The sequence below is a fragment of the Mixophyes fleayi genome, chromosome 2 (genome assembly GCF_038048845.1).
Source record: "Mixophyes fleayi isolate aMixFle1 chromosome 2, aMixFle1.hap1, whole genome shotgun sequence".
NCBI classification, from domain to species: Eukaryota; Metazoa; Chordata; class Amphibia; order Anura; family Limnodynastidae; genus Mixophyes; species Mixophyes fleayi.
This window is the reverse complement of record NC_134403.1, coordinates 265,936,827-266,008,915: the sequence shown is the minus strand read 5'-3', so window position 1 is coordinate 266,008,915 and position 72,089 is coordinate 265,936,827. Positions and strand designations below refer to the sequence as shown.

Genomic DNA, 72,089 nt, shown 5'->3' with positions numbered 1-72,089 from the left:
AGACATCAGGGGTCCTCCCGATGATGCACCCTCCCTGGAGAAGGAGGAAGGCAGGAGGCAAAGTCCACAGTAGCGGGCGCCGTCCCCGGCCAGCAAGATCCAGGCCCTCCACAGGTGCTCGTCGGCTTTTCAAAGTGTGGGCCCTGAAGGTAGTGGGATCCGTGGGGTCAGTATTGAAATTCTGTTGCAAGCAGTGGAAAGGAGCCCACGATACGGCAGCCGCCGGCTTGTGTAGTAAATTCTCTGGCAGCGAGATTGCGCTGCCGCTAAGCTCCGCCCCCCACCGGAAGTTGAAGAACTCCTGGCACTTCAGTCCGAGGATGTCGCCGGAAGTAGGCCCCAACCTCGTCGGCCAGAGCGGGTCTCGACTGGGACCAGAACCGAAGTCCAATACCTCCGCAGCCGACTCCACACCAGACCCTCCACGCGGTGGTGACGACCAGCTACGAGCCAGACACAAGCCGCGGGGCCCAGATGCCGGAAGGTAAGCAGCGGAGGGGAAGTTCACGGGGCTAAGAGGTGTCTCGGGAGGTATGCTGAGCGGGGACTGCCAGCCAGGTGAAGGGGGAGGCGGCAGGTGTAGTCAGCGCTGGCCCGACCTCACTCGGAAGTACCCGCAGGTCCGCACAAATTTCTCTCCTGGCACACCGATCTCTCCTCTAGTTAATATGTTATATTTTACAGAGGGGCACACAAGTGAGGGTCTTTTTCTAGCAATTTAGGGGCTAAATAGACAGAGCTCCAGGAAAACGTGTCCAACCAGTATGGCCTCCAAGCCACGCCCCCCTGTAGTGAGTATTTATATATTTCTAATCTCACGTCCTAAATCCTAAAATTATAAAATAACTGAAAATGCAGCCAAATGTATACCAGTGGAAATGTAAATAGAAAATATTATGTTTTGTCTTATACTGCTCCTTGCTACACTCTAATTTTGGGGATGAATTCATGGAAAGTACGGTATGTTTGTCAGCTAATGGGATATTTGTCAATAATATACATTTATATATACCCGTCAATGATGTAACTTGGCCCTGTTTGTAAATATTTAACATGTCGATATATGTGATGTTTCCTTTTGATGTGCTAGAGAGTAGTTATACTTAAAGGTGTACTAACTAGGCATTAGTTGTCTGTAGGTACAAACCACTTTTGTAACTTAAGGCTATATATGTTGTTCCAGGTGAGTGGACATAAAGGAGCCATGAAGATTGTGGAAAAGTTAGAGTCTCATGGAGTTAAGTTGCTATTTGTAGCGGATGAGGGATTGGCAGTCCTTGATGGCGTTATTCAAGGAGTCAAAAGACCTTTTGCCCTGTAAGTAATTAGGTAATGCTTGTATCAAACGTCAAAACTAAAATCTATGGTTATCTGATTTAGAGAGAAAAACATTCCCTTATTGTCACAAGGATTTGTTTTCTCTGAAATGGTGCGTACAGAATAGGCATACCTCTTGGTACAGTACTTGCTTATAATTGTTAAATAATGTAGCCAGGTTATACATGTATAAGAACAACTATCTATGTGTCATAATTGTTTATAATATCATTTCAGTTATTTTTTCTTTAAATATATGTGAACTCCCTGAAGTGGTCAGTAATTTAACACCTTTCATACACAAGCAAAACATGATTACATCATAATCTGACACAATGGTAAACCCTGTGGAAGGGGTCTTTGTTTCCCAAAATCTTACATCTTCCATGGAATTAGTTAGCCATAAAACAGTTTCATCTGTATACAACATCTGCTGTTTTCCACAACTGCATTGATCCCGTATCTATCATAATCTAAACTATTATTGTTGATTCAATGTCAACATTTAATTAAGTTTTCCCTGTATTGTAGGATGTAACCTGGCTCCACAAAAGTCTGTTAGGGCGAACTATTAATGTCCACTTGAGTTTTTATAAAGCATGACAGCATGTTTTGCACATGAAGGTCCCAACACAACTTTTTCCATGTTTAACTTAATGTATTTTGTCTTTCTAATTCAACTAGGCCATTAAAAACTCATAAGCTTATATTACTTTGTGTTGCCGCTTTTGCTCTTTCTAAAGTCACCTTGTCATAAACCCCATCTCATTCCAAAAATCCATACACTCCATCAGCATTTTTCTTTCTGAGAATCAGTCTAACCTCTTTCCACAAGTCTTTCATACAATTAACGTTTACTATTTAGCAATCTGCATAAATCCCAAACTCACTTTGTTTTGCATGATTTAACACATTGTTTCCCAATGAATATTGGAACTTTTTATTTCAAATGCAGTACATTATAATGTTATCTTATGACACAGGGCCAACATTACTTTTCTAGTGACAGTAACGTCATGAGAGTGTGACATACACTAAAAATTAATATATTTGAATGTACTTTTGATTCAAGAAACATATGAGGGTGCAGTTATAAAGGGCATGGTGTAAAGAAGAAGCACTATCTTTGTTCACCAACATACTTCTGTTGAGGCTTCCAAAACTTATATATTGGAAATAAATGAAAGCATCTAGCTGTTATATACCCAAAATACATAAATATATAAAATGCAAAAAACATATTGAATACCTGATAAAGGAGATTTGTTAGGACAAACTAGCGATTAGTACATAATGAGAAATTAAGTAAAAGCTAAGGTTCCTTCTGAGACTTCCATACCATTACCCCTTAATGCAGCTCAATCTCCAATGCTTAGACGCTTTGTTTTATTAGGAGACTGAAGGGATCCTGTTTATAGTGGTGAGAAGAGATAAGTAAACCTCCTGAAAAGTTTTTACTTGTTTAAAATATTTAGACATTTCATTATCAAATACTAATGTCAATGCTATCAATATAATGCAGTGACCAACATTAAGTTATCAAATACCACAAAAAATGCACTTTGGTTTATATAAGTTTTTGTTGAATAAATAATTCCCTGGGGTAGAAAAGGTTAGTGCGTTCCTAGCTTTGTCTTCTCTATAATTGATTACAAATAGCACCAGGTCCACCAAAAGAGATACAAATGATTAATAAATCATTACAGCTTGAAGGGCCCAACTTTACATAATGATGAAAATTTTAGTTTGGTCTTAACTATATGGTGATTGCCTTAACTATATGGTGAAGGACTGAAATCCCAACGTGCCAAGATTACTAGAGCCTTTATTGACATATAAGCCAAGTTATAGCATATAAACACATTGTACTCTAGGATAGCTTTCTCCTGCAGATTATCATGTCATAAGAGATACCTGTGTGTTCAGGAACTAATTAGACATCTAGATGGACACCAAGGGGGTCATGTAGAGTTGAACGCAACTTATGTTAAATGTAAAATTCCGGCCGTACTTTACATTGTATTCCTAGCCACACATGTATTAAGATACGTGGGACTTGGAATAGTAAACAAAATGCAATCGTCACCACTGGTGATCTTACATCTGAGAGAAATCAGCCACATCAGATACACCACCTCTAGCTATATCTGTTATACTTCCCCACAGCATGGTGAGCAAGGCACATTAGACGCTCTTACTGCACTATGCCTACGACTGCCTGTCCACTACCTTCCCTGTTCCACCACTCTACGTAAAGAGAGGCGCACAGGGGAGACAGGTCTCAGTCTGACAGCAGTCTTGTAAAAAGTTCCTTTTCTGCGCTTAAGTCCATGACCTTCCCTATGCTTTCACGAATGTTGCCCGTGGCTCACTAAAGTTCTGCAGCCTTTGGCCACGGTTAAGAACAACGATGAGGGACGTTAATCCTTTGATAGAATCACTCAAGGGGTTAACGGTAAATGGCTCTAGTATTTTGATCAAAATTTATATTGCTAGTACTAGTTTTGCAGGGAAGTAATGAGGCTCTCCTATTTGGCAAGAAGAGAGCTTGACTTCGAACAGGCCTACCAAATACAAAAATAGGATGATAGCTTCTCTGTATCTGCTTTCTGTCTTGGGACATTGCACTCTTAAAAGTTGCACTTTTAAAGTTTAACTTTATTATCATTTTATTTACAGATTTTTCATTATGAGTAGATTTACTTTTTTCATTATCAAAATTCTCTATGAAGGTAAGTCTTGTGTTTTACAAATTTTTAAACATAGTTTCCTTTTTCTGTAGGATTGGTACCACTGAGAAAGGATCCATTACTATGAAACTGACTGTAAACCAACCACCTGGTCATTCATCCATGCCTCCTGCTGAATCTAGCATAGGGATCCTCGCAGCAGCTGTCTCCAGGTGAGGAGCCTCATACACATATTAAGTGAATCCTCTTTGTCTATGGCTGGAGCATGCAACACCTGTTATAAACATTCAGTTTAGTTCTAATGCAGGGCATGCAGCTTTGGCAGATGCATGTTTTGATCCGTGGCCCTTATTTATCATTTGATCTAGTTAATCTCACGGTGCTTGATTTATAACTTTCTTGTTAATATTTGTTGCACACCTGTCAGATAGTTTGTATGTGCTTTTGAAATGTATGTTTCTCTGTTGTCAGACAGAGCAAACCAGTGTATATGTAACACTGGAAAGCTGAATTATAGACACATGTACTACATGCAAAGACTTTAGTTATTAGGGATAATTAACAAATTAGCAAATCTAGCCAAAATGAGTCTTTAAATGAGCTTTGTTACTAAAGATATAATTTACTAACTATAACAGATGCCTGTTTGTCTGCATAGCACATATACCGGTTCTCACATTCTGATGTTGTGCTCTGTAAAATCACTTTGTGACTACATCTCCATTATCATGGGCCTAGGTAAAAATGTGTGCGGTAGAAACTAAAATAATCACTTATGTCCAATGTTCCTCAAACGCTTTACAGTATATTTCATAATACATTGAACATGTATTGGAGGTAATGCAGCGAGAAGGGGTTATTATTGCCCATTTGGTGGAAGTTGTGCCAAGATCCAGACCTATGGATGGGGGTCAGAATCTTTAGTTTTATGACTGTCATGATCTCACTAAGTCCAAAATAAATTTTATTCCCAAGCAGCAAAATAAATTCATAAGACTTATTTTGCGCTCAGCTTACTTGTCAGATTGCAACCTCTTGGAGAGGTCCGCGGCCTCAGCCCTTTCAATGGTCAAACGTGTTTGGCTAATCTAGCAAAAGAAATTTGGGTGTTTAATTTCTGTGCGTATAGGCTTTATTTCACAATCAGCCTCTCCTAAACATATGAACTTTTTCATGATCCTGGAGCAGACACTCAAGCATACCACTTGCTCTACTAGCATCCATTTTCGACCTCACCCAAGTGGACTTCCTCTCCTCACTATCTCCACACACCCTCTTCTCCCCTTCTCTTAATCCTTGTTACCACTCCTTTCCCCCTTTGCCTCCTTTTCCACACGTTTCTTTCTCATCCTTTTTCATATATTTAAAATGTGGGCATCAGCTAGTCATTTATTATAACAATAAGTGTCAGATACACTCTGCTCTGTACATAAATTGCTATGCTACAGGCGCAGTAATTTATTTGTAACAGCTCCTAACACGGGTTCCCTAAGGGGCGTTTATAAATAGTGTATACAACGATTTCTTCTCAAAGTCTTCACCATAGCTTGTAGGATATGGAAAGGGATCCTTCCATCAAGGATCGACTTGGGAGACCCATTGTGCCCAGCACAAAGCTTCACTTGATAACACTATACACAGATAGTGGATTTACTTTTGTAAACCACTATGGTCTATTTATTGTTAGGGGTAGGAAAGTTCTTCTCCAGGTCCTAGTGCTGGGACTACATATTTATCATGTCTTGTATTTGCAGTATGTTTGCTATCAAAGTGGACTCTATGGGCCTGAGTCATTAAGGAAAGTAAGGCAAAAAAGGAGTAAATGTTCTTCAGGACAAACCATGTTACAATACAAAGGGTTCAAATTAGTTTATTACTTTGCACATAAGTGGCTGTTTTTTCATCTAGTACACAAATACTTGATAGCTTTATTTGTACACTGAAATTTAAAGTTGATCTAGGACATGTCCTTAAATTTACCTCCCCCTCCAATGCAACAAGGTTTTGCCTAGGTGGAAAGTTACTTCTTTTTTATGCATTGCTCTCATTAATGACTCAGGCCCTATATGTGTAACTTACATTTAATGCATTTAATAAATTGTGCAAAAGACCTTCAATTGAATGTTTAGGGCTCAAGTTTATTGACACATGTAAAAAGCAAGTATTTTTCAGGGAAAAAAGCCTGTACAACCAGCACCCTAAATGTGCCCTCTCTAATCCTTGAGTCACATTTGTTATTTATCTACAAAATAGAATATAAGGCACAGGAGAATGCTCACCCCTCATTTAGCGAGGAATGCCCTCATTCATCCAGCTCTTCCCAACAAAAGTAGCAAAATCATGCTCCTCAGCAGAACCACTAATATATGGAGTTCAAATATATAATTTGTGGCTTTAAATACAAAGTAAAAAAAAAAGAAAAACAAAAGTATTTTAAATTTCATGTAAAGCTGCATTACCAACCAGGAAACCTTTTTGGCCACGGGTGCTGCTCCATGCAGCTGTTTTTTCTCGCCCTCCTCCATTTATCTCAGCTGAAAAACTGGGGTGTGGCGGAAAAACCAGTCACATGTGCAATCACAAGACTGTGGCTTGTGATTGGTCCTCCCACTGCCATTTAAAGATGATTAACAAATACAATTTGCCGGCAAAGCCCTGACAAAAATGGCTGCATGTAGCAGCTAAGGGGAGGGGGTAGATTTGGAAAAATGCATCTAACCATACAAATAAAGTAACAGCAGGGTATTTTTTGTATCTTGGTTTGCATTAATTCTACACTTAGGGATCCAAAGATGAACATCTTAAAATTCAAAGTAATGCAATGTTATATTGCTAGCTGAAATTATTACAGTGAAATCGAATTGCTCTTATTGTCAGTGTGACATGTCATCATATGAAGGAGGTTCAAAAGTCTGTTGTGACGTATATTGCTGCAAACAGGGATTTATAATTACTGATCAAAGTAGGTGACAGACTTTAAGAGGGATATGATAACACAGATTTCTGAGTGATTTTTGTGTAAACAGAGCTCTTCAGTGAAGGGCAATATGGCACAAATCACAAAATATCAAAATATTTCTTGGGGGATTTGCTACCACTTTGGGAGATCTAAACTCTATTCAGTATAGTTTTATGTATGCTTTTCTCTATTAAATATAGATTTTTAAAACACCACAGTTATTTTTTTGTTTTCAAATCTGCAAAGGTTGGAGAACAATCCAATGCCCAACTTGTTTGGTGAAGGTCCCGAGGCTGCCATGTTTGAGCAACTTGCAGGAGAGGTAAGAGTTAAACTTCTTTACCATTTAGAAACCATAAATTCTTACCAAAGTTTATACACCTATGGTCCATTTGTGTATTAGATTAAAAATACCAATATGCTTTAGCAATAAACATGTTTTTTTTTTCATAACCATTATTAAAAAAACTGTGACAAACAAATTGTTAAACTCACCCCAAATAAACGGCAATAGAAGATGTGTGTTTACCTATTGAGCAGCTACACAATGTGACTGTCATTTTGTGTTCCAGTTTATGTTCCCACTCAATGCCATGATGGCAAACCTGTGGCTCTTCTCTCCAATCATCGGAAGGTGAGCAGTTTTGAGTGTACGTCAGTCACAAACATAATGCTATTAAAAGCCGCTTTTTAAAATGTAATCTTTCTAATCGTTATTTTGTTATCAACTCTAATAAAAGTTAATTTGTTTTCATTTTCAGAGTACTGGAACGGACCCCATCAAGCAATGCTTTAGTGCGGACAACCACGGCACTAACCATCTTCAATTCTGGAATAAAGGTATTAAAATAAATTCTCACTTTTTGGTTCTTTACGGTTATATACCGCATTACACATTTTCCTTTTCTCTTTCCTAATTCTATGTCATCGACTAACACATGGAGAAGTCTGTTTATTGGAAACTACAGCCAATTCAAACAGTTCTGTTAGTTGTATTTCCATTGCTAGGAATATTTCTTTTACAGATAAAGTCTTGCACTTTAGCAATCCTCAATTTTTTTTTATTTTTTTTCTCAGTCAAATGTGATCCCAGCCGTGGCAAGAGCTACTGTCAATTTCCGACTTCACCCAGCACAGACAGTTGATGAGGTAAGAAAGTACATAAAATGTGTGTCCTAGGCTGTGAGCTGGCGCATTCAGCAACTCACATTTCATATTTCTACAATTTGTTAAACTTAGATAGTATGCTTACTGAGATTGTGCACAATTTTAGCATATTTCTGGGTGTTTGTGGAGAGTATGACTTAGGAGTCGTGTGTTGCTTATATGTAGTCAGAATCTTGTTGGGAAAGCCCTTAAAAATCTTAGTAACTTTTGGGATAGAAGTATCTAGAATGGGAGGTAGTGGGGGGAGATTAATCGTTGACACAAGACTTTCTACCATAACAACCTTACAACTGGATTAAAATCTGCATGTCTTGTTTAGCTCCATTGCTCCTCAAGTGGCTCACCCCAATGAGCAGTACTTGTTCATTCTTTCTGTGCTGGATTTGTACTAATGATCTTCGTAATCTGTGATTAGTATGTGTATAGGTTTGCAAAAGTAAAGTGTCCCATGCCATGATGATCATTGGTGTCTACTCCATGTGCTGCTATGTATCGGTTACGATACATCAAATTTTCAAACGTTTTCTCGGTGCACAATACTATACCTGAGCAACAGTTTCTCTAATTTTATTGCATCCTAGTCTGAATTGTTTCTTTTGATCTTCCGCTTCTGACCTGGCTAATCATCCAGCCATCTCTATCTACTTGTGACCCTGACCTTCAGTTCATTTCCTGACATTAAACTTGTATTGCTATGTTTGTGTCTTGTCCGTTGATTTTTAGTCACAGCCTGTAGGTGTCCACTGCACAGTTCACCAAGTCCTTGTGGGGTCCCTTGTGAAGACAAGACACTTATTTAGACTTTGGTAAGCCAGCATGAATCACTTCCAGCATACTCCAAGAGCCTGTGTTCTCTTACAGTGCATGACACTCATTAGCTTGACCTGTCCCCACATTCACATTCAGTTATTAAATCACTTATGGCTTTGAGGTTGACTTTCTCGCTTTGTCACACTAATGTAGTTTCAAATTCTCAAAGGTGTATATAGGATTTTTTGTGTACTGGCCACAGAGTTTTGTAATTATATACACACATTTGGAAAGCAAGGGTAGGGGTTGCAATGCAGAATCACCTTCTTTTGATGATGCCATGCCCACCAAGGCATCAGCAGTTTTAGCAAGAATACTAATTGGCAGCTTAATTGGCTGCTATTAAAATTGACCCTATTCTGTCTCTGTCTGTGTGTGTATGTTAGGGAATTTAGACTGTAAGCTCCAATGGGGCAGGGACTGATGTGAATAAGTTCTCTGTACAGCGCTGCGGAATCAGCGGCGCTATATAAATAAATGGTGATGATGATGAATACTAGAAATTTGACTTAATAGATTTGCCCTTTTGTAGTTATCCATAAATACAAAATGAAAACCGATATTAAGAATTACATTCCTCTGTACAAAATCACATTGCCATCCCAAATTGCCCAGACCCCCTTACACAGATGTTGTTACACAGATTCCTTTACTACTCCCTTTCCATTTACACTGAACAGACCCACTTTCTAGCCACGTTGCCCAGACACTATTACTCAAAGACTCCACTGCCACTATTAAATATATTTTTTATCTGTTAATTTTTATTAAATGCATCACTGCAATTTGTGAAGGGACAGGTTAATGCATACAAAATAATTGTTCTGATACATGCAATCCATTCCAGAGTGTGATGTCATAAGTTATGTCACCCATTGGGATTTCATCATTGATAATCCACATTGCAATTTGACTCACTTGATGTATGACATTGCCTATTGTCATGAATGACATGATATTGACAATATTCATTGTCATCATTTATCTTTATGTCCTCATATCCATGTCATTATTTATGTCAGTGCTGGGTAGCGTTTTCTGCTTAGTGCGCGCTAAACGTACAACCTCATTTAAAAGTATTGTATTAATGTATTATTGATTTTACCTACCATTTTTAGAGCCATACTTGCCAGACCCAATAAACAACCACACTACACATATCATATAACCATCCACACTGTACATACCTCATCACTCAGCATGTTGCACATACTCCACTCACTATCATTTTTTTATTAAACAATTATACTTATTAGTATACTACACTGCCAACTGTAGTTGCAGTCTGCAGTGTTGTATGAAAAGAAATAATGGAACACTAATACCCCTGAAACCTAGCTGCCTGGCTGAAACGCTACCTGCACATGCTATGCAAAAACAACAGCACATCAGTTCAGTAAAGTAATAGCTGGCTACCAGCGGGGTTGTAGGGAGATGAGAGCACAACAGACACTTCTGTTATAGTCTTAAAATGTAAAATCGTGCCCGCTCCCAAACATTAAAGGACTAGGAGGACAGTTTTCTGCACTTGGGAATCCTGAACTTGCTGCTCCCCTTCCCCCCGTTAATCTTTGGGAATTCTAAAATACACTTTTGCGCCTGGGTTGAGGAAATGTCACACCACTCAAAGCAAATAGTGCTACCTCAGTGATGGTGTTAAAACCTGGCTCTTTTTGCAGTAAATCAGGTTTCATCCATCTTTGCATCTTTTAGTCACCTTTAAGATGTTACAAAAGTAATTAAATCTTGTATTTGCTCATTTCTATCCATGATCCAATGGAAAATATTCTCCTTTGCAAAATATTCATCTTGCGTTTTTGGCGTGTAATACACTTTGTTACTTCTGCGCAAGTGCACCCAGCGCTAGTTCCGAAACTAGTGGTTTTTACACATGCTCAAATCGTATTATGTGGCAAAAAGGCCATTTGCGTTCAACGCGACATGAGCCCCTTAGTGTGCAAATAATATGTCTTTAGTGGTGTAGAACCATACCTTCCCACTGTCCCGATTTCAGAGGGACAGTCCCAAATTTAGGGCTCTGTTCCACTGTCCTGTCCGGGTACATTTTTTTCTGTGGGTGGGAATGTTAGAGGGGAAGAGAGATATCTAATAAGCAGCCTAGCGCTTCAGGGATATTGTTTTGGTCTGAAGTACATGTTAAAATATTTTTTATCTCTCCAGAGTGCATAGGTTTAGAAAATGCCAACATGCAAACTTCAGTTCAAGTTAGATATGAATGAAGAGCTGAACTGTGCTAAAAATGTATATATTTGCTTTTAGTTCTATAAAAGTAGAGTGATCTCAAATTTTCTTAAATGTCTGTTAGAAGAGGAGCGCCACACTCCGTCTCCATAGCAGTAATTCCCCAGTGGTCTAGCGGAGAGGAAGTGGGACAGGAGCCTCATATCTGCGCTATTATGCCTGCGCGAGACGTGAAACCAGAAGATCTCGCCTCCGATATTGAGAGTGAAAGAGACGGACGCAGCAAGAATAGCTGCGTGTTTGTATATCAATATAAGTTCCATAAAGCACCTAATAAGTGACCCTGAGGCTTCTCACAGATAATAGGAGAGTGCATAACAATAACTATCGTACACGGATGTGCAGATAGTGTTCAACTGCATGCATAGGGCTGCATATACACGTGTATGAACCAGCCTGCTGCTGTACAACTATCATCTGTGAGTCCCTGCACCAGCTCTTTTGTTACAAGTTCAATAAACCTGCAATTGGTTAAGTTTAAAGCGAGTAGGGCTTCACATCCATACTCAACACCGCTAACACCTATCACAGTATATCTACCCAAGAGTTCTGTTAATAGGCATAACCCAATAGTCTGATGATGTAACTCATACTTGCCCACTTTTAAACCTCAAAGTCATGTGACAAGTGTATTGGGGGGCGGGCGGCGCCATAGCGTCGCCAGGGCCCCGCCCCATACTATGAAATGTCTAAATGCATTGCATAGCAGGGGGCGGGGCTTGATGACACAAAGTTGCGTGACAGAATAAAATTAGATTCAAGTCATGTATATGTGCCACTAGTTAGCACAGAACATCTGTGTGAAACTAGGACGGACTATAAAAACATATTATATCCTCAGTACATTGAAACCATGTTTATTTTTCTTTATATTATGTATTTAATGCCAAAAATGAAGAAAAAAAAACAACATTTTATAAATACTGTTAACAGTTGTTCTTTTATTTTATGTTACACATTTTTTATATGTGCTTTGTTTTGACCTTTTATTGTACATATGCATGTGCGTATAATGCAGTCGCGTGTGTGTGTGTGTCTACGGCCAGTACTCTTTAGCTAGAGCGTACTTACACCCAGATTCAATACGAAACTTATCTTGAGATACGTTTCAAGTTGAATACAGTCGGAACTACGTGCAAGTTCCGTGATCTTTATTAAAATGTAACTTACATGCAAGTTGTGTTCGGACATTAATCAGGCCTGTAGTTTGCAAAGAAAAATGTAAAGGCAAATTGATATGTAAATTGATGAATTGTAAAACTTTGCAAATTGCCCAGGCCCTGCTGGTGAGTCATAATAATAAATACAGGGACTCATTCTAAGGTTATCTGATCCATTATCTTCTCTGAGGAAAGTCATTCCAATAGCAGCAATAATGGCATCATCACACCAAGCAGCAATGCATTGGGGCAGTATATGCCAGAGGAATCTGGGAGGATGGCAGCCTTGGGAATAATGTTTGGGCAAAAATGTGCATACTAAATGATCCATTATTATCGTCACAATCCCCACTTTCAATCTCCTGTATTTTTATCCGGATCTGAATGTAATTAAGCACTTCTTCCACTTCTTGTTCTGCCTTCCCATCAACATTATTATTATCTTTAGAACAAGGATGTTGCATTATCTCTTCAGAAATTAGTCACTTTTCAGCTGCCAAAGCTGTTCCCTACATTAGCGATACCAGTTATTGAATATCTTGCTTTGTGACCAAAATGTTGCTTCTTTTGGTGTTTCTGAGTTTGTGTCAAGATGGCCACCATATAAGGACATTATCAGAGGGAAGGGGGGCAAGACTAGACTGAGCAGCCTATTAAGAACATTTAAAGATGAAAAAAATGCAGGCGGTCCAGTGACCCAGCTCAAGGTTGCCCACTATGGGAACGGTCCCGGGGGCAGATGCCCCTCTGCCCCTGGACATTATATCCTTTTAGTATTCAGGTGCTGGTTCTACTTCTGCTAAGGGAGATTGGAGGAAAGGGGGTGCCCTTCAATGTTCACACTAGTGATATGTGAGTCAGCTTGTTCCTATATAGCTCATTTCAACATGACTATTTTCCTCATCGTGACTATATGTATTTTTGCTACTACTGCTCAAAGTACAAGTACAGTAGCTGCCTTGCTTTGAATTTCGCCAAGTTTAATATAAAATAAATAAAAGGAAATATCGGAAAATGTTGCTGAAAAAGTGGACAGTGACAGTCTAATATTGCAAAAAAATAGTAGAAATTATGAAATATTGCAGAACAAAGCAATTTTCACAGTGATCAAGAGGTGCTTGTTAGACACTACTAGTCAGTGGGCAAAAGAAAAATGTTCCAATATTGTGGTACACCGAATTAAGATCAAATTGTTGACTTCTGACTGCTGTAGAGTTGTGCTGCTTTGCTGTTGCGAACTGGCAATACTAAATTGCAGTATGTATACTGCGCACACATTATTGTTTTGGTAGTGAAGAGTATGACCAGCAACTTTTAAGTTGCTTTAACAGACAACACAACCCTTTATAAGTTTGTGAAAGACAGTTACTAAATGCAGCAGGACAGACCCATTATCACAGTAATTAATAGGTGTGTTAGCCACTACTAGACAATGGGCAATTAACAACTGAATATTATACTAGTAAAACAGGACTTACATAAAATAGGGACATACAAGGAAGGCAAAATAAATGCAGATGTGAAAACAAAGGGTAGGGAAAGCCTCTCAATCTAGTGGGAAAGGGCACAGCTGAGACAAGAGGAGAGGGCAACATTTGTGAGGGTTAGTAGTATAGATAGGAGTATGATGAGCAGTAATAAAGAGGTGGGTTTTCAGAGAGTATTTAAAGATTCAAAAGCTGCGGGAGAGTCATCACGAGTGGTAGGGACTTCAGTAGGTGGGTAGTAGTACACAAGAAGTCTTGTAAGCACAAGTGAAAGGTGGCTATCAGAGGAGAGGTGCAGGTCTCGGGTAGATATAAGGGTATTTAAGAAGAGTTTCAAGTGGAGGTTTGAGATGTATGAAGGGATGGTGTTGACAGCTTTATAGGTGATAGTAAAGAATTTTAATTGGATTCTAGAGGCTATGAGGAGATGTAGGGATTTGCATAGTGGTGCAACTGATGTGGAACGGTAAGAATGAAGATCGCTCTTCAGCATTCAGAACGGATTGAAGTTGATATACCTGGGTATTCATGGGTGAGGGCAATGCCGGATAGGAGGAGGTTACAGTAGTTAATGGGGGAGATGAGTGAATGGATAAGCATTTTGCTTAAATCTTGTGTAAGAAAACTGCATATTCTGTCAATATTGCGAAGGTGGAGGTGACAGGACTGTGAGAGAAACTTGATATGAGGAATGTATCGGAGTAAATAGTGTTGACGGCGAGGAAGATTTGAATGAAGGTGACTCTGTGTAGTAATAGTAATTCTTCTGGTACACCAATTCAAGAAGGATTAATTGTATACATATCATCTGCTGTATTTAATACTCTTGCAATGCTCTGCTGTGTTAGTCCTAAAAGTGTGAGAATGCATGAAATATTTGTTTCTTTCCAGGCTCTGGATATTATAAGGAACACCATCATGGATGAAAGAGTGGAGCTTACTGTTCTCAACTCATTTGATCCTTTACCTATTAGCCCTTATGATGAGTCAAACTTCGGGTACCAAATTCTGCAACGCACCATTCATTCTGTCTTTTCAGGAGCTCCAGTTGCTCCAGGTATGATTGTGTTTCCAATACATCAGTAACAGTTCATGGTAAATCCTTGACAAGTGGATTTAAAAATAGACAAACTGGCATTGCTTGATTACTTGTTCACGTTCACCTTTCTAGCATCCTAGTATGGTCATTCTGAAAATCAACCAAAATTTACCATAAACAAAATCTGTCCAAATTGATAATTGGAGAATGCTAATGGATCTCAATGGAGTATATCCAGGTAAAAACAGTTATTATAGTAATTTACAGGAGATGATCTCATCTTCAGTAAATGGTAAAAGCATCTGTTTCCTGTAGTCTCCTAACATTGACTGCAGATCTGATGAGTGTTATCTTTGAAACAAGAGCAGCACTGACCTGATGCAATGTACCTCATAAGTGGATGACTGTGTAATTTTATAACTAATGTAATGAGATGAGTTTATGTAGGAAAACGGCAATAATGTGACTAACAACTGGTAGAGAAAAAGCAATATACACAGAGACTAACAGTAATGCAATTGTTCATTGACCGATTAGAGAGCTCATCACGGCAATGTCCGGTTGCGCTTATATCCGGGTCTTACGGTACCAAGCATCGCTGCAGAATGCTTCCACGGCTATTGAGAGGCACATTGCAGAGAATTGAATTCCCCCTCGTATAGTTAACTTTCAACCATCCAAGCTTACTAAACGTATTTTACTTAGCAATCATCTCTTCTAGAATGAGTTGGAGGCACTTTAACTTATAAACACTGTTTATTATATTGACGTAGTCCTTGTTTTCATAACCGTGATAAGTCACTTACATACAATATTATTTTTCTGAGCTGGTGAGGAGGTGGTGCTCTATGTATTGGAATGCACACCAGAGAAGAACTAACATCCACCTTGTGTTTCTCTTTCAGGTGTGTGCATTGGAAATACTGACAGCCGCCATTTTGTCAAACTGACTGACAGCATCTATCGTTTCAGTCCTTTAAAGCTGAAATCTGAAGATTTGAGCAGGTGATAAAATACAGGCAGAAATTTTTTTGTCTTCGACAGTGTGATCACTGTCGTTTCCATGTACAGGTGTACACACGTAGTGAGTGGTAAATTGACACTTGTCATTACTGTAACGTGCTCTGGTGTTTTAAGGAAAACACATAATATCATTCTGCTAAGGTTTTACAAAGCTTTATGTTTGTGTTTTGCATTGTTTAACATGCAATGCCTTTATTCTACCTACAAATGTCAATTTGAAGCAATAGATCAGTGTGACCAGCACCAGCCTGTTTAGTGAGGATTATATCTTCATTTGGTTGGGTAGGTGCAGCTACAAAAAAAAGAAAAAAGTGCTGGTGCTCCTCCCGACACCCATCCGTTGTATAACAGGGTAATCAGTAAAAATCATGACCCTGGGGTTACAACTCTGGCATCCCAGTGATGCACCAGCCCCATATCTGCCATTCCACTTGTACCCCTCCCTTAATTTACTAACATTTAATAATAAGCAACATAAAAAAAGAATGTAGCATTTACACACATACGCATTCAACATATTCCTTAAAACAATATGAACAATATTCTTCTCCACATAAGTTTTAAATAGGTTAGATATTGGTGTATTAGTCAACAAATCTGATGAGGAGACGAGTAGCTGTACATCACAAAAGACCATCTCATCAGTTATTCACTGGAAATTCTGTTCATTCAGCTTGGTCAAGTTTACTGAAAGTCAGAAATCTATTCACACACAATGGGTCTAATTCATTAAGGAGAGTAAAGGGAAAAAAATGAGTAACTTTCTACTTTGGCAAAACCATGTTGTAATGCAAGGGGTGCAAATTAGTTTATTATTTTGCACATAAGGAAAATACTGGCTGTTGTTGCATGTAGCACACAAATACTTGATCGCTTTATTTTTACACTGACATTAGAAGTTGATCTAGGACATGCCCTACCCCAATTGTAAATCTGTCCTCACATTTAAAATTTTCCTTCTCTTCTAATGCAACATGGTTTTGCCAAGGATCAAAGTCACTCATTTTTTTTTTTTTTTGCTTTAGTTTCCTTAATGAATCAAGCCCAATATCTTCACTGAAAAGGCATTTGTTACAACTTACTTTTGTTAGTTATTTATGGGGTGCCACAAATTCCATAGTGCTGGACAATCATTCAAATATAGATAAGACATAACAGCAGCATCACAAATAAGTGTAAACACCTAAGTAGCATAAATGAGTGTGAGTAAAAAAAAAAAAAAAAAAAATACTGTAGAGGCTCACAGAGACGGTAGCAAAAGACTTGACAAGGACATATTCGGAAGACGGGCATGTGACAATAGGTAGAGAGCACCATGCACATGAGCGCTTACATTCTAGAGGAATTAACTTATCCACAGAATAAATTTAATATTAAAATTAAGACATAATACATCTCTTAATATGCTACCATATTAAGCATTTATATTTACAAATAAAATCCACAATCCACCAATGACCCCATGCTGGCACTTCTAGTTCTACAAATGCTTGAAGTAGACTGTATTTTTGTTTAATTAACAAATAGAAAAGATTAACTTATCCAAAGGTAACAAGGAAATAATTAACTCTGAGCTTATGTTCTTCTCCCTCATCATGCATTGATTACCGCTCTGTATGATGACTGCATGTACTTTAAGCATGTTTTAAATTTCCCAGCATCCCTCTTAGAGCAATGAATAAATTAGAGACTCCACGGAGCAGCAAGAAATTGAACCTTATCAATGAGTTCCATGATGTGTGATCAAAGTAAAGCGTTCAAAGGGTGACGCGCTGTGTGTCTAGGTAACACTTGTTACATCTGTCGCAGTAAACCCAACACCGTCCACAAAAGTGAACATGTGGATTTTGACATTACAAATTGGGAAAACATTAGCAAGCGCGTGAATTGGAAAATAACAGTGCTATATCTAGTAATTGTAGATAACTAGTATAATATAACCATGTACTGTTTGTCATTTTTCAGGATTCATGGATTGAATGAGCGGATTTCCCTGGAGGGCTTAGAAAATATTGTACAGTTTTACTACCAGCTGATCCAAAATTCAGATTCTGATAAAGTTCCTGTATCTCATCGTGCCACTCATGAGCTATAGTGGTAAAGAAGGAAGAAGTCTTGAGTCCTCAGTCCCTAAGTCTGGAACGTTTTTTGGAACAGGTGTAGCTCCCCCAATTAGATTGCTTGGTTAAACTTAAATATATAGTACTCAACTAAAAGTGGGGAGATGTTTACTATAGAGAGGAAATGGCTGCTAACAAGAAACATACTTTTACTGTCACTGTGACTCATATTACCCACAAACAAAAAGTGCAAAATGAGGTATAAATGGACAATGAAGTTTCTGCCTGAAAAGAACTGAGAATAATATAAGTACTATTTGTTGACTTTACTTTGCAAAGCATTTACAAAAAACACACTTGTAAACTTATGAATACATAACTTTTTTTAAATCAGTAAAGTATTTTCACCTATCATGCCTCAGTTGTAATTGAATTTTGCTTCTTCAATGCTTGGGTGTCTGTAAAGGTCATTTTCTAAAGTGTGGGCTGGCAGTGCAAATATTGTTTTGTGCATTTGTTTTGCACGAATGCACCAATTTTTTATTTGGAAACGTCAATTATTTGATCAAAATGTTGCATTTTCTGAAAAGAGATGGGAAATTGGTATGTTCCTTGCTGAGTATGACATAGGTGATGGCACCTAGTTATGCAAAACAAACTTTAATATTGTGGGGCATGATTATTTAAAGCAGAACACCATTACCTTTCTTGCAGATTTGTTTATTTGTGTTGCCCTGAAATATAACAACAGATCTGCTGTGATAGAGCCACTACCATAACGAGGGCGAAGCAACTGAGGCCGCCACTCTGGGCGCAGTTCCATAGATGCACCAGAGCTGCCCACTATTTGCCCTGGTGTCCTGTATTTCAACAAAACCCTGCACTTAATTGCCTGGGCGGCATCTGCTTTCAGCTCCCTGAAGAGATGCCAGGCTTTATGACATCACACATTCTAATCATGTGGGCTGTTGACTTGGAATTTTCACTTCTCTACTGCGAATTGGACTAAGCCAGACCTGAAAATAGATCACACTACAAAGGATTCGTCATCTGCATTCACAGATATCAATATCAAGGAGAACTTGGTGTCTCAGCTCACAGATATCAACATCAAGGAGGAATTGGTGTCTTAGTTCACATTTGCAGGTGCAGCTGATCGAGACCTCACACATTTATTCTCATCGTCCATTAGAGAGCCCCAGACCGTCGGGCAAATGCAGGGAAGTGGCAGCAGTGAGACAGCTGCTTCTGCTGGGCCATGTCTGATATATCGACATCAAGGAGGACTTGGTGTCTCAGTTCACAGTTATAAATATCAAGGAGGACTTGGCACCTCAGTTTCCAGTCGATAACACGACAAAGGATCCATCAACTACTCTGCAGTGCCAGATATGGACATTGTTCAATCATTACATTATTATCTATAATAAAGTGGCCAGACAAGAATACCAAGAAATGCCAGATTTGGACAAGTCTCATGGCGATATCATCAGCAAAGAAGCCAGAACAGAAAACCGAAAATGCAAAAAATCTAAAATAAATTATTTTCAAGAATATTTTGTGCAAGCATCTGCACTGATAAAGTGCAGGAGCTGGAGTACAAGTGCAGGACATTCTAGAGATTTTTACACGTTTGCATACATTTGTATGACATTTACAAAAAAATAAATATTAAAAAAAAATGATATTGTTAAAAATCGTATTGTATTCGTTTAAATACATTACATAAATTCTTCAGAAACAGCTGGCAAAATCTGAATGTATTTTTAATATATTATGTGAGCTAACACAATGCTTTAATACAGGGTTGTCCAACCCGCGGCCCGCGGGCCGCATGCGGCCCAGCATGCCTGTAATTGTGGCCCAGCAGGAGTTTTGGTTGTGGCAAGGGGGCAGCGCTGTTATCACGTCATCACGTCCGATATCCATTGCGGAGCGCAGCACATAGGAGTCACCCGCGCGAACTATTAGCAGCAGTGAAACGGAAAAAACAAGAGAAGAGGATCAGAGAACAAGCCGATTAAAAGGTAAGTTAAGGGGTTTTTTTTTTTGTTTTTTTTTATTATTTCAAGGGACGCTGACCAGTGCATAAACTCACCTGGTCCTGGAGCATCACGGACCTTATCTTCCTGTCTTAATGACTGCTGCATTGAAGCCCTTGATAAAATGTAACAATATCACTTGATGTTTGACAGCAGCCATTAGCATGTCATTGAAGCACAGAGCAACAACAAGGAGCATTAGCAATGTTTTCTATGTTTTTTTTGGATGATCAGTTATCATTAGGGTTAGTGTATTTTATGTGCGGCCCAAAACAACTTGTCGCCTTCCAATGTGGCCCAGGGAAGCTAAAAGGTTGGACACCCCTGATTTAATACATTCTCAAGCATACTATATAGGAAAAAAAATTATCCTATGCATAACAAAAGCACTGATGCACAGTATTCATTTAACAACTTTGCTGCTAAGACCTTTTTTTTTTTTTAAAAAAAACGTTGCTCAGCCTATTTTGTGCCTTTTGGGGTGGCAACATTCCACCATCAATGTCAAACATTTTCTATGCAGTATCCATAAAAATCCAAATCTTGTTTTATTTACAGAAGAGTATGTACTAATAATGTAATTGGTCTCCATGTAAGATTGGAATGCACGTTCGTATCGAGAAGGTGTCAAAATAGTGGACAAAATTTTGTTTTTGAAAAATCTACTGAATAAAAGTTTGGATAAACTGCATATCGTTGATTCTATTAACTTTATTTCAATGCTATGAAATTATTCTTATAGCATTTTATTCTTGGTGAATTAAATATTTTGTTGTTTTTAAGATGTGTTCAACTGTCGTCAGAGCACCTTATTGTTACTTTTTTATTTGCTGTACTTGTGTGCCCAGTTTTGAAGTGGAAGGGGGTAGAGCAAACTGTAAGTACTCAGAATATTCACACCACAGTTTATTTAATGAGATGAGTATTTTGATCTTGGACCTAGAAAACCCTATCGTACCTCAGTGAAACGGCCTCTTATTTCCTTCTGATTGGCCTGTTTTGATTTGACTCTTGACTCCACTGCACATGAAATGTTTTTAGCACATGTTCTAAAGCAATATTGCTAATCCTGGAGAGTAAGTGGTCTCCCAGTACTATCATTTCAAGTGTCTCTCTCTCTCTCCCTCCCATCACCTTAGCTGTGCCAGTAACATGGGTGCCATCATTGGAGGATGGGCACAAGATTCGTCTGATTTTCAAATATACTTGGCCAGTTTCTCCACATCCTTGTCACTATGAAAATGATTAATTTGCCTCACATCCATATCTGGGGAACTCTTTCCAACTCCCATCTAGATAGCCTTACTGCCTGCTAGTGGGTGGCGTAGACGTGTGAGAAAGGGAGGGACTACATTCTAATGAATAGTACTTCAATACCTCAGCTGAGTATAGGCAACAAGTGTTTGTAAAGTGAGATGGGTGCACATTTTACCCACCTTTTATAAATAAAAGAAAAATGCAGTCTTTCACATAGCTACATATTTCTTTTACGTCAGCTAAGTTTTTCGTTGGACAGGTGGTGCAAGTCATCTCTTAACCACTTTGTGCAGTTGACAAAACTGTCTCTACCATTTTCTGATTGGATGTTGCAGCTGGCTGTCAGCAGCAGGGGTAGAACTAAACTTTTTTCAGCATCATCTGTGTGCTACTTGCAACATCATTGGGAAAAGTTAGTATGAATATTGCACTGTTAAACAACGCTGAAGCTTCTTTTTTGTGGTTCACGCTGGGTGTTCCGTGCTCACATGTGATAAGCTAACCATGTGTATGATGGGTGATAACCTGTGTGTACACATGACAATCATCGCTTGTTACCACAGCTGAGGTGCAGGAAAAGTTTCAGCTGTCAAGGAGTGAAAACAGATTGCAGTGTCAAAGATCCTGATCATTTTCAGTTTATATCTGCCAAAAAAGAAGGATAACAATATGTTTATTTGTATATTTTAAATAGTTACGTTTTTTGAAGCATACCTGTAACGATACTGGTGGTATTATCTGAAGCCCAATAGCCGAGTAGATATTCAGCGAGTAGTCCGACATTTGCCGGGTCGGTACACAAGCAGGTTAGGCAGACGTTTGCTGGATCAGTACACAAGAGGGTAGTCACAAATGCAAGGAAGAGCAGCAAGTAGCAGGAGCTGAGCAGACAGAATACTCAAGCACATGTCTGATCCAGGAAGTGCCTATTATAGGCCCAAACAGGATTCAAGATGTTTTCTCCTTGATGCCATTCTGGCCATCTTGGATAAGGGCCAATCTGTGTGCAAGTTTATGAATGCAGAGACCTCTAGTGGTCGGAAGTGCAAATATCAAAGTAAATCCTTACAATACCCAACTCTAGTGACATGAAAAACAAAACTAATAAGGAAAAATTTGAAATGACATCTATTTTTCATTTTCCCTCAATTATAAAAATTGCAATTGTGAACTCCTGAAGTGCGCCTCCTCCAGGGACCCATGAAATGCGCCTCCTCCAGGGACCCATGAAATGCGCCTCCTCCAGGGACCCATGAAGTGCGCCTCCTCCGGGGACCCATGAAGTGCGCCTCCTCCGGGGACCCATGAAGTGCGCCTCCTCCGGGGACCCATGAAGTGCGCCTCCTCCGGGGACCCATGAAGTGCGCCTCCTCCGGGGACCCATGAAGTGCGCCTCCTCGGGGGACCCATGAAGTGCGCCTCCTCCAGAGCTCCATGGAGTGCGCCTCCTCCGGGGACCCATGAAGTGCGCCTCCTCCGGGGACCCATGAAGTGCGCCTCCTCCGGGGACCCATGAAGTGCGCCTCCTCCGGGGACCCATGAAGTGCGCCTCCTCCGGGGACCCATGAAGTGCGCCTCCTCCGGGGACCCATGAAGTGCGCCTCCTCCGGGGACCCATGAAGTGCGCCTCCTCCGGGGACCCATGAAGTGCGCCTCCTCCGGGGACCCATGAAGTGCGCCTCCTCCAGAGCTCCATGGAGTGCGCCTCCTCCAGGGACCCATGAAGTGCGCCTCCTCCAGAGCTCCATGGAGTGCGCCTCCTCCAGGGACCCATGAAGTGCGCCTCCTCCAGAGCTCCATGGAGTGCGCCTCCTCCAGGGACCCATGAAGTGCGCCTCCTCCAGAGCTCCATGGAGTGCATGACCCTCAGGAACTCCTGAAGTGCACCTCCTCAAAGAATCCAATTTTGGGGTCCAAAAGTAAACATCACTCTATCAACCAGCATATATGATGGGTGGACTATTAATGATGCATCATTTGGAACTTGATATATGATTTAGACAGTAAATAATCCTTCATCTTAAACACTGGTTTGATTATACTTTAGGATGGCTATGTTTAGGGGCGCCGAGAAGGGGGTGGGTACAAATTACCGGGGCCTGACCTGCCTAGGGGGCCCAGGTCTCGCACAGTCTGGTAAAAAATAATTAAAAAGTAAGTATGCTGGGCTGGGGGGGGGGGGGGGGGGCTTTGATGTATCTGGGTGGGTTGTAATGTGGCTGTGGGGGTGGTGTGATGTGGCTGCACATGAAGGAGAATCTCCACAGAGGATTCATTCGGCCTTCTAAATCTCCTGTGGGAGCCGGTTGCTTCTTCGTAGCCAAAAAAGATAACAGCTTGCGGCCCTGCATTGATTATCGCAGTTTGAATAAGATCACGGTCAAGAATACACATCCTCTTCCTCTGATTTCCAAATTATTTGACCAACTCAAATCACCACCATCTTTTCTTAAAACGACCTCCGGGGTGCCTATAACCTGATACGGATAAGAAAAGGGGACGACTGGAAGACAACCTTTAATACTCGTCCGGACACTATGAGTATTTAGTCATGCCATTTGGACTCTGCAATGCTCCGGCGGTGTTCCAGGATCTTATCAATGACTTATTATGGGAGTTCCTAGGCAAAACGGTCGTGGTTTTCCTGAATGAAATTTTGATTTATTCACAGTCGTTAGCCCAGCACTGCCAGCAGGTTTGGGAAGTACTGCAGAAACTTTGCCAGTATCAATTATACGTGAAGCCTGAGAAGTGGGGGATTGAAGTTTCCCGTGTGACTTTTTTAGGATATGTAATCTCCTCATCCGGAATTTCCATTTATCCAGATAAAGTCCGGGCGGTTCAGGACTGGGTGCCTCCTACTAATTTAAAGGCCATCTAGAGATTTCTGGGGTTTTCCAACTATTAACAAAGATTTATATGGTCTTTTTCAACCATTGTAGCACCCATTACTGCTCTCACAAAGGTGCAGACACGGCTAACTGGTCTCCAGCAGCATTGGACAGTTTTTCAGCCCTAAAGGATGTTTTTACCTCTGCTCCAGTTCTTAGGCACCCAAACCCAGAAATTCCCTTTATTGTTGAGGCAGACGCCTCAGATGTGGGAGCTGGCGCTATACTCTCTCAGAAAGACCCACAGAGTCGGAAATTGCACCCCTGTGCATATCTTTCCCAAAAATTGTCACCCGCTGAGATCAACTATGATGTGTGAAACCGTGAGTTACTAGCCATTAAATGGGCCTTTGAAGAGTGGCGACATTGATTAGAGGGCGCTAGCCATCTAATTACTATTTTCACTGATCACAAAAGCCTTCAATATATCCAGGCAGCTAAGACCTTGAATCCTAGACAAGCTCTCTGGGTCCTCTTCTTTACTCGCTACTAATGTTTTTAGCATAAAATGAACCTTTGCAGAGAGATTCAAGTTATGTAACACTTTAGACCTCTGCTGAGCCTGTCAAATGTGTATACAATGTACACCCATAGAAGTGATATGTGTTGTCAAAATGACCTAAGCTTGCTAATCTAATTTTATTAACAGCTCAAGAATACAGCTGTATTGGCAGCCCCCTCATCTGGATGTCTGGCCCATCAACCAGTTGAAAATCCCCCATCCCTGTATTTTCTTTTTTGTAAAAAAATCTAAATATATAAAAACGTAAATTAAAAATGTAGAACTTATTGACAAATTTTACAGTAGTTGAGTTTTTACTTTTCTATTTGTTTATATACAAAAAAAAATTGTTCCAAACAATGGTGTGCATGTATTATTTTTCAAAAAAAATTTAAATGTACAGTATATTCATGTAAATTTATACCATAATGAAGGGACATTTTAAACATAAACTAATATCTAATATTCATTTGTCCCTTTCTATTGGATATTAACTCCCAGACATTTTTAGATAGCAGGGCTAAAAAACATTATGACATCTTCACCTATTATTGCAATGAACAAGGTAATCGTTTTCTTTCAGCACACACTATCATGGACTCAAAGCCATTATGCCATTATCATCATTTAGGATACAGTCACAATATCGCCATAAATACTTACATTTTTACAGTCAAAGTTTAAGAAAAAAAAAAAAAAAGATGCCCTACCCCAAAACAGCTTAACCAATTGTGCTGCCAGCCTAGACAGGAACTAGAAAAAAACTGGGGTCAAACAGCAACCTGCTTTTTCTCCACTAGTTCAGTTAGTCTATTCCTAATTAGAGATGCTCAGGCTTCCGAAAACCGAGTCCCCCCAAACATAGCCAATCCAAGTTCCGAGCCGGCTCGGTACTTTGCTACTTCCTCGGATCTGAATCGAGGCAAAACATCATCATTGCGTTGTCGACTTTCGCAGGTTTTGGATTCCATAAGTACTTCCCTCCCCAGGAGATCCAGCCACATTGCTCATACAGAAACGGGAAGCAGTGTTCTTGTCACTTGACAAAAATTGACTGGAAATGACTGGAAATTAATGTTATTGAAGCTAATAATAATGTAAGAACAAAAAAGGAGCCAAATTATGTGATTTTAGCTTTTTGTTGTATTTAAAAAAAAATACGGATCCAAAACCAAAACATGGGGGTCAGTGAACATCTCTATTCCTAATACATGATTAATCATTCAAGTGCCAGTCTAATGATACAAAACAGTGGCATTTACATAACGTTGCAATATATAGTGTGGAAAAAAATATGGGAAGCTACTAAATGTTGCAATTTTTAATAATAGAGCTTTTGACTGTTTTGAGAGTTTACCCATCACAAGAAGGACACAGAACCAGCTGTTGCAGCGATGATGGGATCTAGTAGAGGAAAAGGTTGAGCTAACGGAGGAGTTTGTACATTAATATGTACAGGAAGAGAATCTATCACTGTGAATGATCGGGACTTAGACTTTTATGCATAAGAGATATTCTTATAATTTGGAGCACCAAGCCTGTTACCTACATTTTGAAAAATACCCATTGTCTTCCCTTCTTCATGAAATTGAACAGCTACTATTATATATGGTGTCATTTTTTGTTTTCAACATTTTCTGGATATACAAGTAGGAGATCCCATACTTTTTCATTTATGATATTGGAAATACCTTGTCTGTACTTAATTTTATAAAATAGTTTGACTCAAAAATGTTTTCCTGTGAAAGTTTGAATGGTATCTGGTAACACTAGTTTCATAAGAGTATTACTGTAAGTTTGGCAGGATTTGCACAAACTGTTAAGGTGAAAAGTGTCCCCCATATTATATTTTTCTTGTTTTACTATTTTTTCTGTAAATAATGTATTGTGCCCACATGAGGGGCAGTTGTGACGTGTTTCCCACTCCTCATTTTCCTTAAATGCTGAGTGAACCAGTTAGTACTGTGCGCTTCATGTTAGGGAAGATGGGAGGGAGATGTAGGTGGTTGGAGGGAGGCGCTAACTAGGCCCATGTGACCCTTAAACTGGCCCTGCCCATAGCAGCCATACCCTCTGCAGTGGCATTAGTTACACCACTGCTGATACCATTTATGAATTGATGCGAAAATGGTCAGGGACCTAAAATAGATGAATTGTTAATGAAAGTTGCATAGATAACTGTAGATGCAGTGACTATCAATAGTTCTAAAAACAGAAAGACTGGAGTGCATATAACAAAGTCTTCAACCATAATCACTGCCTCATGTCAAATAGGTTCCTAAATAGAGTTGATAGATTAGCTTGATATGTATGTGTAAATGTTACTATTAGTTCCTTTATATAATGCAGCAATTTAGCTCTTGTGGCCCTTTAAGTCTAGTTGACGCCATGGCAACAGCATTAGAACAAAGTCATCATCGGTGCAGGTGGTCAAGGTGACGTCAGTTGTATATATTCAAACTGGCCGTGAGCTCTGGTGGCAGACAACTCACACATCACTGTGACTGGCGAACCTTGGATTCATTGCTATACTGAGAGATTTACTATCTGCGCATTTTATACTATATTACTGATTTTATACATACATTTATATATATCTATATTTTATTACATAGTATATTTATAATTAGATCTGTTAAGTTATCTGTAATATAACATTTATTTATAACATTTATTGTGGTTTTAGTTTAGTTGTTTAGTCATTAATCTTGTATAATATAGTGTATCTTGCTGATTTTCCCTATATTTCTATATTTATTGCCCATTTTAACCCCCACCTTCTTTTTTAACTTCTTTGACGTTGTTTGCCGGGTGTGACGGAGTTGCTGAGAATGGACAGGAGGTAAGTGCAATAAGTCAGTCACTACAAATAGTAGGTTATGGGAGGAGTAGTAGAAGGGGTCACGCTGGTAAGAGGCTAAACACATTGTGATGTTAGCTGGGGGTACAGTTGGGTCAAATATTATGCAGATACACAATATCACTAACTGAGTGTATAGATGTGTAACATCGTTTGGTATAGACAGTTATAGTTCAAATATGCTCCATTAAAATATAAGCAAAAATATAGCATTCATCCATGCACTCAGTGTGCCGATATGACCCTCAAAATGTGTCCATATGGAAAAACTAGCTTTCATATTGTGGGATAAAATATTTATAGAAGAGTGAAAGGAAGAAGCTTTCACATTTATGGGGGAATTACCTGACTAGTACCTGTAAAACTATTCAATATTTATGGGTGCTCAGGAGGTGCCAGTAATCGGGAGTTGCTGCTATACATTCACTGGGACGACTTTATAACCATCCAGGTACATTATATGTTGGTATGTGCATTATATGTCCCAATATCCATGTGATATAAATATCAACACACAAACAGAACTCATGAAATACTGACAGTCTGGTGCCCTCTCACTCTCATTATTCATTTACAACATAAATGAGGCTGGTAGAAGTAGTACTAGGAAAATTTTACAGTTAAAGAAGTAACAGTTTAGTAGCAGAATTTTAAAGTGACATTTTTATTCTTTTCACCATGTGCATTTCCATGGTACAATCCTGCAAAGTAGCTGCATGTCCATTTTACATCTGCAGTTCCCAAAAGCAGCATGTGGCCCTCATGTGCTAGGTGAAGAGATAGGTGCAATCCTACATAAAAACATTGAACTACAGGGTGCATTTATGGATGCTAAATCACTTATGTTTAATTTGAAAATAAGTTTTCATTCATTAGAAGAATTTATCATAACAGGACACCAGAAGACAACCTGAACCCTGCAAAGAGAAGGAAACTATATGGACACCAGAGTCAACCTCGCACTGCTGAGCATTTTCCTAGACTGGGACAAGTGGAGAAAGTGGCTTTTTACAAATTGCTGGGTATGACTTATTGTCTTAACATGTATTAATATTTTTTAAGGACACGAACATTTATTAGGACCACAATAGACAATTGGTAAACAATAGAGAGTTTAGCTTCCAAATCGCATTATATGTTTCAGAATGAATTATTTTGATTGGAAATCAAATTCAAGACATTGGAGTCCACGAAGTTTCTTGTTTATTTTTTTATATTTTGGTATAATGGTGAACACGGAGAAAGGATACAAAGGGCCACAGTACATGTAGAGGGAAACAAGAAAACAAAATAGTAGCAATGTCAACATAATGATAAAATATAAAAATAACAGCTATATCTTCAAATAATATCACCCTCTCCAAAGACAAATACCAGAAGAAATCATTTGTTGGGTCAGCCCCGCTCCCCACATATAATGAGGGAAACAATTTAACTTTATACTAAGTACTTGTAAGTAAAAATAAATACAATTATCTACTTCAAGATCCAAACGTCCTAAAGCCAAATTTGGTCGAGATCTGGGGTCTTAGACTTTAAGGACAATCTTTAGGTGAGGTACCTAGTGTTTGTATTTCCGGGACCAGACTAAAAGTTGCAGTGCAGAAAGGGGGCAAACATCACTACTTTCTTATGGTGTATGTATGCACTTAAAGGAGCTATTTGAGTAAACAAATACCCTTAAAAGTAAGAGGCTGCTAGTTTCTTTGAGGCACCTGTCCCTACTGTGTTCTGGGATAACAGATGAAAGAGCCCATTTTAATCCCTCCTGGGCTATCCTGCATGGAGCCCAGAGTCCTGAGTCAGCATTCTCCTAATACACTGCAGTCTTGATCCACAGTGGGCGGTCAGAAAGGATTCAGTCAGCACAACCAGTTAAGAGGTGCGGCAGCAGCTACACAATCACAAGAAGCATGAGAGGCTCAAGGTGCCTGTAAAGCAGCCTGGTGGTGCCAGTATAACCTCCTACAACTGGGGATATCACGTTGGTATCTAGTTAGCACTCAAAGTTGGTGAGTTGCTGTTTTGGCCAATTCGTGCCAGTCAGAGTAGTGAGTGATAACTAGCTTCTGACAACCAGCAAAACCCTATAAACCAAGGTGGCAGAGTAAACCCATCACATCACGATGTGATTTCAACTTTAGTATCACAAAATTCCTTTGGAAGGTTCTGTGTAATATGTTACATTACTACACATATAACATATTGAATACTATTTTAGAGGTAACTGTGTAGAAAAGCAGGTGTCCATAACAACCAATGACATGCTGTCATGTTCTAGTAGTTTATACATAAAAAAGGAAATGTCTGAATGGCAGCTATGGGCAACACCAACTCTTCTTCACAGTTACTTGCAGAAAAGTTACTATAAATATCATATAACACTTGAACATTTCTTGCTTATCATTGCAGAGCACCCTACCATCTACAGCTTTCTGACAATGGATTCGTGCCTGAGGATGTCAGACAAGGTATTTATTTCAATGTTACTTAAGCATTACTATTTTCTTATATTTGCACTCAATAGTGTGTAATATATAGTGATCAGTCTGGTATTACCTTTCAACAGGGTAGTGCAAACTGACATAGTGAAAGTTAATGTCTAATTGTTTGGATTTGGTTACCAAACACTGTCTCTTCCAGCAAGAGGTTGTGTTGTGTCTAAGGTTATCTGTAATGTGTTTATACACTCACCCATGCCCGGCGCTCCCATTAGGCAACCTTAGGCAGTTGCCTAGGGCGCCGGGACCTGCAGGGCGCCGCTGACTAGATTTTCTAATCTAGTCAGCGGTTCAGCGGCTTGGGAGAGAAGTGCAGCGGGGGCGGGGTGCTTCAATGTCCGCGGCGCATCTCACACATGATCACTGACTGACGTCAGTGATCATGTGATAGTCTGTCCGGCGGCGCCTCTGAGGTATCACACTGTCTGTCACTGACAGACAGTGTGAATAAAGTTCTTCCTGATGCCCCCCTCCCCTCCCAGCATGCATCGCGAGGAGCAGCTAGAGGAAGAAAAGGTAAGTTAAATCTAATAATTTTTTATTTAGTGTGTTCGGGGGGCGGCAAAATTTTGCCTAGGGCGCCAAGAACCCTAGCACCAGCCCTGCACTCACCTACATTCCTGATTTGAAAATCAGGACATTTTAATTCATGTCCCTGATCTGCTCAGCCCACATATAGATCCACCAAAACTATTCCCCCAATTCCTATAGTCATGCTGCCAATTTTTGGGAACTCAGCCTTTTTACCAAAGAAAATGGAGCAGAGTTAATGGACAATAGGACTGTTGGAGGATATACATATGCATTTCTCCATTCTGACTATGTAACTGGTATTTGTATTCTAGTACTTACTGGCAATGGTGTTGGTGTACTTCCGGAGAGCCGGCCTATCTGTGAGGGAATACACCTGTGTCAATTTTTACTCCGCACTGTAAGTATTAACCCTCGTTGTCTAGTCATATACAACTGGAATACAACATGAAATATGTCCCAGAAGAACATTTTATCCAGGGTCATGGTTTATATAGACACCAAGTAAATCATTTACTACATGTCCAGACAATAAAGTATATTGTGTTTAAACTAAATTAAAGCGCCCAAATGACACAGGAACTATGAGTATGATATCAGTTCACAGCAATGTACAGGATATGTAATACATAATGAGAAAGATCCCCCTCACTCTACCTAATTTGCTATAAAAGAAAAGTAGAAATGTAGGCAGCTTTCAGCACTACGGGGCAGCTCTCTGGGGTATATTTAATATTGAAAGACTTATCATGGCCATAAGTCTAATCTTTTATCTCAGTTTATAGTGGTAATATACATATACTTATCTCAGGGCTTCAACATTAATTTATCAGTTGAGAGATACTCAGCTGTGATAGAGAAAAATATACAGAGTGGTAAAAGTTACTTATCACTCTAGATACCCCTGTTCTCCTCTGAGCATGTGTGGGGGGCCCAGCACATGCGTGTTACTAGGAACCCTGATTTTACCACATACCTTCCATTCATGCAATAAATGACATCTATTGCCAATAAATTAAACCCCCGGCTTCAGCTCCTTCCTCTGTCCTTCCCAATCCCCCCTTGTATAACAACCCCCTGCTCATCTTCTATGTATACTCTCTACCATTTCCTACTCCACTAATGCAATCATACAGTTTAATAATCACACAAACCATTGTATTCCTAACTTAATGTATTTTGACTTTGATCCATATTTTGTTAATAGCCACTAGTGAGCTATTTAGTAAGAATATTTCACTAGGCTTTCGATATATCTAGTGTTTGGTTCTGAACTTCTATATATGTTCAATTGTTGGTTTATTGTTATATTTCTGTCTGTTCCCCTTGTACTCAATGTTATTAGAATAATAATAAAAATGAAAATAAAGATATGAAAAATATGCCCTGTAGATATGAAATATGTTATAGTATGTCTGCCCTGCCCCCATAAAGTACTGTTTATTTGTGTTGGCAGAAGAACAGCACCATCTATTTCTAAAATCTATTTACTAATGATATTTTTCAATGCATTCCTTCTATTAATGTCATCCTGAGATGTCACTAACAGAACAGAGATCGTGTTGGTAACTTGGATACATGATAAATTATACTGGAGTGGTTATTGTTGGTGGAAATCTCATTAACACATTAATCAGAGTAACAAGATTTCTTTAGAGCATTTTCTCCAGAAGAGGACTCTATGTATATGATAAATACACCTCTGTCTGTTCTACACCACAGTGTTATTATAGCCTGCACATGTTTTATACACCTGGTGACTGTATGACAGAAATGTATCTACTCCTTATAGTCTTCTGTTTCTGTAGGGTGCTTGCAAATAAAATGGAAGAAGAAGAACCATGGTACCGCACAATCTATTCCTATGCTGCACAACTTATACCATTCCAGATGTTCCTGAAGAATACCGAAGCCATGTGGGTCAGAATGCAGCTCCAAACACTTGTGACTCTGGAGCAATGTGAAGAGGTGTGTAAAATAGTAGGATAAGTAGAAGTAGAAGAAATTCATGGACCACTATGGGGTTCAGCAGAAAAGCATCTCTTATATGCATTGAACAATATAATGTATCTGAAAACAACATGTTGCTCCAATTTAACGAAATTAACTTACAAAGCAATTTGGAATAGTAATAAGTATTATGCTTTACAGAGGGATATTGTTTAAGTATATTCACACAGTGACATTACTAGACTGTGCCCAGGGTTGTAGGCTCATTGTCCTGGGTCTACTTTCTGCCCATTTTTAATTTTCCTATTACTGCTCAATGAGCGCACAGCTGTCAGCACTGTACCGCCAATGACTGGGTACAGCAGAATACATGTAATTGACTCCAAGATAGGAGCAAGGATGAGGGACGTGCTTCCTAATGACTCCATGTGACATTCTTCAAGCCAACCTCACATCCCATGTCAATGGCGTTGTCATACAGCATGGGAGAAGAATGTAGCACCACATGCAGACAAGTAAGGACTGAAGCTGAGAGTAGTATATTGTCCACCCACAGCCTCCATTACCTACCACCTTCTCTATACACACAGCCAGAATTAGTGAGACTCCTGGGGGAAAATTGGCTCAGTGATGTCACTTGATGGGTTTCCTTATAGACTGATGTAATGTGGGTGGGGATCGGTGCACATAATTTTCACATTGGGTTCTATTGACACAGTTATGGCATATGGGAAACTCTGGCTCAGTGATGGATTAATTGTAATACCTACCTGGTAGTGCTTACTGTCAAGCTGACATAAAAGTGAGTTCTCTCACTTTATAAATTGTTATTCACCTTGCTCAATTAGAATGCCATAACGAGCACACATTTTGTGACACAGAAAGCTGTGCAGGAAGTGTTTCTAAGAAAAGACTGGGACACAGCAGAGACTGTTGTAGAGAACCAGAAGGTAGCAGTAATGTGACTATACTGTACTGTTACATATAATTAAAGATGAACATTTGACAGGTAAATAACTACCGATGAGCATTTCAGCTGTAAATAATAAATTATTGAGGTAAAAAAGACTATATATGAGCATAAAGTCAAGTGGGAGACTGGTCTTTCTAGGGGATTTTCTGCAATTGAAAACAGTAAACTACCCAACATTAAGGAACGTTAAACAAAATGAAATTGTCCCTCTGTAGATGGGGTGTCTCTTAGTATTTCCTAGTATTATGCTCTGAATAACTAAAGGGTAAAGCATTGGCTCAATGGGCTATTGTCATATTGTCACTTGGAAAACTGTCCAAAAATTTTTAGTCAAGTAAAATTAAAAAAATAACGCTTTTCTCACTGTGAATGAAAAGCTTTTTCAACATTTTCCTATTGTCAACTATATATAAATTAAAAGCACTGTATTCCCGAACAATGGAGATCAACAAAAATGTGATTCCAATAGCATGTTTTGCATATTTAACAGTCCCTGAAAACAGATTTTGAAGCCCACAAGATGTGCATCTCTATTCTAGAGTATGGATGTCCAATCAGCAGACTGTGAGCCAAATGTGACCCTCAAAATCATCTGTGTGGCCCTCAGGCTCCATACGTTGACTCACAGTTTTTTTTGTATTGTTTATTATTAGGTGATGAGAGCTGAACACCACTGGGCTTGGCAAAGGAAACGTAAAGACCATCATGGCGGAGCCATAAGGAAATATGCCAGAAAACCTTGTCACCTCTGTAACCCGCCTCAGCCCTTCTATTTCCCTTTTGCCTACTCTAGAGTAACACTTTATTACATTAACATACCAACATTTTTCTGGAATCCCAACTAAACATAACTCAAATTAATTCATCAGAAAATAATTCTTAGAAATAGAGTATAAAGCTAAACATGTAGACACAGACACAACATTATAAGGGTAAATACATCCTAGAGATACTGAGAGAACTGTGATAAAAGTAAATAGTTGTACACAATGCCCAGCGGTGATTGCAGGGACTTTTTATAGATTTTTTTTCAGGTGTATTTTTGGCCAAACGATTAAACTAAATGACTCTTATTTCACAAATACTCAGATATAATAAGATCATCTATGATAGGCACAATGTAAAACCAGATATAATAAGATCATATATATTAGACACAATGTAAAACCATTATATATGGTAGATAATATATTATAGTAAAATATGACATGCAATAATTTAGATAAAAGATGACATAAACAGCAAGTAGCAAGTGAGGTATCTTTAATGAACTGATAGAAACACACTTATACGTAGATATAATGATAACATATGCTAGGATACATCAGAAAAAGACAAATTTAAATAGATTGAACTAAACAGAATAAAAAAGATTATTAAAACAGTCAATCAGGCTACTTGAAGGTAAAATATTGTATTGTATAGGACAGTATGAGAATAAGTGGTCTGATTAGGAAGATGTAAGAATAGTGAATAGATTAAAATAAAGTAAGATATAATAACATCTTTGTAAGCACTGTGATAAAATTTAGTAAATATTAAATAAAAAAGAAATAAATTATTAGAAGATAAAGAATAATGTTAGGTAGGATAGGTTAGGGCCCTGCTGCAAGAGTCTACCTTGACGTGGTGGCAGGCTTAATAATCTTTTGGTCAAAAATATGCAATTATGTGGTAATGGTGCATCTCTTCAGCTCTTTTCACCTAGTCAAATAAAAGTAACATATGGATCACATTAATATAATGATTGTAGAAAACAACTAACACCAGCACAGTACATATCTTTAGAAACACTTGATCACATTCTTATGTTTTCCTTGGTGACCTGCTCACCCTTCATCACTGAATGTTATGGCTGACATGTATTCTCTTAAACTATGCTTGTTTACTAAGAATACCCCTTATTCCTGTAATTGCATGTTTTCATAATGTAAATCATTTTGCTTGAAAAAAATATATAAAATAAACTTTTTCCATTTTCTCATACTTGCTTCTTTATGCTTTTCAATATTAACTTTAGAGATCTGCACAGACATCCGTATTTTTGTTTTGGTTTTGGTTCTAAAGCATCTTATATGGTAGACACCCTAATATAGACAGTGTTGGAAAGTTGACAATAATGACATTGACAGTTCAACTGTAGACAGTATAATTAGATCGACAATAGTATCCCTAACCCTGTAATACTGTAGACACCTGAATTGCCCACCTAATATTGTTGACTTTCTGAATAGCGAACAAATGAATGCCTAGCTGTTGTCTGCAGAGCATTTAACACAATATGATAGACCAAGGCCATAAAGTAGAATAGTGCAAATGAAATTGTCCTTGGCCCTGCGCACACTCCCACCCATATGTTAAAGAGGATTTGCATAGTATAACAAACCAAGCATTTCATAGACTGGGAATGCCTGTGGCTGAAGTGCTAGATTTGCTTTGGTCCCCACAAAAGAAAACATATTGGCTGTTTGTTGCTGAACTGGAGACTAGATAAGGATTTTAGCAATTTACTAATGGACATTTGCCTAACAGTGGTCTCCTTCCTCTATTTTGACAATGTCATCACCCTCATGATCATCCTCATCACTGATGTCAAGATGATCATCACAAATATTAGTTCATCCCCACTGGAATCTAACTTTTACAATGGTGTTCCTCATACAATTTGTAGTTCATTTTAGTAAGCAACAGTTTTCTTACACTTTTGGGAAGTTGTCTCCTGCGATGATCACTTACAATGTTCCCGGGTGTACTACACACTCTTTTCGAGTACACACTGGAGGGTGGGGAACCATAGCTAGCTTGTACAAGGGGCTCGAAATTTCCTTTTTTCCTCTCAGAATTCAAAGTGACTGTCTGAGATGCTAATTTGTACATTGTCATGAAAGTAATCCTCCACCATTCCCCTAATGCAAGGTGTATCAGATAAAAACATGGTAGAGGTATCAATATATTTGGGCATTTTTTTTAAGCCTAACAAGATGTCATTAAAACCTGGGTTGACTCATAATCAGTGTGACTCTTAAAAAAGTCAAGATGGCTAGTTGCTGTTCCTTTAGTCCAGTGTTTTCCAAACCTGCTCCCCAGGGACCCCTAACAGTGCTTGTTTTCCATATCTCTTTGCTGAAGCACAAGTGTATTCATTGTTGACTGACCCATTTTGAAAGATCCACAGGTGGAACCAGGGCCGGACTGGGACTAAAAATCAGCCCTGCCATTTAAAGCACACAGGCCCACCTCTGTTCCAGATGATAATAATAATAATAATAATAGTAATAACAGTACTTTTTCCAAAGCTCATTGTTATACGGTGTCCCGTAAGATACAATGTATTATCCAACAGCCTGACTCTCTATTTGCAGCATAGGGCGCACCAGTATCAGGTAATTTTATGTACAGGACTGCCAAGAGAAATTTGGGGTCTGGGTACAGTGAATTTTTGGGGCCCCCCTCCATAGATGAGCAGGAAACAAACTGTGTAGCACCACGCAATGGCGGTGCCGAAAAAGAGCGCAACCACACATCCCTCACACCTGATTGCATGCCCACAATTGATATTAAGCCACTATAGAGCCCCCAAATCAAATTATGCCACACAGTAGTACCCCTAGATCATATTATGCCACATAGTAGTATCCTTAATTCATATTATGCCATACGATAGTGCCCCCAAATCACATTATGTCACAGAGTAGTGCCCCCAAGTCACATTATACCACAGAGTAATGCCCCAAGTTCAAGAAAGCCTGGTTAAAAAAATACATTGCAGCACGAGTAAATACATTAACATACCTGATTATGGTGTGTTCTGTCCTGCTACTGGGTGCTGGGCGAGGATGGAGCCACAGCTGTCAGCTTAGACAGGCAGCCTGATTCGTGATGTGGCACCCACCAGGAGCAGGGGACAGAGGACAGAGGAGGTGAGGATCAGAATGGGGGGGGCATAAGAGAGCTGGGCAGATCCATGCGTCATATTTAGTAAGGTGGCTGGGGAGGAGCCAGCCACCAGGAGGCCACGAGTAGGCGAGGTCCAACCCCATTAGCTAGGGACTGCAATGTCGGGACCCAGATCCCTGCACAGGCCCATCTATACAGCGGCCCTTCTGGCATTTGCTAGTACTGCCAGATGACCAGTCCGCCCCTGGGTGGTACTAATTATACTACTTGTAATCTGGAAAACATTCCCTGTTAGGGATCCCTGAGGACTGAGTTTGGGAAACACTGCTCTAGTCGCTGAAGCATATAAAGTATGGAATTCCACCTTAATACTACCTCTTGCTTCAGTTAGTGGAAGGCAGATGATATTTTATTTGCAGCTCTGCAATGTTCTACATGCAGTCGCTGAATTTTACAGGCCAAGGACAGCATCTCCCGCACTGACCTCTCATTTTTGTATGAAATTCTGCACCACCAAGTTTATTGTGTGTGCAAAGCATGGTATGTGTTGAAACTCACCCAGTCGCAATGCACACACAATGTTTGCTCTGTTATCGGCAAAGAGAAGTCCTGAGGAGAGTCTTTGCCGGGTTAGCCATTTTGCTACGACATTCCTGAGTTCTTCCAAAACATGGGGGAAATTAGACTCTCCTCAGGATTCTGTGAGTGCCCAAGTTATTCTTTATCCTCAGCTTTCTTCTCATGCACTAATGTGGCTGTTTTGGAAGTGTCAGATCTACAGTCTGAGCGAGAAGGTGGTGCCTGGGAAGATAAGAAAGATGCATGTCCATGTTGAATACTCTCTGTTACAATGGGCATTCTAGTATAATTACCAGCAGTAGAAGGACCCCTATCAGCAGAAAGTGGGCATAGTCTGAGCATTTTATTGTCTCTGCGGGTCAGTTTCTGGAATGTTAACTATTTTAATTTTTTGGGACAAATCACCAAATTATTTTTATTATTATTATCTTTTATTTATATGGCGCCACAAGATTTCTGCAGCACCGTACACTATACAAACAGTATATCATACAGCGAAAACAGAACAGTAAACCAGTAATACCATGTCTTCAGAGGTATAGCGATTATAGTGAAGTTTGAGCAGAACAGTAGGTAGCTAGACAGTAGGAAATAGGGCCCTGCTCATAAAAGCTTATCAGAAACTATTCTCTGAATCATTATATCAAGTGCTTATGTTTTCTTTTAGACTGACAAACAGTGTTTGGATTTTGAACTTTTTTACACTTTGTTTCCGCATGTCATTTTTTGCTAGTCAAGGTTGAGAAAGCCCTACTACTGCCAGTACCGGTACAGGGATGGTCCTGATCTGTAGACTGATCCATGGATGATAAGAGGAGTAATGTGGCCCGTAAAATTTCGGGATATTTCTGGCATTCTGCCACAGCGTGTAGGAGATTGCAGCAGCTACAAGAACAATTTAATTAGCCCTGCCACCAACTTAAGCAAGAGGTGTTAACAAGGTGGAATTCTACCCTGTACATGCTTCAGAGGATGGAGGAACAGCGCAAAGCCATACAAGCGTATTGCACAAGCCATGACATTCGGAAAGAAGGGGGAATGTATTTCAGTCTTGCACAGTGGAAAATCCTTTCTGTGTTTTGCAAGATGCTGAAACCATTTAAAGTTGTGATGTGTGAAGTGAGTTCACACACTGCTAGCTTGAGCCAAGTCATTCCCTTAATTCGACCTTTGGAAAAGCAGCTTGAGAAACTGAAGGAGGAGATGAAAGAAAGCAATTCCGCAAAGTATGTTGGCCTTTTAGATCAAGTACTTAAATCGCTTCGCCGTGATCCAAGAGTTAATAAAATCTTGAAATCGGATCACTATCTTATGGCGACTATGCTTGATCCTAGGTTTAAGACCTACGTAGATTCTTTGTTTCCAACTGACCGAGATCTGAAGCGATGCAAGGAACTCCTGTTCAGCAAGTTATCCGCTCAAGTGGTCCATGGCTTGACGGCGTCTCCTCCTTCATTTTCTCAGGCAGTTGCTGCTCGTAAGAAATTGTGCTTTCCAAAGAGAAGCAGGGATGATGCAGGTGGCAGACCACGACAGTTTGACGTCTGGTTTGAAAGAATTTAGCAAAAAAAGTGTGACCTCGGCCATAACTCCAACCGATCCTATTATCAACATGCAAAGGATGGTGGAGGATTATTTTCAAGAGTTCATTGAAATCTACGTGTCAGACAGTCCCTTTCCATACTGGGAGGAAAAACAAGCAATTTGGAAACCCATGTAGAAACTTGATTTGCAATACCTAAGCTGCCCACTATCACAGTGTACTCAGAAAGAGTTTTCAGCACAGCCGGGAACCTTGTCAGTGATCAACATAGGAGGTTACTTCCTAAAAATGTGGAAAAGATGAAGTTCATCAAAATGAACTACATCTTCCACGAGGAAGGCCTTTAGCGGCAAATACATCCAAGTGCTGACACTTCTGTAATGGCGGATTCCAGCGGAGATGAATTAATAGTCTGTGATGATGATGTATACACTTATGAGGGTGAGGATGATGATGAAGATGATGATGACAACATCTAGACATTGTAGACTTCATTTGACAGCACTGTTGGTCTAACCTGCCTTTAGGGCATTGATAGCTTGTTTAGTGGGGGACAAAACAAACCAAGTACTTCAGCCACAAAGTGTCAGCCCTTGTCGCTGAAGTGCTTGGTTTGTTAAAGTGTGCATGTCTTTTGTAAGATCCAACATATGGGTGCGTGAGAGGCCACAAGGACAATAGTAGTATTGGGATGAAAGTGTATGAAAAGCATATTGTGACCTGTGAGATGGTAAAAATTGAATGGAAATGACTGGAAATTAGTGTTAATGAGGTTAGTAATAATGTAGGTACAAAATAATACCTAAATTATGTGATTTTAGCCCAAAAAATGGAATTTTGTAAAAAATAGCAAAACAAAACCAAAACACGCAAGGGCAGTTTTGGCAAAACCAAAACCCGAAGGTAATCCAGATCCAAAACCAAAACCAAAACACGGCGTTCAGTGAGCATCTCTACTTAAAACCATTATGCACTTGCACATAGGCTTTAGCAGATGACATAGAGGGTCTAGTATCCTCATGACTGGTGCCAGGAGTTGCTTGGTGCTCCTGCTCTTCTGTGGACTGATCGGAGTCCATATCGATGGCACTGAGCAATGTGCCTGCAGACTGGAGAGTGACAAGGACACTGCCACCCCTCCTGTTTCTAAATGAGCAATGGCACACAGCTATGTCACTGGAGACTGATAAGAACACTGCCACCTTTCCTGTTTTCTGTGTGAGCAATGGACCTCAGCAATGTCACTGAAGAGTGACAAGGACGATGCCAGAAGTAATATATATATATTGTCAAAATTACCTAAGCCTGCTAACCTTTTTTTATTACATTTTTTTCAACAGCACAAGAAAACAGCCATATTGGCAACCCCCTCACCTGGATTCCCACCCACCCCTCTCATCCTGTTGACAATCCCCCATGTTTTCTCTTTTATTGGAAAAAAATCTATATATATATATATATATATATATATATATATATATATATATATATATATATATATATATTAAAAAAAGTATAGAACTTATTGACAAATTTTAAGTGGTTGAGTTTATTTTTCTATTTGTTTATATAGTAAAATAAAATTGTTCCAAACAATGCTGTTTGTGTATTTTTAAAAAAAATTAAAACATACAGTATATTCATTTAAATCTGTACCATAATGACATAATGAAGGGACATTTTGAATGTAAACTACTATCCAATATACATTTGTCCCTTGCTACTTTATATTCACTCCCAGACATTTTTAGATAACAGGGCTAAAAAAAATATGACAGCCTATTATTGTAATGAACAAGGTTCACAATCGTTTGCTTTCAACACACACTATCATGGGCACAAAGCCATTATACCCAGAGTTGGACTGGCCCAGCGGGGTTCCAGGGAGATCCCCAGGAGTACCCACTACCCGATGACCCCGCCCCTTTCACTAAGGGGCGGGGCAGGAATGCTATCACCAGGGCCCTCACTGAGAAAGAAGTGTAGGAGCAGCATGTGCTGCTCGGTAATGCAGGAAACTCCTCACTGCCTCTGCTATGCTCTGATTGGCTGACACAGTAACTCAGCCAATCAGAGCATAGACATGCCCCCTACCCATACTGCCATGAAGGAAGCTGGAGCAGCACAGCAGGAAAAGGTAAGTGTATGACAAATGTGTATATGAGACATGTATGTGTCAGTGTGTATGAGAAATGTGTATATGAGACATGTATGTGTCAGTGTGTATGAGAAATGTGTATATGAGACATGTATGTGTCAGTGTGTATGAGACATGTGTATGTCAGTGTGTACGAGAGAGGTTGTGTGTCAGTGTGTATGAGACATGTATTATATTATGTGAGCACTGGTTGCATGTGTAGTTGTTTAGCTGTTATAGTCCTATAGGAAGGACATTTCCTCCTATATTAGACCAATCATCTTGATGTGACACTTATCTAGCATATAGGACAAATTATTATATGTTCTGCAACATCTTCACATATTCAACTGTGTGTAATAATGTATATTGTTAGCATCCATGTATCTGTGTCTACAATAGTTCATTAAATGTATTTATTTTACAGAGCATTGGTCGCAGGAAATTGAGGGGACATGTTCTACCCATGCACAATGCCATCCTACTGATATAATTAAATATAAGTATCTTGCATTAGATGAGGGTATTACTTCACATAACTGTACATTAAGAATCAACACTAATTGATTAATTAATTAATTAATCAGCAATGATTTTTCTCCATATAACATAACAACATACTCATTCCTATGAACTGCAAATTATCTCTTAAAAAGGTTTAAGCATTAAGAAGGTCTAGGCATTGTTAAGAATTACAGCCAGAAGGGACAAATGCTTTAATATTTTGTATGAAGCTCCTGTTATACTCATAACAATGCTTAGACCTTTTTAATAGGTTATTTGCTAATAGCACAGTACCTGGGAAGGAGTATGTGCTTATAATACATAGAGAACAATCAGTTTCTTAATGTAGAGTTATGTGAATATAGACACCCTATTTAACTAAATAATTCATGAGGACTGCACTTGCATTTCTGATAAGTTGTGCATAAAATGAAAGCTTTAGTATTTTTCTGTTTAGATTTAAATTGAGTATTTTTCTTATTCTCTCTTAACCTTTATTCCCCATGGTGCTTAACAGCAAAGATCCTTCTCCACCTCCCCTTAGACCAACCTCTACACAAGCTTCCCAAAGGGCACCACACATATGTGTGGTGGTCGAGTACTCGATGGGAAGTCTTTCCTTTACCTTGTCTTCCAGATACGAGTCAGGTTCTTTTCTGTTTCGGATATCCGGTAGCCAGTAGATAAATACTTCAATGAAAGGGACAAGGATTGGTCAAACAACTTGGATTTATTGAGAATGCAATAGATTTGGTAGGCCACCGCACCACTGACCCCCTGAGCCCAGTAGTAATGACAAAATAATACGTCTTGTCAGTATAGAGCACAATAGCATTTAACATATAACATACACCTGGTGAGTATAAGGCACAATAGCGATAACATCTTCAATGCACTTTGTCTAATAAGGCACACTGGTAATCACAGGTACTACTCTCAAGTTAACAATATCTGACTGGTGATAATGCAAGTAACCCTCGATAATAACCAATCAAGGCTCTTACGTCACTACCGCGCCCACTAGAGGGCTCCTTCCAATTCAAGCATTTGGGTTACCGTGCTATTCCCTCTGGGTCAGGCGCCCTACTCTTAGCATCTACTACTGGGTTAACTTGAATCGCAGCGGTACCAGTAACGCTGAATGTCACACCCTCAATATCAATAAATCAACTCTTAGGTAAATCACATAACATTAACATCCCTCTAAAACATTTGGTGCACCAATATTATCCCTGGTAATGTTACCATATTTTCCACTCAGTCCTGGGCTGACCTGTGCACAGGAATTTGGTAGTGTTCAAATGTCCTGCTGAGGTTTCCAGAAGGGTTAACAGTCCCGGTTAAGTCTCTGTACTTCCTCTGGAAGGGGGAGCTGTTAAAAACTGTAGGCTGGGTTGAGTATTATAGTAGAACACAGGGCTGTTGCTCAGTTCAGCCACAAGATGGCGCTGTTCTCTCACCAGTCAATGAATCTCTACTAGCACATGTGCTCTGAAACAGGGGATAGGATCCAGATATCAGCAACATACAGGATATAGCTGAAACGACAGTCTTAATTGTTCCCTGCAGCCTGTGTAAAGGTATGATCTGGGGGAAGAGCTCCCACAAAGGGAACAGTATCCTTCCTTGTACAAGAATGGAATGGCAGTTTTGGGTAGATTCTCTCAACACTTTTCCCCCTGACACTGGGGTGTGGGCAGTACACTGCAGGCTAGGGTTTTACCTTGAGAGGGTTCTGCAGTTAGTGGAGACTGTCTTTGGCGTCCCACTGCATGTCCCCAGCCGTTCTACGTCCACGTGTGCTGGCAATGTCACCGGTTCCGGCAGCAGCTCAGTCTCCTCTCTGCTCGGCTGCACATCATCCCCCTTTTTTCTTCTACCATGCGGCTCTCTCTTCCTCCTTCCAGCACATCCTCTTCCTGTTACTCCCCCAGCCAATCAGGGCCTTCATCCTCCTCCTGTCAATAACTCCTGGGCACAAGTCTCCAGGAGCACAATTAACCCCTAGTGGCCCTGCATTTTAAAAGCGCTTATGCACTCCTCTGTGCTGTGCAAGGGGGCTTTGGGGCACCACATTCACCCCCGCTTTTCCAGGTGCGTGTCCTCACGCATTAAGACATAAAGGTGGGTTGTTCTTCATTAACTCAAATCACACATCTACAACATTTATAATTTTCAATGACAGCAGTTTTAATATACATTATATACAACAGTTTCAGTGAGAAAGATCTCTAATCCTGATACCGCCGTGGAAATGTACCCCTCAAACTCCTCGCGGAGCGCCTTTGTTCGGGATTTGGGGCCACCTCCACAGGCGCAAGGGATAATGGTAACTCGACTGGCAGCCGAGACTGACTCTGCAGTGGCATGGTAGCCAATCCTACCGCCAATAGTAGCTCGAGAGGGTCAGTGGGCAGCTGAGGCAAAGTCCCTTCGCCATCATCTGGCTCTTCGTCCCAGTTATCCCTTGATGTTTCTTCTGGCCCTTCATCTGGGTTGGGCGGAGCTTGAGCTGGTTTCGGTGAATCCACTGTGGACGGGTGCCGTCTGGTCTCCAAATCTGGTAAACAGCCATCGTTGATATGGGTTCGGCCGTAATCACATACGGGTTCAACTCCCACTTGGGATCCAGCTTACTCCGGGGTCGATTATTCTTGAGGACGATGCTCCCTTCTGGCAGCCAACAGGCCTGCGCATCCCGGTCGTAGTCTTTCTTCTGCCGTTTGTGCACCTCTTCCAGGCGTTGCTGGACAATCAGGGCAAAGGGGTTTTGGTGTCAGGGAGGTCGAGTTGCATGTCTGCTGGAAGTGTTCCCTGCTTGTCCAAACAGCAAGTAATAGGGTGAGTATCCGGTCGAGGTGTGACACGTTTTATTATAGATGAAGGTCAGTTCGGCAAGCAACCTGGGCCACTCAGATCTTTGACTCGGGGTCAGTGCTCGTAGCATGTGGATGAGCGTCTGGTTCATACACTCACAGGCGCCATTCCCTTGGGGGTGGTAAGGGGTCGTGCGTAGTTTGTTGCACCCGTAGAAAGCGCACAATTCTTTGAAAGGCTGAGATTCAAAAGACGGACCTTGGTCGGACAGGATCTTCTGCGGGAACCCATAGGGTCGGACAAACGCCCTCCAAAAGACCTCGGCGGTGGTTCGGGCTGTAAGACCTCTTACTGGCACGGCCACTGCGAATTTCGTGTAGTGGTCCACCATGGTGAGGACGTATGTGTATCCCATTGGACTGGGTTCCATCTTCACGTGGTCGAGGGACACCAGCTCGAGGGGCCTGCGGATACAAATGGAATGGAGTGGTGCCTTTTCTGTGGCGGTGTTTGGCCTCCGGGCCGTGCAAACCATGAAGGCCTTACACCAATCTTCGGTGTCTTGGGGCAAGTTATGCCAATAAAATCGGTTCCGCAGGGTAGTTTCGCTCTTCTTACTCCCAAAGTGCCATAACTCGTCATGGTAGGCTTGCAGCACTGTGTCTATGGCAACTCTGGGTAGAAGGATTTTTTCCTTGGCCAGGTGCATCTTTGGGTCGATACATCTGCGATACACCAGTTCCCCACGGATTACTAGTCGCTCCCGCTGCCTCCACAGTTGTAGAAACTCTGCGGGAGCCACGTCTCTTTCAGCCGGGGATAGTTCGCGTCGGGCCATCAGGTAAGTCTTCACCCGTTGGATGTGTGGGCACCCTTGTTGCCACTTAGTCCATTCTTCGTGGCCCACTGTGTCTGGCCTCAACATGTCCGCGACGTCCATTACGTTCTGGATGGGGGCCTGCGCAGGACCCCGGAAGACCGGGATCTCGTCCTGCTCCCTGGCATCGCTTTCCAGCTCCTCTTCTTTGGGTAGTGGCAACCTGGACAACGCATTGTCGTATATGTTGCTACGCCCGCTCCGATATTCGACTGTGTAGCGGTAGTTGGCGAGCTTAGAGGCCCAGCGTTGTTCTAGTGCTCCTAGGCGGGCGGTATCCTGGTGAGCCATGGGGTTGCAGTCCGTCACCGCGATGAAGGGGGTGGCCGCCAGATAGTCCCGAAATTTTTTGGTCACCGAACACACCAGGGCCAGAAATTCTAACTTGAATGCGCTGTAATTAGCGTTGTTTCGTTCGGTCTTTCTCAGGCTGCGGCTGGCATAGGCGATCACGCGTTCTTGCCCCCTTGCACTTGGGCCAGTACCGCCCCCAGTCCCTGCTTGCTGGCGTCCATGTACACCTTAAAGGGGATGCTATAATCCGGGTATGCCAGGAGCGGGGCTTCTGTGAGCACTCTCTTCAGGTGGTCAAACGAAGATTGTCGGGCGTCACTCCACTCAATCGGAATCTTCATCATCATCATCATCATCAACATTTATTTATATAGCGCCAGCAAATTCCGTAGCGCTTTACAATTGGGAACAAACATTAATAAGACAATACTGGGTAATACATACAGACAGAGAGGTAAGAGAACCCTGCTCGAAAGCTTACAATCTATAGGACAATGGGAGTTAGAAACACAAGGGCATGTGCTACATCATATTGCACAATGGACCAGCCAGACTGCAAAGGTAAAAGTACTGAGTGGGCTGTGTGTGTTGCAATGTTGGTCAGAAGGTTGTTGTCTTGCGTTAGCAGTGTAGAGGATGACAATAGGGTAATCTAGGAAAATTAAGATGATGGTTGAGGAATATCATAACCTTGTCTGAAGAGGTGGGTTTTCAGTGAACGCTTGAAGGTTTGAAGACTAGAGGAAATTCTTACTGTGCGTGGGAGGGAATTCCACAAAGTGGGTGCAGCCCGGAAAAAATCCTGTAACCGAGAATGGGAGGATGTGATGAGAGTGGAGGAGAGACGTAGATCTTGTGCAGAATGGAGGTGTCGAGTAGGGAGATATTTCGAGACAAGTGAGTAAATGTATGTCGGTGCAATTTTGTTGATGGCCTTGTATGTTAGTAGAAGAATTTTATATTGGATTCGTTGAAATACAGGCAGCCAATGTAGAGACTGACAGAGTGGCTTAGCAGAGAAATAACGGTTTGTAAGGAAAATCAATCTAGCCACTGCATGCAAAATAGATTGTAGGGGTTCAAGTCTGACTTTGGAAAGACCAGTAAGGAGGGAATTGCAATAGTCGATGCGGGAGATGATGAGTGCATGAATTAATGTTTTTGCGGTGTCTTGTGTCAGATATGTGCGTATTCTGGAAATGTTCTTTAGGTCTATGTAACATGATTTAGATATAGAGTTGATGTGGGGAATAAACGACAGTTGAGAATCAAGGATTACACCTAGGCAACGAGCTTGCGGGGTGGGATTTATGGTCATGTTATCGACAGAAATAGAAATGTCAGGCAGGAAGCTTCTGTTCTTGGGTGGGAATATTATTAATTCAGTTTTTGAAAGATTGAGTTTGAGTTGGCGAGAAGACATCCAAGATGAAATGGCAGAAAGACAGTCAGTAACGCGAGACAACACAGATGGTGAAAGATCAGGAGAGGATAGATAAATGTGTGTATCATCCGCATAGAGATGATACTGAAATCCAAAGGAGCTTATTAGTTTTCCAAGAGAATTGGTGTAGATAGAAAATAGCAGAGGACCTAGGACTGAGCCTTGTGGAACTCCAACTGATAAAGGAAGCGGAGCAGAGGTGGATCCAGAGAAATTAACACTGAAAGAGCGATTAGATAGGCAGGATGAGAACCAGGATAGGACAGTGCCTTCAAGACCTAGGGATTGCAGCGTTTGTATGAGGAGAGAGTGGTCAACAGTGTCAAATGCAGCAGAGAGATCCAGGAGAATTAGAAGAGAGTATTGGTTATTATTTTTGCTGTGATCAAATCATTGACAACTTTGGTCAGTGCAGTCTCTGTGGAGTGTTGAGAGCGAAAGCCTGACTGAAGAGGATCCAATAGGTTGTTTGCTGTAAGAAAGTGTGTGAGGCGTGTGTAGGCAATTCTCTCGAGAGGCTTGGAGTGGCATGGGAGCTGGGAGCTGGGAGATGGGGCGGTAATTTATGAGAGAGTTAGGGTCAGAATTCTGTTTTTTTAAAATGGGAGTAATCACTGCATGCTTGAATATAGATGGAAAAATACCAGTGGAAAGAGATAGATTACAGATTTTAGTTAGAGGGGGAATGAGCACAGGAGACAGGGACATACCCATTTGTGAGGGAATGGGATCAAGAGGACAGGAGGTAGAGTAGGAAGATGAGAAGAGAGTAGAAACTTCCTCTTCATTTGTGGGATCAAATGAAGAGAGAGTGTCAGAGGGTGCTACAAAGGAATTGAGCAGATTGCTTGTCAAGGGAGATACCATTTCAAGCCTGATCTTATCTATTTTGTCCTTGAAATAGGAAGCAAGATCCTGTGCACTGATGTTAGTTGGAGGATTTGGGGCGGGAGGATTCAGAAGAGAGTTAAATGTGTTAAAGAGGCATTTGGGGTTAGAAGCCTGAGCATAGATGAGAGATCGGTAGTATGCTTGTTTAGCAGTTTCCAGAGCATTTCTATAGGAGTGGTAGATATCAGTATATGTGATGAAATCATTAGAGGCACAAGATTTACGCAAGTGACGTTCTGCTTTACGAGAAAGTTTTTGTAGAGTTCGTGTTACTGTAGTGTGCCATGGTTGGCAACGAATTATACGCGAAGTATGTAGTGTCGCTGGAGCCACTTGATCCAGGGCAGTTGCTAGGGTTTGATGAAAATGGGGTACTGCCCGATCAGGGGAGGAGAATGTAGAAATTGGGGAGAGAAGGTGTTGGAGAGAGGTGGAAAACTGTTGAAAATCAATAGCGTTGATATTCCTGCGGGTACGAGGAGGCTTGGAAGAGTTTGACACTAGGAAGGGTAAAGAACTGGGGGTGAGCGCGTAGCTAATAAGGTGATGATCCGAGAGGGGGAAAGGAGTGTTAAGGAAATTAGAAACTGAGCATAGTCTAGAGAAAACAAGATCAAGACAGTGGCCATCCGGATGAGTAGCAGATTCAATCCACTGGGAGAGGTCAAGTGAGGAGGTTAGAGAGAGTAGTTTGGAAGCAGCATTGGAACGTGGATTAGAAATAGGAATGTTGAAATCACCCATGATGATGGTGGGGATATCAGTAGATAAGAAGTGAGGGAGCCATGCAGAGAAGTGTCCAAGAAATTGTTGGTGTGGACCAGGGGGGCGATAGATGACAGCAACACGCATAGAGAATGGGTTAAAAATCCTAACAGCATGTACTTCAAAAGATGTGAATGTGAGTGAAGGGATACTTGGTAGAACTGTGAATGTGCACTGTGGAGAGAGAAGTAGTCCAACCCCCCCTCCTTGTCTGCCTACTGGTCTGGGGGTGTGGGTGAAATGGAGATCACCATGTGAAAGGGCTGCAGGTGAGGCAGTGTCTGAATGCGTGAGCCATGTTTCTGTTATTGCTAGAAGGTTGAGGTTGTATGAGAGGAAGAGATTATGTACGGAGGTAAGTTTGTTACAAACAGAGCGTGCATTCCAAAGGGCACATCTAAAGGACTTTGGAAGAGAGGGGAGACAGGTGATGTGTTTGAGGTTTGCCAGATTTCTGTAGTGTTCAGATATATGTGTGTAGGAGAAGTGAGGGGGACCTGGATTAGGTGATATATCACCAGCTAATAGAAGCAGGCAGGAAGAAAGATAGGAAAGATGATTGTAAGATATGTGTCCTTTTAGTTTCTGGCGGCAGGGTGAGGCTTTCAAAGTTATTGAATTTAAATAGCAAAAGAGTTCATGAGTGTTCACTAGAGGTGAGTGAAGTAATGAAGGGGCAATGTGGACAGAGGTGTGTGTTGCAGGATGGGTGAGGGATGATATAGTCCTAAAGATAATGCCATGAAAAGAGAGAAAGAAAAATATTTTGGCAAGCATTGGGACTAGTAGTCAAATAGCAAAAATGAGGAATTAAAGGAATTGCCTAATTGCAATGTCCAGTGTAATCAGATAAGTAGTGTAGAGCTAGGCTGCAGCAAATGTAGTGTATTCCTGGATGTCTGGATAGTATAAAGTAATGATGTGGGGAGCCATGTGGGGGAGTGGGTGGAAGTGTTGAATGGAGAGTAATAAAGAGCAGGTAATTGAGTAGCTGAGATTTTGCAGACTCATGAGAGAGGAGATTGGTTGAAAGATAGTATAATTTATTCCTACTTGTAAAGGGAGACAAAGCTTAAATAGAATTGAAGTACATTGGTGAGATAGGGGACAGAAATAACTGTAGCATGGGTAGGGAGTGGTTGAGCAAGTAGTACAGCAGTCTGATTAAACAGAGTGGATTTTGCTTTGCAAACAAACTGACAAATAGAACAAACTTTCATGAGATGAGAGGAAAATGAGATCAGAGTCCAAAACAGACCTCATGTTGCATGTAGCTTGTAGCCAGAGTGAGTTGAAAAACATGAGAGGTAGAATAGAGAAGTGTGTCCCTTAGACTAAACGCAGTTAAAATCATGCAGGTGAGTGACTTGCCAAAGAACCTGTGTTGTGGATTCCTGGAATTTCAGCCAATAGGAGCAGGAAGGGGATGGGACTTATACACAGTTATAAGTCAGTGCTCAGAGGTTACTGTCCTTCTGCTTCCGGATTCTGAGCTGTGGAGAAGGCTGAGTATAGCTGGTGTTTTTTGTATTTGATTATATTGTCTGTTTTGATCCCTTTTTCTTATTTCTTTGTCTCTTCCCTTCTTTCCTCTGCCCTTTTTAACTTCCCCCCCTATTTTGTTTTCCCTGCATTTGTCCTCTCTCTCTCCCTTCCCTTCCTATCCCCTCCGTTTTTGCAGCCCTTTCCCCCTCCCTCCCCCCCCCCCTCTCACCTTCTCTTCCTCTGTCTCCATCTGTTCTGCCTGTTTTGTTCGAGCTGCGAGTCTCAGTGGCTATTTCTAGTGCTCTCCCCTTCAGTTAGCATGGCCAGACCTAGCTGGGTGTGCTGCGCGCCGGCTAGGTATCGGGAGGCGGGGCTTAGCGCCATGTCCCTTCCTGCCTCTCCGCTTCATCGTGCAGCAGGGGAGACGATTGCTGGTCCCAGCGGCGTGCCCGCTTGCGGGACCCGTAGTGTTCCTCCCCCAGCTGTTTTCCGGGCCAAGGGGTCACTGAAAGGGCAGCGGTCACGGGGATCAGCGGCGGCCATCTTGTCTAGTCCGCCTGCGGCGGCGGGGATTGTCGCAGGGGGAGCTGCTGATGCGGCCATCGTCCTTGTTCCGGTGGGGGGCCAAGGGGTTTCCCTCCCTCCTCCTACACCAGGTTTCCTTCCTCTTATTTCCCTCCCAGCAGGTTTAGGTTTATTTAGGGGATGGGAGGGGTCAGGTGTCCCCCCTTCTCTGGTTCCTCCCTCTATCTTCATGGGTCAGGGTATGTCTTCTCCCTATATGGGTTTAGGCCCCGTCATTTGAGTTTCTCCTTTCCCAGGGATCTTGCCTCAGCCTGCGGTCTCGCGGGGGGGGGGGGCATTTTGGGGGTCTCAGCACCAGCAGTCCCGCCCCTCCTTCTGGTTTCCTTGTCCCGGGTAGTGGGGTCACGGGCTCTGTCTTGGAAAGTCTGGGATAGGGTATAGTTTCTGTTCCCCCTGTTGGGGGAAGGGGTGAGTTAGGTTTTCCGGGTCTAAGGTTCAGCTCTCCTGGCACTGCTTTTCAGGTCTCTCCTAGGCCTAGGACTGCACCAGTGCTTCCCCTGGTCCTGTGGGACTTACCTTACCCCTCCGCCGTTGGTTGTTTGTAGGGGTCCGCGGCTGCGGGCGTCCCTCCCCCCCCCTTTACCCTACACCTTTCGGCAGTTACACACACCATTACCCGGTCCCCATGGGGCAAATCGGCGGTTATGGGGGGCTCCCCCTAGTGAATCATGGCTCTTCAGCATACATATCTCCTCCTTCAGTGTTCTCGGGGGCTAGTCTGGGGCGTTCAGGTAACAACGCACCTAGGGCGTTGGTTGATCCTCAGGCAGGGTTTCATCAATCTTTGCCGGTTGTTCATGTACCTCTTGTTTCAGAGTCTCAAGGGCTGGTTGGTGATGCGACGGCGCAGCCAGGACAAGTGGGCGGTGTCAGACCGAGCTCGGAAGAACTAGCGGGTGTCGCAACGGAGAGTCGGAGGCTATCGGCAGCGAGGGCTGCGGGAGATGTGACGGGACCTGAGGTTCAGCAATCGGGCGCGATGGATGTGTCATCGGCACCATGACCTTCCGGAGCGGCAGGAGCCGGTCAGCCAGACCTGTCGGGCTCAGGCGGTGAGTTAGTAGCCTTTGGGTTAACACACGAAATTACACATAGCCCTCCTATGTCTTCCACTGAGGAGGACTCCCCCTCTTCATCGGGGGAGGGTCCTCGGCAGTTGATTAAGATTCTGAACACGCATTTTGGTAGATCTAGATCAAAAGGAGATAGCAGTCAAACCGTCAGCAGTCAAAGCCCCGATGGTGCAATGTGAGAACACCGCCCTCTTAGCAGGCATTCGCCCTCGCATTAGAGACAGGATAAGGAAAGGCTGGTTTGTAGACATGGCTCCTATTTCCGCGGTACACATTCTGCCAGAGAGTGTCCGAGGAGTGCCCCCGGCCTCTCCAGAAACCGCGGCATCGACGGCAGCGCTCATTAAAGCCCAGTCTCCCATTTGTATCAAGGTCTTAGAAAAGTGGCTTAGTCTTCATCCGAATGCGGCCCAGGCTTCTTTCCTCGGCGAGGGTTTTCGTCACGGGTTTAGGCTCCCTATTAGAACATCTGTTAGTGCAAGGGCCTCCAGGAACCTAAAATCAGCTTATGTATTTCCGGATACCCTTGTCGAAAAAATTTGCGGTGAGATAAGTTTGATTCCCCCCCCTGTCAGATCTAGTTATATCCCCAGTAGGTATAGTCCCTAATAAAAAAAAAAAAAAAAAACGCCAGGTAAATTTCGGCTATACAACACATGTCACACCCCGCTGGCAATTCGGTCAATGATGCCATAGACCAGGACATAAGTTCTGTCGTATACCAGTCATTCGAAGAGGCTTTAATGCTCGTTCGTAGGTTTGGAACGTTTGGCCAAATTAGATATTGAGTCAGCTTTCAGGTTACTCCCCCTTCACCCGGAATCCTTCCGTTACATGAGTCTTAAGATCAAGGGCCAGTATTATATTGACAGATGCCTTCCCATGGGGTGCTCTCTATCGTGTGCCTATTTTGAAGCTTTTAGTTCTTTTCTGCATTGGGCGATTCAGGCGGGTACAGGACACGAGGGCATCGCGCATTATCTGGATGATTTTCTATTCGTAGGACCGGCTAGCTCTTCAATATGCTCGGTTACACTGTATTCAGCTCAGGCTCTTTTCTTGGTTATGGGAGTACCGGTAGCCAAGGATAAGACAGAAGGCCCATCATCTTGCTTGTCGTTTCTGGGGATGGAAATAGACTCCGCGGCAGGCTGCTGTCGTTTGCCAGCTGATAAAATAGCTAAAATGGAGAGTTTGATATCCAGCACTCTGGCCTCTCCTTGTCGTACACTTAGACAGGTTCAAGCGTTGCTAGGGTCCTTCAATTTTGCATGTAGGGTTATATCCATGGGTAGAATCTTCTGCAGGAAACTACAGTTAGCCACAGCAGGTAGAACCAGACCCCACGCATTAATAACACTGAGTGACGAGATAAAGGAGGATTTAGCAATATGGGTGACATTCCTTCAGAAATTCAACGGTTCCAGGATCTGGCCTGCACCTCCCGTTTCCACGTTAGAGTTAGACCTATTTACCGATGCCGCAGCCGCTAAAGGTTTTGGTGCCTTCTTCCAAGGTCGGTGGTGCGCTGCATCCTGGCCGCAATCGTGGATAGACGGGGGGCCTACAAAGAATTTATTGGTACTGGAGCTGTTTCCCATAATTGTAGAGCGGGAATTGTGGGCCTCTCAGCCGGCAGGGCGTAATGTTTCCTTTGGTGTGACAATTTGGGCGTGGTGCAGGCAATTAACTGTCAGAGCGCTTCCTCTAAGCCGGCAGTAAATTTACTGCGCGTTCTGGTGCTTCGTTGCTTGGACTTCGACATAAATTTTCGCGCCAAACATGTACCTGGTATAGACAACTGTATTGCTGACTCTCTGTCCCGTTTTGAATGGGAGCGCTTTAGATCTTGGGCTCCCCGTGCTGACCCCGTGGGTACATCTTGTCCATCTTATGTTTATCAGATGGTCGGTCCGGTTTAAGATTCTTGGCAGAGGCCTCTCTAGCACCATTTACGTGGAAAGCTTATCGGGCAGCCTGGAAACGATGGGAGTTTTTTCTGTTATCCGGTCCTGAGCGTGCCCCGGGGGATCCTAACGGTATGGTAGACGTCATGTGGGGGTGTTACCAGTAGGGACTTAGTAGAACATCTATGTCAGCTATGCTAGCAGGTATATCGTTCATGGCAAAGTTGCAGAGTGTACCTGATCCCACTAAATCATTTCTCATTAATAAAGCGTTAAAAGGCTGGTCAAGGGTCCACCCCACCCCCCAAGGATAGGAGAAAGCCCATAGATCCAGTATTGTTGTCCTGCATGATTTTGATTCTGCCTGAAGTGACATTGCAGGACGGAAGCTGCTTTACTATTTAAACTTGTAGTGTTGTCGGAAGACAACATTCAAGTTAAAATTAGGCGAACAAAAACAGATCAGGCAGGGATTGGTGGTTCACCCTTAGTAAACTTTAGGATCAAAGTATATGCCCTGTTAAACTTTGTAAATATTTCACCTTCATTAGGCCACATGGATCAGAGGTTTGGCTAGTTCATGAGGATCGCTCCCCGCTCACTAAATTTCAATGTCATGCAGTTATGTACAACGCTTTAAACGCCCTTGGTTTATCATCATCAGAATTCGGGACACATTCGTTTCGGATTGGGGCGGCCACAGCGGCTGCAGCGAGTGGGTCTTCTTTAGCTTCTATACAAAAGCTAGGAAGATGGAAGTCTGGCTGTTATAAATCCTATATTCGTCCTGATGTCTAACATGTGTTTTTTCCCTTTAAGCAGCTCTTCTCTACCTCTTTTCTCCTCTAAGCTAGTGAACCCAGGGCGCTAGGCTGCTCGCCGCTATTTGCGGGGGCGTTGAAGGGCTTTTTCCTCATAGGTTTTCACCTTCACCTGGGTTGCTGCTTTTCCTTTCGTTCTGTTAGGTTTAAGGTTGGAATTAATGTTTTGTCCCAGCATTCACCTCACTCCCCACCTCCTAGTTATAAATAGGTGTTTTTATGTTTTTGTGGATTATAACTTTAGTTCATGGGCCTTTAGTTAATTCAAGTTATTTATATGGTGTTTTTTCGGTTGCTTCTTTGGTTTTTTCGTGGTTTCTTACTTATTCCCCTCCTTTTATTAGCTCGTTTTAGGATTAAATTCTTCTAAGATCTCCGTTTTAGTTTTGGGTCACTCCTACATTTTCTGGGCTAGCAGACACCCTTTATCCCGTATTTGTCCCTGGTTTTCGGATAATGTTTCCATTAGATGGATAGGTAAACGTGGTTTAAAATGGCAGATTTTCTCCCTCTCCTGTCCGAAGAAATTATATTACATGGTGTTCCTTATGTGTTGGTAGTTCACTCCGGTGGTAATTATGCGGGTTAAATTAAAACCCTGGATCTCATCATTAAAATTTGCGAGGTTATGGCTGTTATTTCTAGCAGATGGGACTATCTCAACCCATGGTGGTCTTGCATTGTCCCTAGACGTTGTTGGAGATCTTCTATGACTGCGGTTATTATTGCAGCGTCTGTCCGCAAGTTAAATCAGGTGGCCAGCAAAATCCTCCGTGAGTTGGGTGGTTCTGTTATCAAGCACCCATTGTTGAAAGCAGAGTTCGCTTTCTTTTACAGATTATACGGTGTTCACCTGTCGGATGTAGGGGTCCGTTATTTTATTGACCAGTTGTTTTGGCGTTTAGAGGTGTGGTTAGGGCTGTAGTTGGCGGGCCGCATGTTTAAGTTCATGCGGCGTGGTAGGAGAGCAGTGCAGTCTGTAACTGGGCATATGGTGCTCGGGTGATCTTGTCATAGGTCACTACCCCCCTGTGGTTATGGTGTCATACCATGGTTGGTCCGTTTGTTAGGAGCACCTTTGGGCCAGTTTGTATGCTTTATACTGGTGGAGTTAAATAGGGGGCGTAGTCTTGCCGTTGGACTTGATCTTAGCACCGGCCAATAGATAAGGTATGATCCTGGGTTGGTGGTACTATGGTCTGACCTTTCCACCTTATTGGTTTTGCGTTCCTGACTGCCCTGCTCTCGTCCGCCTTACAGTCCTATTAGTTTAAATATAAATAAAGAACGTCATTCATTCCAACTTTAATTTGGTTTCCGTGTCTTTATTTGGTTTGGTAAAAGGTAATGTCACAAAGGTGTTATTTGGAGAAAACTTCCCTGCTATGCATTTTATGGAATTTCAGGTGAATACTGACTGTTGTCATTGTGAAGCTGTGTTAATAGGCAGAATGTTCATCTCCTGTTTCCTCCGGTATAACTCCGAATTATGCTGTTTAAATTTTTTGTTTCACACTTGTATCTATACACTTAGAGCTATACACACTAACTAAGCAGCCATCACTGGCTTTGCAGCCATTCTACTATGAATATATCTGCTTAACAGACACATGTGATCAGAGTACTTCTATCAAGCCCTCAATAAACCCCCCCCCCCACAAACTTTAGCAGTAAAATGTTTAAACAAACAAACAGTGAAAGGACAACTTGCAATAAGGCTGTAGTAGTAATTACCATTAGAAATAAAACTGCATTTTCTTAATTCGGATCAGACTGTTTGCAATAAGGCAATAAGGCTGTAGTAGTAATTACCTGTTGATGAAAGAGAGGAAGCAGAGATTAGACACTTCTCATAGCCTGATGTCTGGTATAACTCCGAATTATGCTGTTTAAATTTTTTTTTTCACACTTGTATCTATACACTTAGAGCTATACACACTAACTAAGCAGCCATCACTGGCTTTGCAGCCATTCTACTATGAATATATCTGCTTAACATCTTGCGGTTATACCCGTCCCTGGGGATCCCACAAAAGAGCTCTGTTAATTGGGTGGCCACTTTAGCAAAATCACGGATGAACCTTCGGTAATACCCGACGAAGCCGAGGAACCGCCGGACGTCTTTAACGGTTCGTGGCACAGGCCATTCCAGCACCGCTCGTATTTTCTCTGGATCAGGGGAGATGCCTTCTCCGTTTATGATGTGTCCCAAGTACTGGACTTCGGGTTTCAGCAAATGGCATTTAGCTGGATTCCGCAATTGTCCGTCCTTCTTCTTTACTAGTACAATTGCGCTTCTGTGCAGATTACCGGATGCTCAATAGCGTAACGCACAGAGACGCGTACCCGTTGCCCCGCATAGAGGAGTCACTGACGGCTCTCAAGACGGCCAAGTACTTCTTCACCCTTGACTTGACCAGTGGCTATTGGCTATGGGGTGATCAGGGAGAGCCACAACCCCATTGGCCCTCATGTCCTCCAGCATCTGTCAGACTGGTTGATACAGTCATGGGGCTATTGGCCGGTGTCGCTCTTTGATGGGACGGGCATCCCCCGTCAGGATCTGGTGTCGGATCTGTTCTACGACCCCCAATTCGGATGGATTCCTGCTGAAGGCCTTGGCATTCTCTCGGACGACCTTTAGCACTCCTTCTTTATGGTCTTCATGAGTTGCTCCATCACCAACATGTATTTCGTCCCACCACGGGGTGCCCGGGTCACTTTTGTGGCTGTCTTCAGCCGTCGTGTGGCCCTGTTGAACGGGCCAGGATGAATGCAGCACGTCTCTGAACGTGGTCCATAAAAGGGTGGCCAATGGTTGATGCCGATGCAGCTTGACCACGTGGTTGTGTGGGTTCAGCACTCTCACTGGGACCCTCCCATTTTTAACTGCCACCAAGGCGCTAGCTACCACAACCTCTTGTCTAGCTGGGAGACAACATGACTCGATCAGGGCTTCATATCTGCAACCGCTGGGTCCGCAGCGGGCTTTACTCCACACGATCGTTTCTGCGTTGGGTTGGAGTTTTACAGGTTTTCCGTCCGTCAAACGGACCTTGCCGATCTCTCCCGTCTTTTGTACAAAACGCTGATGTCCTTGCAGGACCATGATCGTCTTCTGTAAGGCCTGATGACCGGGGGTAGCTGCTTGGGTTAATTTACCCTTCAATGTCGCCACTAGCTTATCCGGGCATCTTTGCAGCACATTCATCCCCAGGATGATAGGGGCTATTTTCCCTTCACAGGGGGCGGTGACAAGACAGCTTTGTCTTGGCAACAAGGTCGCTCCGATCTGGATGTCCGCTTCCCAATACCCTTGACACGCAATCTCGAGGCAGTTACTGGCGATCAGCTGCAACCAGGTTGGGGGTGGTGATAACAGCTGCTCTTTGCCCCAATACTGGAATGTAGGGAGCCGGATGGTCGTAATCTGCGACCCCGTGTCAAGCATAGCCAGAGTCTCCACTCCATTAATTGTAATGGGTAACGTGGGACATTGTCAGATGAACTGGGGCCTCCAGTTTTCTGGATCCGGATCTATTCCCGGGGCTCGCCCTGAGATTCGACCCTCGATCTCGGGGTGTTGGAGTTTAAATGCTTGTCTTGCTCATCGCAGTTTCGTTCTATGTGTCCTACCCCATGGCACCGGTGGCATATCGGGCGCCCTTGACCATCAAATTGGTTGGACGATCGCCGTATATACTCGCGAGGTGGTTCCCACGTGCCTCGGACTGGTCTTTGTCTTTCGGGCCTCCACTTTGGTTCCCCGTAGGTGGGTACCGGTGGCCTGGCCATTAGGCGCATCTCTCGCTGAATTTCTGCCATTCCGACGGCCAGCTTCCTCCATTTGCTTTTTGAGCATTTGCATTGGGTCTCCGGTGGGATACTGACCGCTCTGTATTACCGATTCTTGGGCCCATTTTGATTTTTCTGTGCTGCTTGCCATGGCTCCCGTCGAGCTTGCGCTTTCTCTGAAGCCCACCAATTCTGGGTATTCTTCCTCCCTTTCCCGTTGGTTACCGACAATGGTGATGGCGGTCTCTTTAAACTCTCGGAAGGTTTTGCCTGGCATCTGTGCTTTCAACAGTGTAGCTGAATCTTAACGCTTTCTTGGGCGGCTCCTTCTACGAACTGTACGGTCAGGGCTTCGTCCGCGTTTTGTACTTCCTCTTTGTCCACTGCCTGAATGGCTCTTAGCATCTCTTGTAGGCTCAGGGTGTAGTCCCGCAGCATCTCGTTCGGTTGTTGCTTGCGAGCATATAGTTTCATCTTCAGCTCCGGAAGAGTTCTTGTCTCGAACGTCGTGGAGATTTTTTTTAAAACTTGTGCCGCTTTTTTCTTGTCGTCCATCAGCCATGAGACTACTTCTCTGAGCACCGACCCTGTGAGTTGCCCTATTAAGATCTCCACTTTCTGCTGTTCATTCAATAGGTATAGCCGGAACATGGATTACAGTTTGTTCTTGAATTCTGTGAATGAAGTCTTCTGTAGCTTGTCGTCGTCTACGCTAAACTTCGGGAGCCATGGGGCCCCAAAATAGTACGGTAGGGTTATGGGCACATTTGGTGTTTCTGCTGGGGCGGCCTGTTTTGTGGCACTGCCGGTTGCGCTGCTCCCCCGCCTTGTTGCTGATCCATTTTTCACTGAGGTGTTACTCTCCTGATGCACTCAGATCCTGTTCGGGGAGGCCAAAGTTTATGTGGTGGTCGAGTACTCAATGGGAAGTCTTTCCTTTACCTTGTCTTCCAGATACGAGTCAGGTTCGTTTCTGTTTCGGATATCTGGTGGCCAGGAGTTAAATACTTCAATGAAAGGGGCAAGGATTGGTCAAACAACTTGGATTTATTGAGAATGCGGTACAGATAGATTTGGTAGGCCACCGCACCACTGACCCCCTCAGCCCAATAGTAATGACAAAATAATACGTCTTGTCAGTATAGAGCACAATAGCATTTAACATATAACATACACCTGGTGAGTATAAGGCACAATAGCGATAACATCTTCAATGCACTTTGTCTAATAAGGCACACTGGTAATCACAGGTACTACTCTTAAGTTAACGATATCTGACTGGTGATGCTGCAAGTAACCATCGATAATATCCAATCAAGACTCTTACGGTCACTACCGCGCCCACTAGAGGGCTCCTTCCAATTCAAGTGTTTGGGGTACCGTGCTATTCCCTCTGGGTCAGGTGCCCCACTCTTAGCATCTACTACTGGGTTAACTTGAATCGCAGCGGTACCACTAACGCTGAATGTCACACCCTCAATATCAATGAATCAACTCTTAGGTAAATCACATAACATTAACATCCCTCTAAAACATTTGGTGCACCAATATTATCCCCGGTAATGTTACCATATTTTCCACTCAGTCCTGGGCTGACCTGTGCACAGGAATTTGGTAGTGTTCAAATGTCCTGCAGAGGTTTCCAGAAGGGTTAACAGTCCCGGTTAAGTCTCTGTACTTCCTCTGAAAAGGGGAGCTGTTAAAAACTGTAGGCTGAGTTGAGTATTATAGTAGAACACAGGGCTGTTGCTCAGTTCAGCCACAAGATGGCACTGTTCTCTCACCAGTCAATAAATCTCTACTAGCACATGTGCTCTGAAACAGGGGATAGGATCCAGATATCAGCAACACACAGGATATAGCTGAAATGACAGTCTTAATTGTTCCCTGCAGCCTGTGTAAAGGTATGATCTGGGGAAGAGCTCCCACAAAGGGAACAGTATCCTTCCTTGTACAAGAATGGAATGGCAGTTTTGGGTAGATTCTCTCAACACTCTTCCCCCTGACACTGGGGTGTGGGCAGTACACTGCAGGCTAGGGTTTTACCTTGAGAGGGTTCTGCAGTTAGTGGAGACTGTCTTTGGCGCCCCACTGCGTGTCCCCAGCCGTTCTCCTCCGCATGTGCTGGCAATGTCACTGGCAGCAGCTCAGTCTTCTCTCTGCTTGGCTGCACATCAGCCCCCTTTTTTCTTCTACCATGCGGCTCTCTCTTCCTCCTTCCAGCACATCCTCTTCCTGTTACTCCCCCAGCCAATCAGAGCCTTCATACTCCTCCTGTCAATCACTCCTGGGCACAAGTCTCGAGGAGCACAATTAACCCCTTGTAGCCCTGCATTTTAAAAGCGCTTATGCACTCCTCTGTGCTGTGCAACGGGGCTTTGGGGCACCACATATGCACAGCGCTGACTACTAGTAATGTGGGGGCCCCGGTTTAGTGCACAGTGCATACATGAAGCCTTGCATCGCAATGCATCAAACATGTAATGCCCAATACCCTCTCCAGGACTAGTACCAGACATGCAGTGTTGGCACGGAACATTAAACACTCCCAAATATTTAATTTTTTTATTTATTTAAAAAACAATATGTTGATCTGATCAGCCCACTGCCCTTTAGTAAGGAGCCATGGCACCTGGAGACATCACCTGGCCAGACATCCACCCTCATCCCTGTTGGCACAAAAGCACATATACCACCGCAGATCATTGGTGTTTTGCCTATGGAACTGTGGACAGCGAACAAGGAACGTGTATTTTTGTGTATGAGACATGTATTAGTGTGTGTTTGTGTGTATGAGACATGTATTAGTGTGTGTTGTGTGTATGACATGTATTAAGTGTATGTAGGAGACATGTATTAAGTGTTAGGCTGACTGTCTGATCACCAACTCACAGAACCAGATGGCGGAGGTCTTCACCTATAGCAGCCCCCTTTCCCTTAGAGCTTTATATGCTCACCGGTACTCAGATGCCCCCAGGACTTAACTCCAGGCTTAGTGTGAATTGGTAATAACAGCCCGTAGCGGCAGGCCAGGAGGCTGAATAGAAGGCAGCAGATAGTCAGACGATAGCCAAGGTCAAGGGTCACAGGCAAGCAGGATAGTCAGTAAACACGCCAAAAGGTCAGGGTCACAGGCAACACAGCGGGGTCCAAGGTACAGGCCAATGGGTCAAGGTAACACAGGGTCAGGAAAACTGGACGCTATAAGCGGCAGTGAGGCTAAGCCCTCCCTGCCTTAAATACGTTGATGGGTCAATCAGAAAAGAGGAGAACAGGGCTGACAATCAGCCTCAAGAGGTTGCTAATTAATTGCTAGCTTAGAACTGGCATCGATAATAACATAAACAAGGAACATATATATAAATGAACCAATTAAAATCATAGGAGAGCTCCCCCTGGTGTTGGAGGATGTCCCTACACCCTCCTACTCTATGCCACAGAGATAAGCCCAAGGAAGAATAACAGTGCATTGAAATTAATGCACATGCCCGGCTGTTAGAGCACACCAGGATGCGGCTCGTGACATTAAGTATGTGTTTGTGTGTATGAAACATGTATTAGTGTTTGTTTGTGTGTAGGAGACATGTACTACTGTGTGTCAGAGTCATGTTTTGCAACGGTGGTAATCTACAAATCCGCCACCAACGAGGCATACAAATAACCTCCGAACTGACCAAAAAATGATTTCAATAACCGACACTGCAGATCTCTGATCGCACCAGTCAGGACCCCGCAGGTTAAGTGTTCAAACACTTAACCCAATATTGCCGCTTTAAATTAATATTCATAGAGGTCGCAGTGACGTGAAAGTGTAGTGCCAGAGAGGTGTCCATTCGGAATAAGTTGCAGATCGCTGCAGATCTCCAATCGCATGCTGGTGCGATCAGAGATCTGCAGCGTCAGTATTGAGGTAAGTCTGTTTATATTGAAATTGATTTTGGGTGAATTTGGATTTTATTTGTAGGCCTCCTCTGTGTTGGAATTTTCTTCATTATTAAAGCGCAACCAAGCCGTTTTACATAATAGGCACAATAGAGGTGAAAAGGGGATTTTTACTCACCGTAAAATCCGTTTCTCTGACTCCATTGGGGTACACTGCGACATTGGATATAGTAGGTGTTCAGGAGTTCTTGTCACTTAAACTGTTAATCTTTGGACTCCTCCCCTGCTATGCCCCTCCTCTCCAGAGAGATCCTCAGTTTTGACTAACCAAGAGTGAACATAAGGAGGTATCATAATCTAGACAGGTCTTAAAAATAAGAACCATTATCAAAAATTTTCACACACAGAACTATATACAGAGCAAGGGAGGGTGCGCAGTGTCCCCCAATGGAGTCAGAGAAACGGATTTTACGGTGAGTAAAAATCCCCTTTTCTCTTTCCTACCAATTGGGGGACACTGCGACATTGGGGATATACCAAAGCTTCCTCAAGGGTGGGAATGCTCTGGACCAGCTGCACGCATAATCCTGCGACCAAAGCTTGCATCAGCCGATGCAAAGCCCTGAAGTCTATAGAATTTGGTGAAAGTGTGGACGGAAGACCAAGTCGCCGCTCTACACAACTGTTCCGCCGACGCGCCATGCCTAGCCGCCCAGGAGGCACACACTGCCCTAGTAGAATGTGCCCTTAAAGACAGCGGAACGGGTAGAGAAGCTGAAACGTAAGCCTCACGAATCGTGGACGTAATCCATCGGGCAATTGACTGCTTAGAAGCAGGCCAGCCTCTTTTATTTGCGTCATATAATATAAAAAGATCTCTGGTCTTTCTAACCTGCGCTGTACGATCTACATAAATTTGTAGAGCTCGCACCTTATCCAAGTATTGCATAGACCCTGCTGAAGAGTCCCTCTTTGCCTTAAAAGCAGGGACAACAATTTCCTGATTTAGGTGGAATCTGGAAACCACCTTAGGGACAAAAGACGGTTTGGTCCGAAGGACTGCCCTGTCAGCGTGAAAGATAAGAAAAGGAGGGTCACAGTGAAGTGCCCCAAGCTCAGACACTCTTCGTGCTGAAGCTATGGCCAACAAAAACACTGTTTTCCACGTAAGATACCTCAAATCAACAGACTGTAATGGCTCAAACGGATGCTTAGAAAGAGCCCGAAGAACCAATTTGAGGTCCCAAGGCTCCACAGGATGACAAAAAGGAGGTTGCAAACGCAACACCCCCTGAAGGAAAGTCTTAATATCCACATATTCAGCAATCTTTTTCTGAAAATAGACCGAAAGGGCGGATACCTGCCCCTTGAGGGAACTAAGCCGCAGCCCCTTCTGAACGCCCTCCTGAAGGAATTCCAGGACCCGGGCAATCTTAAATCTAGAGGAATGAAGCCCCCTAGACTCACACCATACAATGTATGTCTTCCATACTCTATAATAAATGGAAGATGATGCAGGCTTCCTAGCCCTAATCATGGTGTTAATGACCTCTTGCGAGAAACCCTTAGCCTTAAGTATTAGGGTTTCAACAGCCAGGTCGTCAAAGCCAGCTGATCCAAACCTTGGAAAAGAAATGGACCTTGAACCAGAAGATCTGCTTGTATGGGAAGCCGAAATGCAGGAGCTCCTGCTAACGACAGCAGATCCGAGAACCACGCTCTGCGTGGCCAGAATGGAGCTATGAAGATTGCGGGAACTTTCTCCCTCTTCACCTTCTTTAGCACCCGCGCAATCATAGGGATGGGCGGGAAAATGTACACCATCTGATACTGCCAAGGAGCTGACATGGCATCTACTATTTCTGCTGCTGGATCTCGTGCTCTTGCGCCGTAGCGCGGTACCTGATGGTTCAGACTGGACGCCATCAGGTCTATCTCCGGGCAACCCCAACGCTCCACCAGTAGGGAGAATACCTGACTGTTTAAGGCCCATTCCCCGGGATGCAGGGTGTGTCTGCTGAGGAAGTCCGCTTCCCAGTTCTTTACCCCCGGAATGTGGATGGCAGAGATCCTGGGGACCTGATGTTCCGCCCACGCTAGTATGCGTGTGGTCTCTCCCATAGCTGCTACGCTGCGAGTGCCCCCCTGATTATTTATGTACGCTACCGTGGTGGCGTTGTCGGACTGAATTTGAAGAGGTTTTCCCTTTAGAAACTCTTGAGCCCTTATCAGAGTATTGTACACTGCTCTTAGTTCCAGGATGTTTATTGGAAGACGTGATTCCTGAGGGGACCAGAGACCCTGAAGCATCAGGGTTCCTGTTACTCCCACCCAACCCAACAGACTGGCGTCTGTTGTTACTAGAGTCCAAGACCAAATTTGTAAGGATTGGCCTCTGTTCAAGTTGGATCTGGACGTCCACCAGACTAGAGTTAGTCTTGTGGCTGTGGACTGACGAACAATCTGTTTGTCCAAATTTATCTGTGACCCTAACCACTTCCGCAGGATCTCTCCCTGAAATGGACGGGAGTGGAATTGAGCAAACGGTACTGCCTCGAATACCGAGACCATCGTCCACAGAAGCCTCATGCAACTGAGAATGGAGACACTCCTCTTCCTCAGCAAGGCTTTTGTCTTTGACTATAAAGCTGAGACTTTTTCTGCTGGGAGATAAATTCTTAGAGACTGAGTATCGAACAACAGGCCCAAGAAACGCATCTGCTGAGATGGCACCAGAGATGACTTGGGTAAATTCAACACCCAACGTGACTCTGCAGAAACTGTATGACAGTCTGAATCTGCTGGGATAAAAGGAGCGCAGACGGTGCCTTCAACAGAAGGTCGTCTAGATAAGGGACGATTGTTATGCCCTTCTGGCGTAATAGGCCTGCCATGACTGCCATGATCTTGGTAAAGACCCTGGGGGCAGTAGCCAGTCCGAAGGGGAGTGCCCTGAACTGAAAGTGCGCCTTTCCCACAGCGAACCGAAGGAACCTCTGGTGTCCTTCCCAGATTGGTATATGCAGGTAGGCATCCTTAAAGTCTAACGATGCCAGAAACTCCCCTTTTTCTATCCCTGCTATCACAGAGCGAAGAGATTCCATGCAAAACTTTTGAATCTTCAGCTGCTTGTTTAGAGACCGAAGATTCAGGATGGGGCGGAAGGATGCATCTGGTTTTGGCACCAGGAAGAGGTTTGAGTAAAAACCTCGGCCCCTTTCCAGAGGAGGAACCTGAACTATTACTTGAGCAGCCAGAAGCTTTTGCATGGCTTCCTGAAGTGCTACACGTCTGCGGGGGCAAGAGGGGAGTGGAGTGACGAAGAACCTGTGAGGGGGGAGTGGGCTAGATCTAAGACAGAGCCCTGGGACACAACTCCTCGAACCCAGAGATCCGTCGTGGATTTCAACCACTGATTCCGGAATTGAAGAAGTCGTGCCCCCACCAGATGTGCCCCCTGGGGGACCCAGTCACGCAGAGGGCTTGTCCGCTGGACGAACAGAGCCTCTCCCAGTCGTGCCTCTACCTCCTCTGCCTCCTCTGCCTCTACCGGCCGAGGGTCTAGATGCTGAGGAATGTCCTCTACTAAAGGCACCTCCCCCCCGGGAAAAACTTCGAAAGGACCGAAATCTACCCTGACGGGGTCTGCTTGAAACCGTAGGTAGAGCCGTACTCTTACTTCCCATGGTTTCCTGAATAACCCTTTCGAACTCCGCCCCGAATAGAGTTAGGCCATCAAAAGGTAAATTTTCTAAAGCTCTTTTAGAGTCTGCATCTACCGACCACGTCCGTAACCATAGGTTACGACGAGCTGCTATAATCAGAGCCGAAGCCTTAGCATTAACTGAGACTGCATCAATGGCAGCGGTCGCTACATACTCCGAAATCTCAAGAACATGTTCTGCTAGATTAAGTAGCTGTGAACGCGGAGTGTTATCGCTAAGGCCCCTAATCAAAGACTCCATCCATAACTGAACGGCTTTGTTGGCCCACGCTACAGCCAAATTTGGCCTAAACATACTTCCCACAGCGGTGTAAGCTGAACGAAGAGCCAGATCACACTTCTTATCTGTGTAATCCTTAAGGGTTATCCTCTCCTGGACAAGGATAGCTGAAGATGAAGCTAACCGGGCTACTGGAGCGTCAACCTTCGGCAGCGTTTCCCATTTTACCGTGTCCTCTGGAGGCAGCGGATAGAGGGACTTAAATTTTCCCGGCATCATGAACTGTTTATTTGGTCTGTGCCAAGCTTCAGAAATAATTTCCAACATTTCTGGGGAATACGGGAAAAGAGCTAACTGTGCCTTGGGCCCTTTTAACAAGGATATACCCTTATGTGCTACGGGTTCCGGGTCAGCTAACCCTAAGGCATGTCTGATACCCCAAATAAGACTATCCACACTTGTGGATCCAGAGTCAGCATCATAAAGAGACTCCCCATCAGGGTCAATATCCACCTAACCTTCCTCGGCTGATGAGTGATCAGAAAGCTGATCTAATTCTAGCTCTGTCTCAGGAACGGCCCTCTTACCCCTCTGGGGAATAGATACAGGCCTATAGTCTCCGTGAGTGGACCCTGCCTGTGATGTGGAAGCATTTCCCACAGACTGGCTGCCTGTAAGTGTAAATGTGGTAGTGTTGTCACGTACCTCAATTGCTCGTAGCATCACGGTCGTCATTTTCTCCATAGCCGAAGAAAAGGATCGCATCCAGGGCGGTTCCACCATTGCAGAAGACCACTCCTGGGCTGAATCGCCATGCCTCTGAGCGTCAGCAAGACAAGCTGCGCAAAGGGCGTCTCGGTCTGTGTGGGCAACGGAAAGTTTATTGTTACATTTTGAACAGGCAAAATACAATGCAGCAGGCACAGAAGCCCCTTTGCCTTTTGCTGTCCCCTTCTCCGCCATAATTCTGCTTCTTAAAATAATTTTTAAAAGTAATGCAGACAATTTAAGGCGACTAAATAGAAAAGGACTGTGCTAGGCAGTTTCTGACAAAGCACCTCTCCAATACAAGCAGATTTAAATAGTAGTGTCTGTAAAAATCTCCTATTCAGAAATGACTCACAAGAACATACAAGCCCACATATACAGTCTCCCCCAATGCTCACTAATGCACAGTGTAGCCGATTAGGGACTGTAGAAAACACTCCAGGAGAAGAGAGGCAGAGCAGGGGTTAAAGAAAATGCAGAGCTGCACGCTGTAATGTCGATCAGACTCCTCTGTCCGCGCGGGAAGGAAGCGCTTGTCACTCCTACCCTTCCTGCTGTGTCACCTCTGCCTCCCGAGAACTCCCTGGTGCCAACCTCCAATGGCCGCCAGGAGTGAACAACCGCGGCCAAATTTACGGGGATTCCTTCTCCGCCTGTCATTTCCCCAGCGCTTTTAGCGGTTATGCCCAGCTGTTGAATTCTGACAGAGCAGCCGCTCACCTCCACGAGAGTGAGCGCTGCTTCTGCCCTGAACTGTGCTCTCCCTGTGCTCATTGCCTAGGGGATCAGTGCTGCCGGTCAGAGAGCCCTGCCTGTCTTAGCTTTTTATCCTAATAAACTATGGCCCCTATGAGTAACTGCCGGCAGAGGTGCTGGTAACATGAGCGCTGGGCTTCACTTACCTGCGCTGGGATCCAGAGTGTGTAGAGCTAAGTCCTGCTCACTCTGCTGGGCTCAGGGATCCCGCGCTGCACCCTATAAGATAAAATAAAAACATGACAAACTATAACTAGACTGAGTATAGGCAGGAGCCTATACTCCAGTGAACGAACTCTAGGTCACCTAAAAAAAACTGAGGATCTCTCTGGAGAGGAGGGGCATAGCAGGGGTAGAGTCCAAAGATTAACAGTTTAAGTGACAAGAACTCCTGACCACCTACTATACCCAATGTCGCAGTGTCCCCCAATTGGTAGGAAAGAGAAAGTTTGGTTATTTCTATGTGTGAGTTTATTTTTGGGGGAATACACAGCCTACCTGCTCCCCTTTGTGTCTATCTATTGCCCACCCCCCATCTTCCAGACTGTACATTGTGGTGCTCCTCCTTTACTTATATATTCTCCCCATTCCTGCTGACAGACACCCCATGTGCCAGACTTCCCCCTCCCTGCTGCTAGTCTTCCCATCTGCTAAAACCCCTGTCCCCCCCCTCCCTGCTACCTTTCACCACATGCTGCCACTGGCCCCACCAACACATTGCTCCTCCTTCTGCCATACATCACTGCTGCAGTACCTCACCTGCCACCAGTGCCGGACTGGGACTAAAAATCAGCCCTGGCATTTAAATCACACAGGCCCACCTCTATTCCAGATAATAATCTTACAGTACGTTTTGCAAAGGTCATTGTTATACAGTGTCCCTTGAGCTACTAATGCAGTACGTGCAGCTGGACTCTCTATTTGAAGCATAGGGCTTACCAGTATCAGCAAATAGTATGCACAGGACCAGCAAGAGAAATTTGGAAACTTTTGGGGCCCACCTCCATAGACGAGTAGCAAATAAACTGTGTGCCATTGCATGACTTCGGCGCCAAAAAGGGCGTGACCACATTGTGCTGGGGTGTGGTCACCATGGGGCATTGATACATATATTGTAATAAAACATTACATTTATCATGCCCTCTCAGCCACATTATGACACCTCCAGCCCACTATAGTTATCTATGCTTCTAGTGCTGGTGACATCCATCAGGGTGGGAACTTCCTGTAGAGTGAGCAGGGAAGCTCTTTGTCTCACGAGATTACCAAATCTTGTGATACTCCTCGGCTTGCTCTGCAGGTTGTGTCCCTTTCCCTAACCAGAGCTGGATTAAGGCTCGGGGGGCCAAGGGTATTTAAAACAGCGGGGCCCCTATTACATAACAGTTATCATTTTAGACAAATTTTAGGCAAATACACAGGCAATACTGTGTGCACTACTGTTAAATGCACACATATCAAGCAGTACGTTGTGAAGTGGGACATACCTCCCAACTGTCCTTGTAGTCGGACCAAATCCTCACTAAGCGAGAGTTCAGGGCTAAATTCAGGGCTGTCCCATCAGATTCAGGATAGTTGGCAGACTGTCCTGCTCTCTCCTATATGTCTTGGTCACTTTCACCACTTGTAACAGCATGTTTCTTTAGCTCAGTTCCTTATTGTCTTGATCCTGGGATGTTGTATGCCTTAGTTTGAAAACAGTGGGTACATGAGATTTAGAAAACTCCAACCAGCCCCAGTGTTAAATCAATAGCGCTCACGTTTTATAATTAGGCTTCCCTCCATTCCCAACAATAATAATATTCACATTTAATAAGTAGACCTATTTCCCTCCAACCAGCCCCAACATTAAAATAACAGTATACTCATTTAATCAAAACTTATTTCCCTCCCTCCAAACAGTCCCAGCAATAAATTAAATAGCATTTACGTTTAATTAATATAACCATTTTCCACAACCAGCCCCGGCATTAAATAGTTCATATTCATATTTAATAAATAGCCCTCCTCCCCAAAATCAGCCCCATGTTCAATTAATAGCCCAAAACCACCCAAGCATTAAATTAAAGGTTCCGTCATTTCATCTTAAATAATTAGCCCCACCAAGACTTCACCAGTAAATAGCCTACCTCCCACACTATATTAAGATCCTCCTTTCCCTCACACGCCATATTAAAATACTATGGCCACACTCACACACACACACACACGTCTAATTAAAATACTGCGGCCACACACACACACGCCTAATTAATATACTGCAGCCGCACACACACTATATTAACATAGCACGCACACACACACACTATATTAACATAGCACGCACACACACACACACACACACTATATTAACATAGCACGCACGCACACACTATAATAACATAGCAGGCACACACTATATTAGCATAGCACGCACACACTATATTAACATAGCACGTACAGTCCATACTTGACAACTCTCCTAGAAAGTCCAGGAGACTCCCGAAATCCGGGTCAGTCTCCCGGGCTCCCGCAAGAGCTGGTATTTCTCCCACATCCCAGAATTCCCTTTTTAAAATGACGCGATTCACAGAGAATCGCGTCATTTTGGCCCCGCCCTCAACAACAGAATGTAATTTTACTCGTGGGGGCGGGGCCAAAATGAAGCGATCCGAGGCACCCCGATCCCTCCTGCCAATTAGTTACGCCCCTCTCCCAAACGGCAAGTATGACGTACACACTATATTAACATACACTTTCACTCCCCCCCACTCCCCAGAGCCATGTTCACTCACTCAGCCCCCCCAGCAGCTATGTTCACTCACTCAGCCCTCTCCTGTACACATGTTCACTTACTCCCCCTGGTACAGTCATTTTTACTTATTCCTCCCCCTCCCCTCCAGTGCCTGTCCCTATCCCCCGAAAGGAATTCAGATACTGATATAATAAAAAGACAATCGAAAACGCTTACCTCATCAGCCTACTGGCATTCACTCTGCGCCGCACTTGACAGCTGAACCGCAGATTGCGATGGCTCCTTCGCGGCCGGGCATGACGTTATGATGTCACGCAGCGCAGCCGCTCAAAACTTAAAGCGCCGGGACCCGAGAGCGCTAGGAGCGGGACCAGCCCACAGAGCAATCGGCTCTTTTGGCAAATGCCAGAAGTGCCAGATGGCCAGTCCGGCCCTGCCTGCCACCATTCTCCCCTACCAGACGCTACGCTGCTCTCCCTGCACAACTGTCATAGCTGCACTGGAGACATCAGAAGAGAGAAAACAGAAGAGAGGGCAAAAGTAAGAAAGAAGAGATTGCATTAAAGTAGGGATGAGCGCGCTCGGATTTCTGAAATCCGAGCCCACCCGAACGTTGCGGATCCGAGTCGGATCCGAGACAGATCCGGGTATTGGCGCCAAATTCAAAAGTGAAACTGAGGCTCTGACTCATAATCCCGTTGTCGGATCTCGCGATACTCGGATCCTATAAATTCCCCGCTAGTCGCCGCCATCTTCACTCGGGCATTGATCAGGGTAGAGGGAGGGTGTGTTAGGTGGTCCTCTGTGCTGTTTAGTTCTGTGCTGTTTAGTTCTGTGCTGTTTAGTGCTGTGCTGTGCTGTGCTGTTTAGTGCTGTGCTGTGCTGTGCTGTGCTGTGCTGTGCTGTGCTGTGTTCTGCAGTATCAGTCCAGTGGTGCTGTGTGCTGTGCTCTGTCCTTCTGAGGTCAGTGGTGCTGCTGGGTCCTGTGCTGTGTCCTGTTCAGTCCAGTGGTGCTGTGTCCTGTGCTCTGTGCTTCTAAGGGCATAGTTATTTCCCCAATATTCCCCTGTGTTTAAAAAAATAAAAAAAAGTTTTTTTAAAAAATACCAA

At 42.9% G+C, this 72,089-nt stretch overlaps 2 protein-coding genes across 3 annotated transcripts in view; both read left to right on the top strand.

Moving 5' to 3' along the window:
- PM20D1 (peptidase M20 domain containing 1) overlaps positions 1 to 19,661 on the top strand; it is a 34,453-nt gene extending 14,792 nt beyond the window's left edge. Inside the window, exons 5-14 of one of the 2 annotated variants that reach the window (XR_012688138.1) lie at positions 1,184 to 1,317; positions 4,100 to 4,219; positions 7,213 to 7,288; positions 7,539 to 7,600; positions 7,728 to 7,806; positions 8,044 to 8,115; positions 14,744 to 14,909; positions 15,797 to 15,896; positions 17,880 to 18,073; positions 18,726 to 19,661. Coding sequence is in view for 1 of the 2 variants with exons in the window: in XM_075196153.1 (XP_075052254.1) it covers positions 1,184 to 1,317; positions 4,100 to 4,219; positions 7,213 to 7,288; positions 7,539 to 7,600; positions 7,728 to 7,806; positions 8,044 to 8,115; positions 14,744 to 14,909; positions 15,797 to 15,896; positions 17,880 to 18,009 (939 nt within the window). In the remaining variant the exon portion in view is untranslated. The remainder of the gene's footprint in view (positions 1 to 1,183; positions 1,318 to 4,099; positions 4,220 to 7,212; positions 7,289 to 7,538; positions 7,601 to 7,727; positions 7,807 to 8,043; positions 8,116 to 14,743; positions 14,910 to 15,796; positions 15,897 to 17,879; positions 18,074 to 18,725) is intronic. The other variant, XM_075196153.1, reaches the window with a different exon arrangement.
- Positions 19,662 to 26,382: 6,721 nt separating this feature from the next.
- LOC142139925 (speedy protein 1-A-like) lies at positions 26,383 to 34,326 on the top strand. Its single transcript, XM_075197788.1, has 6 exons — positions 26,383 to 27,508; positions 28,421 to 28,548; positions 29,939 to 29,997; positions 30,873 to 30,958; positions 32,367 to 32,526; positions 34,135 to 34,326. Exons 1-6 carry the CDS (start codon positions 27,498 to 27,500, stop codon positions 34,324 to 34,326), a joined length of 636 nt encoding a protein of 211 aa, XP_075053889.1. The 5' UTR covers positions 26,383 to 27,497.
- Positions 34,327 to 72,089: the final 37,763 nt, after the last annotated feature.

Excerpts from the sequence above, each read along its gene's own strand:
- LOC142139925 (XM_075197788.1), top strand. Across the intron at positions 28,549-29,938 it reads GGCTTTTTACAAATTGCTGG|AGCACCCTACCATCTACAGC; the intron begins GTATGACTTATT and ends TTATCATTGCAG. Across the intron at positions 30,959-32,366 it reads GTCAATTTTTACTCCGCACT|GGTGCTTGCAAATAAAATGG; the intron begins GTAAGTATTAAC and ends CTGTTTCTGTAG.